A 72,089-nucleotide genomic window follows, 5' to 3' on the forward strand; every position below is an offset into this window, starting at 1 on the left:
AAAGCAAATGGTGGATATTCATCTCTTCTGATGGCTGAGTAATATTCCACTGTATACATAGACCACATCTCCTTTATCCATTCATCTGTCGAGGGACATCGTGGCTCCTTCCAGTTTGGCTATTGTGGACATTGCTGCTATAAACTTTGGGGTGCAGGTTTCTCGGCTTTTCACTACATCTGTATCTTTGGGGCAAATCCCCAGTAGTGCAATTGCTGGGTCATAGGGTAGCTCTATTTTTAACTCTTTGAGGAGCCTCCACACAGTTTTCCAGAGTGGCTGCACCAGTTCACATTCCCACCAACAGTGCAAGAGGGTTCCCCTTTCTCCACATCCTCTCCAACATTTGTTATTTCTTGCCTTGTTAATTTTCCCCATTATCACTGGTGTGAGGTGGTATCTCATTGTGGTTTTGATTTGTATTTCCCTGATGGCAAGTATGCAGAGCATTTTCTCATGTACTTTTTGGCCATGTGTATGTCTTCTTTGGTGAAATTTCCGTTCATGTCTTTTGCCCATTTCATGATCAGACTGTTTCTTTGCTATTGAGTTTAATAAGTTCTTTATAGATCTTGGATACTAGCCTTTTATCTGATATGTCATTTACAATATCTTCTCCCATTCTATAGGTTTTTTAGTTTTGTTGACTGTTTCTTTTGCTGTGCGGAAGCTTTTTATCCTGATTATGTACCTATATTTCATTTTTGCTTTTGTTTCCCTTTCCTTCATAGATGTATCTTGCAAGAAGTTGCTATGGCCAAGTTCAAAAAGAGTGTTGCCTGTGTTCTCCTATAGGATTTTGATGGATTCTTGTCTCACATTTAGATCTTTCATCCATTTTGAGTTTATCTTTGTGTCTGGTGTAAGAGAATGATCTAGTTTCACTCTTCTGCATGTGGCTATCCAATCTACCCAGCACCATTTATTGAATAGACTGTCTTTTTTTCCAGTGGATAGTTTTCCCTGCTTTGTCGAATATTAGTTGACCATAATGTTGAGGGCCCATTTCTGGGTTCTCTATTCTGTTCCATTGATCTATGTGTCTGTTTTTGTGCCAGTACCACACTGTCTTGATGATCACAGCTTTGTAGTACAGCTTGAAATCCGGCATTGTGATGCCCCTGGCCATTAGTTTTCTTTTTCAATATTCTTCTGGTATTCAGGGTCTTTTGTGATTCCATACAAATCTTAAGATGATTTGTTCCAACTCTCTGAAGAAAGTCCATGGTATTTTAATAGGTATTGCATTGAACGTGTAAATTGCCCTGGGTAGCACAGACATTTTCACAATATTTATTCTTCCAATCCATGAGCGTGGAATGTTTTGCCATCTCTTTCTGTCTTCCTCAATTTCTTCCAGAAGTGTTCTGTAATTTTTAGGGTATAGATAGATCCTTTACCTCTTTGGTTAGGTTTATTCCTAGGTATCTTATGCTTTTGGGTGCAATTGTAAATGGGATTGACTCCTTGATTTCTCTTTCCTCAGTCTCATTGTTAGTGTATAGAAATGCCACTGATTTCTGGGCATTGATTTTGTATCCTGCACATTGCTGAATTGCTGTATGAGTTCTAGAAATCTTGGGGTGGAGTCTTTTGGGTTTTCTATATACAGTATCATATCATCAGCGAAGAGGGAGAGTTTGACTTCTTCTTTGCCCATCTAAATGCCTTTTATTTCTTTTTGTTGCCTGATTGCTGAAGCTAGGACTTCTAGTACTATGTTGAATAACAGTAGTGAGACTGGACATCCCTGTCGTGTTCCTGATCTTAAGGGAAAGGCTCTCAGTTTTTCCTCATTGAGAATGATATTCGTTGTGGGCTTTTCATAAATAGCTTTTAAGATATTGAGGAATGTTCCCTCTATCCCTACACTTTGAAGAGTTTTAATCAGGAATGGATGCTGTATTTTGTCAAATGCTTTCTCTGCATCTATTGAGAGGATTATATGGTTCTTGTTTCTTCTCTTATTGATATGATCTATCACGTTGTTTTACGAGTGTTGAACCACTTTTGCATCCCAGGGATAAATCCCACTTGGTCATGGTGAATAATCTTCTTAATGTACTGTTGGATCCTCTTGGCTACTATGTTGGTGAGAATTTTTGCATCCATGTTCATCAGGGATATTGGTCTATAATTCTCCTTTTTGGTGGGGTCTTCATCTGGTTTTGTAATCAAGGTGATGCTGGCCTCATAAACAAGTTTAGAAGTATTCCCTCCCTTTCTATCTTTCAACACAGCTTTAGTAATATAGATATTATTCATTCTTTAAATGTTTGATAGAATTCCCCTGGAAAGCCACCTGGGCCTGGACTTTTGTGTCTTGGGAGTTTCTTGATGACTGCTTCAATTTCCTTGCTGGTTATTGGCCTGTTCATGTTTTCTATTTCTTCTTGTTCCAGTTTTGGTAATTTGTGATTTTCCAGAAATGCATCCATTTCTTCTAGATTGCCTAATTTGTTGACATATAGCTGTTCATAATACATTTTTAAAATCGTTTGTATTTCCTTGGTATTGGTTGTGATCTCTCCTCTTTCATTCGTGATTTTATTAATTTGAGTCTTTTCTCTTTTCTTTTTAATAAGGCTGTCCAGAGGTTTATCTCTTATTAATTCTTTCAAAGAACCAGCTCCTGGTTTTGTTGACCTGTTCTACAGTTCTTCTGGTCTCTATTTCATTGATTTCTGCTAGGGTCTTTATGATCCCTCTTCTTCTGCTTGGTCTAGGCTTTATTTGCTGTTATTTCTCCAATTCCTTTAGGTGTGAGGTTAGCTTGTGTATTTTTTTTCCAATTTTTTTGAGGGAGGCTTGTATTGTGATGTATTTCCCTCTTAGGACTGCTTTTGCTGTATCCCAAAGATTTTGAATGGTTGTATCTTCATTTTCATTAGTTTCCATGAATCTTTTTAGTTCTTCTCTAATTTCCTGGTTCACCCATTCATCTTTTAGTAGGATGGTCTTTAACCTCCATGTGTTTGAGTGTCTTCCAAATTTCTTCTTGTGACTGAATTCTAGTTTCAAAGCATTGTGGTCTGAAAATATGCAGGGGACAATCCCAATCTTTTGGTATCAGTTGAGACCTGATATGTGACCCAGTATCTGGTCTATTTTGGAGAAGGTTCCATGTGCACTTGAGAAGAATGTGTATTCAACTGCATTTTGATGGAAAGTTCTGTATATATCTGTGAAATCTATTTGGTTCAGTGTATCATTTAAGGCCCTCGTTTCTTTGGGGATGCTTCTTGGAAGATCTGTCATTTGCTGAAAGTGCTGCATTGAAGTCTCCTATTATTAGTATATTATTATCTAAGTATCTCTTTACTTTGGTTATTAACTGATTGATATACTTGGCAGCTCCCACCTTAAGGGCATAAATATTCATGATTGTTAGGTCTTCTTGTTGGGTAGACCGTTTAAGTATGATATAGTTTCTCTCTTCATCTCTTACTACAGTCTTTGATATAAACTCTAATTTATCTGATATGAGGCTTGCTACCCCAGCTTTCTTTTGAGGACCATTTGAATGGTAAATGGTTCTCCACCTCTTCATTTTCAGGCTGGAGGTGTCCTTAGGTCTAAAACAAGTCTCTTGTAGATAGCATATAGATGGATCTTGCTTTTTTATCCAGTCTGATACCCTGTGTCTTTTGATGAGATCATTTAGCCCATTCACGTTCAGAGTAACTATTGAAAGATATGAATTTAGTATCTTTGTATTACCTATTCAGTCCCTGTTTTTGTGGATTGTTTCTTTAGGCTCCCTCTTCCTTTTTTACAGCATCTCCTTTAATATTTCTTGCAGAGCCGGTTTGGTGGTCATGTATTCTTTCAGTTTTTGCCTATCCTGGAAGTTCTTTATCTCTCCTTCTATTCTGAATGACAGCCTTGCTGGATAAAGTATTCTTGGCTGCATGTTCTTCTCACTTAGGACCCTGAATATATCCTGCCAGCACTTTCTGGCCTGCCAGGTCTCTGTGGAGAAGTCTGCTGTTAATCTGATATTTCTCCCCATATAAGTTAAGAATCTCTTGTCTCCTGCTGCTTTAACAATTTTCTCTTTGTCTTTGGAATTTGTTAAGTTTCACTATTAAATGTCGAGGTATTGAATGGTTTTTATTGATTTTTTGGGGGTAGGGGAGAAGGATCCTCTCTATCTCTTGGATCTGGATGCCTGTTTCCTTCCCCAGATTTGGGAAGTTCTCAGCTATGATTTGTTCAAATATACTTTGTGGTCCTCTCTCAGCCTCTTCTGGAATCCCAATACAATTATATGTATATTCTTCCTTCTCAAGCTATCATTTATTTCCCTAAGCCTTTCCTTGTGGGCTCCTAATTGTTTTTCTCTTTCCTCAGCTTCCTTCCTTACCATCAACTTATCTTCTATGTCACTCACTCTTTCTTCCACCTCATTAACCCTACCAGTTAGAGCATTCAATTTGGATTGTATCTCATTTAATCTTTTTTTAATTTTGGTCTGATTAGATCTCAATTCTGCAGTAACGAAGTCTCTAAAGTCCTTTACACTTTTTTCCAGAGCCACCAGTAGCTTTATAATTGTACTTCTGAAGTGAATTTCTGACATTGTTTTTAAATCCAAATTCTATAACTCTGTGGCAGAGTATTGTTTCCAGTTCTTTTTTTTTTTTTTTTTTTTTTTTTGTGGTGAATTCTCCTTCTAGTCATTTTTTCCAGCACAGACTGGCTGTATGAGTGGGCTGAATCAAAAATATCAACCATAACCTAAGTAAAATACACCCTCGATGATTTCTGAAGAGATCAGAGACTAGAAAAATAAAATAAAAAGAACAAAAGGACCACTAAAGTGAAAATTTTTGAAACAAAGTAGTAAAAAGCCAAAAACAAAGAAGGAAAAAAAGTAAATAAAAGAGAAAAAAAGGGGGGGATGTTGGTGGTGAGGAAGTGGTAGTGGAGAGAGAATGTAGTCTACCTGAGAGGTCCTAGAGGGTCATCCTCTTGGTTCTGAGTGTATTTTGTTCTGTGTTTTAGAATATGATCAATCCCAAATTTATATAAACCATCAATACTTATAAAAAGCCCCAACATTCACCACAAAAACATAAGATTAAAGAGGGGGGCAGAATGGGAATGAAGAGAGAATATTATCTCATAGAATGAACCAACATGGTGTTCCACTTGGTTCTTGGTGTATTTTGGTCATGTGTTAGGAGGTATTAACTTCCACCACCTTAAAACAAAAGGCAGAAAAAACAAAAAACAAAAAAGAAATACCCATATCTCGTATACCTACCAAATTAAATTGAATATGTTGAAGGGAATCCAGAAGTGAAAAATATTTCTAAAACACATAATTGTGGAAAAATGGAAGTCAAAAAGGAAAAAACTTAAAAATGAAGAGTTGGTAAAATATTATAGTTAAGGTAGGAAAAGAGAAGAAAATATTGGAAATTTTTAGTCTGAAATAAAAACGAGTCATAATGGAAAAAGGACAAAAAAGGACCCTTTAGTTCTATATACTATTTTCCCTCAGTCCTAGAGCTTTCCAGTGCTGCTTGTTCAGTAAACTTGCTCTTCCCTTGTACTTCCAGCAGTTTTTCTGGGGTATGGGTCTGCTGTGCTAATTCTCAGTTGTCTGTGCCTGGGTGGAGATGCCCACTTGTCAGGTGCTAGGCTCAGCATGAGCTGTGTATCCTGTGAAGCCTTTGTTCCTTAGAGACCCCACCTCTCCCAGGCACAAGGTGAAACAAAGGTAAAAAAAAAAAAAAAAAAATGTAGGCCAGATTTCCAGTGCTGGAGTCAAGCTCCCCACAAGTAACTAACTACAGCCTCCCAATCCACACTGGCCTAGATGTGCTCCTGCCGGCAGGCGCAGGTGCACTGATCTGCACAGTTTGCAGGGCGCCCAGTGGCAAGAGAGTTCTCACTTTTCTGTGCCCTCCCTGCATCTAACTGTCCCGGGGGTGGGGGGTGGGGGTAGGCAGAGGATCGCTGGCTTTGTCCATTTGTCTATCCCAGGGTGCCCTGGGATCCCCGGCTCTGCACCATTGGACCTGCACTCCTGGGGACCGCCTCTCCCAAAGGGAATGGAGTACAGCCACCTCCCTCTGTTGGCAAGCTCTAGTGTAAGGGCAGCTCCAGAGCCAGCCCGCCTAACCGACCGGCTTCTCTGAAACGCCCCAGAGGGCTGCGGCACTCCAGCCCTTTACCGATATCGCACCATGGTTCATAGAGAGCTTTCCTGCAGGCACCGCTCCTCCTATAGTGATTCCAGGGATCTTGAGGCTCCACTGCTCCTCCTGCGATTTTGCCCAATTTCCCTGCTTAGTACTTTTCTGTCAGGGAAAACTCCAGCGCGGGTTTTTAAAGTTCCTGCTTCTCTGGGGCTGGGGTTTTGTGCGCTGGAGGCTTTCACTGCCTGGCCTTAGCCAGGCTCCATGATTCTATTTATAAATAGAATAGCTCCATCCCCCACTTGATTCTTTTTTTTTTCCCCTTCCTACCTTATTAGAAGCAAAAACTTTTCTCTCTGTAGCATTCCAGGTGTTCTCTCTTTAAATCTCAGGTCGGATTCATAGGTGCTCAGGATGTTTTGAAAGTTATCTAGGTAAGTTTGTGGGACCAGATGAGTTGAGGACCCCTACTCTTCCGCTGTCTTGTCCTTTCTATCTTTCCACTGATTTTTCATGATATGTTCCTAATGCTTGTCAAGGTCATCTCCTGAGACTAGATAAATGATAAAGGCTAAGCCATATTGAATATAATGGCATTGGAAGTAAAAGTGTATGCAAAAATATGTACAAAAACAAATGACACAGAAAAAGTGTTATTTTGTCATCTACCCTCAATGAGCAAACTCCACCAAAGACCGTTTGCTCTCAGTTGATCCCATTTTCTGCCTGTAACTTCCTAGCCTCTCCAAGCTCTCACCTCCAGGCTCTTGTGTCCATCCCCCTCTCCATTTCCTCTAGCTACAGGCCACTCCCAAGAAGCACTCTCTTCCCTACACAACTGGGATGAGTGGGCAGCACTTCGGTCACTCTCACTCTCAGCCCCCTGCTCCCTCTGCTCATTCTGACTCTGATGATGCCCACCTCTGGATCAATCTATTTTTATGCATCTCAGAATTCTGAGACTACACTGTTCAACTTCAGTTTGTGTTTCACTCCTGTTTGGCAAATCCTCTTCCTAAGTTTGGATCTGTTTATACTTTTCTCGATCTCCACCTCCTCAAGGCCCATAAGAATGGAGTAACCATTCTTATCCCCCTCCTTTAGCCACCTCCGAGTTAATGACCTTGCTTCCTACTCCACAGAGGTAAGTCACCATCACTCATGCACCAAAGACAGAAAGTAGGGTACAATCATGGACTCCTTTCCCTTTCTCAATGCAATATGTCCAGTCAGTTGCTTTTTCAAGTCATCTTAAAGTCTTTTTAGTAGATAATTAAAAATATTTAATCAAGTAATATAAAATTTTTTCTACAGCAAAATAATAACATACCTTACTAAAAGCCACATTCTACATTAAATACATTAAAATTTTGATACTTTTATAAATAAAATCATTTTAAATGGTAAATACATGATAAAATTTCTTTCATACATGGTTACTTATATAGTTCAACAACTGATTTTGAAAATATAAAAATGACATCCTCCTTTTAAAAAACATTTAACTTAATTTTACAAAATTATCAAAAGTTAAAAAGTGCTAGATATTTTTACATTGTTCCCCTTTTAAAGCAATTATAGCACATCAGATCTTTACAAAAAGATGAATGAGAGCATATGGCTTATACTATATTGCCTAAAAACGAAAACTTGAGACTATCTGGGCAGTGGGGAAGGCTGGGAAGGTGAGTTCAGTGCCAGGGAAGGCTGTCATCCGTGCAGAGCTGTTCCCCATCCTGGTTCTCAGAACTGTGAGATTCCTCCTTCCAGGCACCCTCCTCTTCCTAGGCTTACTGATTCCTAACTTTCAGTAGAAAAGGTTTCTGAAAGAATCTTGATATTTAAATCCTATGGCAATACTAAAACTATTCTAAAGACTGAGGCATTTCGCATTTGAATTTTATGCAAAAAGTCACAATCTAATTCCATATGAAGAGGACACTTGGTCTCATCACTTGATTTCATATCACTTGTCGAGGTAGGATAATTTTCTTCTTTCTCTGAAAACTGTCCTCACTATACAAATGGTGGTTGTACTGGAAAGGGCTCTAATGCCTTTTCTGCATTCTTCCAGTTGTGAAAATTCTCTCTGTACCAGTCAACTAATAGCAAAAAAAAAAAAAAAAGAAGACAAAAATTAAAAATAAAACACTAAACACCAGTTAACCAACATTTACTGAGATCCTACTAAGTAAGAAAAATCCTACCCATCAGCTACTCAGATAATTTTACTCCGGTTCTTAAGAATCAGTCTTGACAAAGGGATGCCTCATGAAGAAAACAATTTGATTCTAACTAATCAATGTCTTTAATCGCAAAATGTTTCAATATCTAAAAATTTAGATTTAAAAATCAATTATTGTTTTCTTTTTAACTTTCAAAGTCCGTCAATACTGAATTTGTTGGCATAAGTGTTTAAGACATTCTAAAAATTCAGGGAGAAAGATAAGCTATTTGCACTGGTTTTAAAGTTACAGGAAAAAAATGTACTTTTTTGTTCATGTAAACATAGCAATACTGCATTATAGGCATAATAAGATGGCGTGACCTTCCTTCTGCTAATATGCAAAATTAGTTTATATGGCTATACTAACAGTAAAGGTTTTTTTAGTTAAAAAATGATAAATTATCTTTGAATTTGATTTTACAAATTCAATATAAGTACTGTGTCAAGCTCTTAGTGAAGACTTCTTTTCTACATATGAGTTTATCTTTTCTCATGAATACATTTTTAAACTGAACTTTAACTATATATAGATTTTATACACACTCAATGGCTATTTCTGCACATAGTAAATTTTATTTGTTTCTTTTTTTTTAAATTTTATTTGTTTCAATATAAAAAGACTTAAGACACTCAAAGACTGCAACTGCCTACATCTCATCAAATCTATGATGACACTGACCTTAAAATGGACCATTATTTTACGTACTACCAAGAAAGAAAGGAAGATGCAATAATAGTAAGACACTAGTGACTTTAAAACACACACCTTTAAAAGATGTGAAAAAAGTGAAAAGTTTGCACCTGAGAATCAGTGAACTAGGTTTCTGTCCTAGTAAGACATAGGAAGCCTGAGCAGAAGTCAGTGTGTGAAATTTAAGATGCTCAGGAAATATATTACTGTTGCTGGAAATACAGTAAATGTAACAACTTGAAAAGTGAAAATAATTTATCATGGCATTCTACCGAATTTATAGTGTTATAAAAGTAAATTACGTTTCCTTTAAATTTTTTCTGAATTTCCCTCTCCCCAAAAGGATCAATACATAACATACTTGTTTTCTTTATTCCTTCTTTCCAAGGCACTTTGGGTCTCCATCCTAAGCCCTGTATTTTTTCTGACTTCATTGGATATCTCATGTCATTGGTAGGTCTTAGAAAATAAAACAGATTTAAAATGACATTGTGGATATATATTTACAAATTTAAATACTCAGAGAAATAATGTGTGCCCATGAATCTTTTTTCCTTAAAAAAAAAATGCATCCTGATGACATACTTTTATAGAAAAATAAAATACATGTAAAATAAAGTACATGTTTTAAAACATCATCTATAATCCCAGACACCTAACCCTCTCCATGGCTCGTCCTTTTCTGCTTTTAGCCACAATTTGGGTATGAAGGCAGTGCCTCATAAATGAATGTTTGATGAATGAATAAACACCCATAAACTTATTAGTGCTCTTATGTTTCACACCTTGGGTCAGGTACTTTATCTATGTTATAATAAAACCTTAAAATACTTCTGTAAATGAGATAGTATTATCCCTATTTCACTCTCGAGGAGACCTCAGACTTGGAGTAACTTTCTTTAAGTCACACAGCTAGTAAGCAGCAATGTCACACTTTATTTTTTTGACACATAATTAGGAAAAAATATTTTAGTGGAACTCTAAAGAGCGATAACACTAGTTTCTGGTTAAGTCTACTTATTTTAGAATTGTGTAAGGATCCAAGATTTCACAACCTTTCCCCAGTGTTTTAAGTTGTTACTTACCTATCATTAACATAATCCACCCAGGTTTCCATTTCAGACTCTGAACTGGTCTCTTTGATCTGTCAAAATGGAGAAGGCTTTTGAATCAACAATTATAAAATAAGACTAGAGAATAACAAAGGTATTCAAGAGCTGATTCAAAAGACAAGAAAAACAACCCCTTCAGGGCACCTGAGTAGCACAGTTACCGTATGACTCCTGATTTCTGCTCAGGTCACAATCTCAGGGTCCTGAGATCAAGCCCCATATTGTGCTCCACACTCAGTAGGGAGTCTGCTTGAAGATTCTCTCTCCTTCTCCCTCCCCCAACTTGTGCACACACTTTCTTTCTCTAAAATAAATAAATAAATCTTTAAAAAAGAAAAGAAAAAACAAAAACCCCTACAAAGTGGGGGAGACAGCTAAAATAAAGAGCATTTTAGTAAGACTTTCCATTCTTGGGCAGTTCGGGTGGCTCAGCCCGGGTGGCTCAGGTTTAATGCCGCCTTCAGCCCAGGGCCTAATCCTGGAGACCTGGGATTGAGTCCCACATCAGGCTCTCTGCATGGAGCCTGCTTCTCCCTCTGCCTGTGCCTCTGCCTCTCTCCCCCTCTATCTCTCTGTCTCTCTCATGAATAAATTAAATCTTAAAAAAAAAGTTTTTCCATGCTTTATAACCCACATTCCAACTGAAGCTCACAAAGAATACTCATTGCATAAACTAGGGGAGAAAATTAATTTTTTGACTCTTGGTTATTATTCAATGTGGTTTTATAATTTATAATAAGAAATATAAATTTGGTCTTATCCCTGTTCCTAAAACTGTTGGAATTTCCCAAGTGATGAGAGAGAGAGGTGTATTTTGCTACTTATAACAAGCCCCTTTTAAGCACACCAGAGTTAATGTTAAGTCCCTAAGGATGGGAGCTGGTTGCCAAGGAAACCGACCCTGTGCTTAGAGGGCTGGAGACTGAATTCATAACCAGTGGTCAATAATTTAACCAATCAAACCAATTTAATGAAATATCTATAAAAACAAAACAAAACATAACAATGGGGTTTGAAGAATATCTGAGCTGCTGAAAACTGGGAGGTGCTGGGAGGGTGATGTGCCCAGAGTGCACGGTCAATCCACACCTCTTCCCCATATCTTGTCCCATGCATCTCCAGAATCTGGCTGTCCCTGAGTTCTATCCTTTTCAATAAGCCAGTCATCTAGAAAATAAACTGTATTTCTCAATTCTGTGAGTCACTCCAGCTAAGTACCTCTGCTGTATAGTGAGTTGATCAGAAGCACAGGTGACAACCAGGTTTTGTAGTTGGCACCTGAAGCAGAGGATAGTCTTATTGGACTGAGCCTTTACTCATGGGATCTTTTTTTTTTTTTTAATTTATTTATTTATTTTTTAAGATTTATTTATTTGAGATAAAGATAGAGAGCAAGAAAGCACAAGCATCAGTGGGGTGAGGCAGAAGCAGACTCCCCACTGAGCAGGAATCCTGATGCAGGGCTCAATCCTGGGACTCTGGGATCATGACCTGAGCCAAAGGCAAATGCTTAACTGACTGAGCCATCCGGGTACCCCCAAAGCCTGGATGGGACCTGAAGCTATCTCCAGGCAGATAATGTCAAATTGAGTTAAATAATAGGCCACCCAGCTTGTCTCTGAGAATTTCTTGGTGTGGAAAACCCACATATTTGGAGTACAGAGTATCCTGAGAGTACTACTACTGTAAAGGAAAAGTATTTCCATATACCAAGTCTCCCTTTCTACTGAATCCTGAGACTGAGAATTGATGTTCATTAATACTTACATACACTCTTAACTATAATTACTTACATATCCTCAATCCTTAAGACTGGGACACACAGTTTTATATTTCTAACATTGAGGTATTTGTTGTAAGTATCTAAATTTCATGTTATAGGATTTTTATTTTTCTAAAAAGCTATTAGAAAGGACTGAATTAACTTCAAATAATGGCATATCTTCATCATGTACTTTTCATTTTTCTACTCATTCACCTTTCAATTGAGTAAATTGTAAATTGCTGATTTTGACTAAACAAGTGATTATGGCCAGTAATTTAGTGACAATTTTGAAAACACTACTCTTTTACAATATATACATACCAGTTGTATTAGTTCTTTGGCAAGCTGGAGAACTGACATTTCAAAATTGGTTCCGATGTTATAAATTTCACCTGGTTTTCCCTTCTTGAGGACAGTGAGAAATGCTTCTACTACATCAGTAGCATAAAGGAAATTTCTTGTTTGAAGTCCTGATCCATGAATGCAGCTAAAAAGATTAAATGAAACAGAATCATAAAGTATAAAAAGTAAGCTCTCTCAAACCAGGGTAACACAATGGCTGGGTACAATTCCAGAGAAGCCAATTCCCATGGAGAACCTAGAAATCTTTAACTGAAAACACAAATTCTTATGACTTTTCTAAATTTTATCCATAATTTTTAAATGACCTCCACATGTCCTACAGCATTCAGTAGGAAAGTGGCAAACATATAAATGACCCCTGAGAAATAAGTTATTCATCAATTTTCTACCTCAAGTTCATTTTGAAAAAATATACATAGCTCTGTGAATTAAATATATTAAATCCTTTGGAAAAGTAAAATTATATAGACAGATGTCAAATCTTAATGCTATAAATCAGAGTTCTAGGATATATTATTTAAGAATTGAAATTATTAAAAAAATTGAAATTATCCTAATAAGTATATTATAAAGATGAATAACAGAACATAGTTATTTTAAAAACCATCACATTGATTGTAGAAGGAATTTGTAAATTTGTGAAAACATTCAATTCTATGGCCTTCAACTCTTAAGACTTCATGATTTTCAAGACAGGCTGTCACCAATACTATCTACGTATCAGAAAAACATATGGGTACAAAGGTAAATAGTAACATACCATTTCCTGTTGTGTTGTAGCAAAGATATAAACTTTGGAATAACCTAAAAGAATATTTAAATATCATTTCAGACCTTGGAATTCACTCGTTAATACGAATCTAACTCATCATAAGATTAAAAGATTATGATTAATAAGAAATATATAAATTCTAATTCTTATCAGTTCAAGAAAAAAGCTATTATAATTTTGATAAGTTAAAGAACTCTAAGATAGCTTCTTATTTCACAAAAACAAGGTATATGCTGGACAAATATAAAGACAAAATGATACAAATAGTGTACAGATTCAGAAAAAGTCTTCATGAACAGTTTGGTCTCTTTGCAAAAGTCCACCTTGGGTTTCCTAAGGGCAGGAATCATATCCTACTTATTGCTTTGCATACAGCACCTAATCAATCATGCTCGTGAAATTAATAAAAAGTAAATTCCAGTGCTATTGAATTCAAAGAAAAGTTACGTTAAACAGGGTGAGATATAATATTAAATTGAAAGATACTGCTCAAATTAAGCAAAGTAGATATTAAGACCAGTAGATCATGATGAGGCCTTTCTTTGGGCAGAGATAAAAGCAACCAGCTGGAAAGTGAAAAACCCTATCTCTAAATTTTTAGGCACAGAAGGCAATGGTTACTTAAAATTAGGCTTAATGATATAGAACCAACTGCACAGTTGGTTCAGCCTTTTAGCTATATTTCTTTATTCACCACTTGTTACTACTTTCTAGAAGATATTCAGGCCAGCAACAATAAAGACAGGAAGACAAATGTCTATATAAGCTTCCTGCATGACTCTCTGACTAGCTCTTAATTTTCTTGACTGCAAAGGAAGAGTTTTCAGCAACACAACAGGAGTGATGGGAATGTGCTGTAGTGCTTTGGAATCCTGAAAAGCACCAGGTATGTCCACATTATCATCTCACTGGATCCTTCAAAATCCCTTCAGATTATTTTCATTATCCCCAATTTAAAAATGGTGCTCCAAGGACCTAAGGTCACACCAGCTGGTGTCAGGTTGAGACTTGAACTCAGGTCTTCAGACTCTAAACCTCATGAGATTTGCACATGGCCTATACGGCACTTATAATTATGTATAATTACAGCAGAAATTATTCCAAACAAATAACTAAAGAGAGATTATCCTAAATAATGAGAAGCTACAATTTGCTGAAATACACTATGGATGCACAAGTAGAATATACCTTTTCTGGATACTGATGTGGTCCGTAAACATTACTGCTTCGTGTGATGACAGCTGGAAACTTAGAGAGTACTCAACGTTAATGCAATAAGAGGTCCAATTGTAATGGTTTTCTAAACATAGTCCTAAAAGATGGGCACTTGCAGCTAAATAACTCCACACACCTTAAGGACAGAAGCAAAGAGGTTTTTTTTTTTTTTTTTTCCCCCGATGTAAGGTTCCTGAAAATACGGGAGAGGATAGGATTTAGAGAAAGGCAGAGGCTCCTAAAAGGAGGAAGAAGAATATTTTCTTTCCTGGGACCAGGGCAGGATCAATATAGATGGGTGTGGTTTAATTAGGTTTGATAGTAGAAAATTAAAGGAATTTCTACCCGATGACTTCAGAGACTACATCTTGGACCTTAGGTTTGGTTATATGTTAAACTTTAAGGGCAGCCCTGGTGGCTCAGTGGTTTAGTGCTGCCTTTGGCCCAGGGCGTGATCCTGGAGACCCAGGATCGAGTCCCACGTCGGGCTCCCTGCATGGAGCCTGCTCCTCTCTCTGCCTGTGTCTCTGCGCCTCTCTCTCTCTCTCTCTCTCTCTATGAATAAATAAATAAAATCTTTAAAAATAAATAAATATATAAATAAACTTCAAGATGTCTTTCTTTGAAGCACCAACTCCAGCTGTAATACTCTATGCACCGCGTAAATAAGAAAATATATATGGAATGTTGTTAATGCTAACTTGGGAGTTTTATCATCTAAGTCAAAAGAAAAATGATCCAAGAGGTTCTGAAATGAGTTCTTACTTTATATCGTTCCCAATAAGACTGTACAAAACACTCAGCAGCTGCTTTAGATGATGCATAAGGATTTGTAGGCTGTTTGGGTGAAGATTCATCAAATTCCTAATTTTAAAAAAGATGTATTAAAAATATATTTTATGCATAGTTTCTAAGCAGAAAAATCAGAAAACATATTACAAATTTGATATATTATTATATGTTGAAAAACATTTACTGAACCCCAACCATGTCCCTGGCATTTTTCTAAGCATTTTTATATAGTAGCATTCATAACAACCCTATAAGACAAGCAGAGAGAACAGCAAGTGCAAAGGTCCTGGGACAGAAGTGTGTCCAAAGGAACTGCAAGGAGGTCTGTGTGAGGGAAGAGAAATGGAAGATGAGGCCGGAAAGCTAGAGGGAGGCCAGAACACGTAGAACCCTGAAGGCCAGTGTAAAAATATGAACAGGTTTTGAGCAGAGTAATGTCATTATCTGACTTCTATTTTAAAAATCATCCTGGCTGTGGTGTCGCATCTGATGTAGGGTGACAAAAGTACAAAAAGAAAAAAGTTCGCCTCATAAAAATTGCAAAGAGAATTGAGAATAACTTTTTCTCACAGGTAGGGCTGGATATTGAGGAGAAGTAGTCAGGGTCTGCTTTTTTTCATTATAAGTTTTTTTAAGCTGCTTGATTTTTGTCACTATGTATGCGTTTAGGTAAAAACATAGAACAGAATGAGGTCACTCATTGAAAACAGTGACTATGAAAAATATAGAGGAGAATAGAGACATCTTTTGCATAAAAAGTACAATATATACAAATGATTAAAAAAGGAGAACAGATTCCAGTTTCTACAATAATTTCACATTCATTCCTTGACATTCCAATGTTTCTCAAGTGAGCAAGAGAAAGGTGAGCAAGGCATATATACATCTTCTAAACTTACCTTATCAAGACTGCCTCCATATACTTCATCTGTGCTAACATAAATAAACTTCTCCACTCTGGCTTCATGAGCAGCACTTACCAAAACATGAGTGCCATAGACATTAACATACGTAAATTCAAAGGCACGTACAAATGAAAGATCTAAAAAAAGAGAAAAAGCTAGAACACTTCCACTCAAGAGACAAAACAAATATCGAACAGTAGACTCAGCTTTAAGGAAAGCTCTATTCACTTCTCTTCATTTGCCACAACTACAATAATTAAAAAAAAAAAAATAACAAAAACACACTGCTCTTTATGCTTTAAGCCTAAATTATAAAGTACCTGCAAATTCTTAGAACCTAGAAAACTATCAGTGCTAAATTTGCAAGAAAAACTTTTTTTAATTCTAAAAAGAAAAAAACAATACATCTAAATTTAAAATGTTCTTAAATTTAAAACTCGAAACTTCTAGTTCCTACTAATAGGCGTTCTTAAATTTAAAACTTGAAACTTCTAATTCAGATCATTCTGTTATTGCCAAAAACATAATAAATGCTGGATAAATTATTTTTAAAATAAATTTACTTTGAAAAATAGATTCTCTATAATCCAAGAATGAGAGGAACTTTACTAAATATGGTTCAAAATCCAAAAGCAAAAGGGAAAAAAAATGATGAATTGAACTATGCAAATCTCTTGCTTTTAGAAAAAACAAACCAAAAAATCTAAAAAAGTAAAAAGACAAATGACAAACTGAGATGATTATTTGAACTTATCAGAAACAAAGGGCTAAATATTTAATCTACAAAGAAGTTATAAAAAACAAAAAGGAACAACCCTATAGTAAATGGATAAGAAACATAAACCAACAGTTTAGACAAGAAATACAAAGATCCTTAGGCTTAAGATACCCAGCCTCAATTATAATAAGGAAAATCCAAAATGAAAACTCATCAGATTGGCAAAAATTTAAAAATTTGACAATAACTTCTTCTGTTGGTGAGGCTACAGGGAAAGCTACCTTATACATGAGGAGTTAAGAATGCAGTGTTTTCAACCCCTAGGGAATGAGATTTCTCAATATCTACACAAATTACATATGCTTTTACCCCTTAACCCTGGTTATTGGGCTGAACTATGTTCCCCCAAAATTCATGATGGAGCCCTAACCCAAATATAGGATGTGCCTATGAAGAGGTGATTAAATAAAAATAAGGCCATTCCAGTAAGCCCTAATCCAATGTAACTAGTAGCCTTCAAAGAAGAAATGTTGACACAAAAAGAAACACTAGGGATGCACCGAGGAAAAACTGTGAGGACACAGTGAGAAAGTGGCCGTGTGCAAGCCAAGGAGAGAAGCTTGAGAAGAAACCAACCCTGCTGGCACTCGGATTTCCAGCCTCCAGAACTAAGAGCAATAAATTTCTGTTGCTTAAGTCCCCTAGTCCATGGTATTTTGTTACCGTAGCCCCAGCAAACTGATCTATCTTGAATTCCTTCTTCTAGGAATCTCTACCGAACATCAATTGACAAATATACAAAAGGACACAGGCATGAAGCCATCCACTGCAGTGCTATTTAAATAGCAAAATGCAGGAAATAAACACAAATGTAGGACATCTACACAGTGGAGTATACAACAATAAAAAGGGATGAGGAATAGCTCTATATTCTGTTATAGAATAATCTCCTAAATATGCTGTAGAGAAGACTAAGGAAAATTATAATTTTTAACTCCGGTAATAAGGCAGTAATACTAACTAATGTTAACTAGTTACATTAGTAATAGTAACTAATGTTACTAAGTTAGTAATACTAACTAACTAATGAGGACTCAGCAACATTCTATATTTTGTTTAGGTGATGGCCATATGGGTATTCACATCTATCATTTTTTTTTTAAGATTTTATTTATTTATTCATGAGAGACACAGAAAGACAGGCAGAGGCACAGGCAGAGGGAGAAGCGGGCTCCATGCAAGGAGCCCGACGTGGGATTTGATCCCAGGACCCCGGGATCTCGCCCTGAGCTGAAGGCAGATGCTCAACCGCTGGGCCACCCAGGTATCTCTCACATCATCATTATTCATCTAGCTTTACTTCTAAATTCTTCTTAATGTATGATATTTTTCACAATATTAAATGTTAGACAATTAGAAGATATCCCAGATGCACAAAACAAAAAACTAATATTATATTGTTCAACTGTGTATCCACCACCCAGTTTAAAAAAAAAAAAAATTAAGTTGAAGGCACATCTCCCCAGAAGTAATCATTATATTGAATTTGGTTAAACTCAAAGTTTTTAAGATAGAATTTAAGGTTATATTTCAATCTATATTAATAAAAGTGGAAAAGCACCCTGTTTTTCTGGTAGAGCATGGTATGTATTCATTCAAAGACCTATTAAGTCCCTGCTTGTTTTAAGTTCAACACTGTACTTTGATTTATGGAAAAAATTTTGCCCATCATAACTGTAACATAAAACAGTGCTTACCTACATGTGTTTGTGCAGCAAAATGTAGTACTATATCTATTTTCTCTGTTTCAAAAAGCAGTTTCACAAAGTGAGAATTACATATGTCACCCTATATGAAAAGCAAACAGGAAAAAGTGAAGTTTCTCTGAGCACTCCCATTTGTAATAACCATTTTACTACATGAACCAAAACAACTATAAAAAAAATTAATCCCCACCACCTGCTTTAATAGAGAATACTTGAAAATTGAACCAAAGGGTAAAATAAATATAGTAATGATGTATTTCTCCACTATTCTAGGATATAAGATACTCAACTCAAAGTACTTTTTTGCAAATATGTCTTTAAAACAGTATTTTATTGAGCACCAAACCAGCACTAAGAACTGTGCTAGCTTTTTCCCATAATATTCTTGCCAACCTAAGGTCATATTAACAGGAAATTTTTTTTTAGTTAGTTTTTTTGTTTATTTATTTATTTATTTATGATAGACATAGAAAGAGAGAGAGAGAGAGGCAGAGACATAGGAGGAGGGAGAAGCAGGCTCCATGCAGGGAGCCCGACGTGGGACTCGATCCTGGGACTCCAGGATAGCACCCTGGGCCAAAGGCAGGTGCTAAACGGCTGAGCCACCCAGGGATCCCTACAGGAAATTTTTTAAACATATTTTTTAAAGTTTGAGGTAACCATTATTACAATATACTTAAAGTTAAGTGTAACAATTACATTGACATTTAAAAAAATATGTTTCACCACAACTAAGTGAATTTATGAGAACTTTTGATGTTATATGTACGTTTCATCTTCCTAAAAATGTGTATTCTCAACAATTCTTTGGTGACTGAAATACTTTCATATAGAAGAACAGAATTATAAAATGTTTGCTCAGTATATTCTTTACAGTTTGTGGTGAAAAAGACAGTTCATAGAGTATCTTCTTTAAAAAATCATAAATCATGAGTTAATTTCATTTGACATTAAAATTTCCCTTTGTAATGATCTGGCGCCCTGGTTTATACTTTAGACTCTTCTAAGTGTGCCTAGTAAGAATCAGCCTTCCGGAGCCAATCAATCCACCTTCATTGAAGAAGATTATCCCATGGGCTGCCCGGTGAGCTTTCTGGCTATTGCCTGCCCTCAGTAAAACTCCCCTTTATACCAATCTCTTTAAATCCCAGCAAGGCCTCAGTAAGAAGGCTAGGGAGGACCTACAAATCATGAAGCATGTAAGTTCAATCAGCTACCTATGGATCTGCCAAGGCACCAAATATCACATGCAGCTTTATAGTGGTATTAGTCTTAAAGCAGCTTTCTCTAAAGCACGTGGTACTTTTGGAAATTAAAAGGTCTTTTATAAGCATGTTTTCTAACCCCACATTACACAAGCTTGCAAAGTAGAAAGACAGAATGTCTAAATGAATGGCTAAAGAGGCACAGTATAATAATTACATAATTATAAGAAAATTTTCATACCTGTATAAATTTGTAGTTTTGTTTGTTAGAAATGGTTTCAAGATTCTTCAGGCTTGCACAGTAATCCAGCTTAAAATAAGTGAGGAAGAGAGAGAGAAACAACACAGAAAGTGATAATAGCTTTTCCTATAAAATATCAAGTTATTTTAAGGACTACAAATGTTCTGATTGTAATACAAAAACATGTCTTCTTAAAGTGTTTCCTCTTTGTGTTTTTAGGAGTCGCTGATAGCTTAAAAAGTAAATAACAAAAGCCATGTAATTTTGTTATCTTTTCAAAATACAAAAAATTACGTTTAGAAACCCTTCCTTTAAAAAATTTCTCTGCCCAGGCTGCCCCTAGCCATCAGAAAGGGTACCATTTCTTACTGCAAAGAAATTGGTATGCAAAAAACAATTGCACCTGTGTTATGCATATTATAACTCATTATACTGTTTCCTGGGCTAATTGTTGGTAAATTTCTGTACAGGTGAGGAGAAAAATTACTGTCCATGAGAGTAAGGCATGCAAGAATTGATAAGACCTACAGATTATTCTGTCTATAGATTTTTACTATTATATTTTATGAAATTAAGGTAACTAATTGCATCTTGTGCTTAAAATAAAAAATCCAGTGATTACCAATCATGGCATTCAGAATCTCCAGGGAGACTTCAATTATTACAGAAAAATCCTTAAAACTAAATTAGTTTCAAATTAAGAAATATGTAATTTTCCAGGAGGTGGCAGTTATAAAATCAAATCATCTAATAATAAAATCAAATAATCAGAGTATCCCAAACTCCAGAAAAAGGTTCATAATCACAAGATTACACTAAATATTGAACTCAGGGTTGAAATTTTTCTTTTTTTGGGGGGGGGGGTTGAAATTTTTCTTTTGGTAAAAATACTGCACTTAAAGCCTTTACTTAATGGGCTATCATAATGAAAAACTTTAAAAAGACTAAGTACAGCATGATCACATGACTATGTAGGCCTCTAAGTTGCTAAAATGACTAAATGAAACACTGAAATAACAGCATGATAAGATTCTAATACTTTAAAAAAAATATCAGTGCTTGAAGCTCATTTTTATAAAACTCACCTTGTCTAGATTTATGATCATATAGTTTGGATAATCTTCTACTAAAGAGACAATCACATGTGATGCGCTTTAAGGAAAAAAGTGCTCTTGTTAGTAGAAAATTTAACCTTTTCCCTAAATTCTTAACATTTCCTAAATATTACCATATGCTATTAGGAAACTATTCAAAGATACCTTTAAGTTTCAGCAAAATAACAGAAATAACATAACTACATTGAATATGCTCCCTCCCCTGCCCTTTTACTAACTTTCTCAACATAATAAATAGTCAGTATTGATGCACCGATATTCTTTTGCACTGTGGGGAAAAGAGAATTTACTGGTTCTGGGTACAAGAAAAAAAATAGTCTAACCAAATAATTTTGTCCACATGTGCTTTGAGTGTGGGAGTGAAGCAGGATGATAAATACCATGGGTGGTGGTCAGTACAAACATACTGAAATTATAACATATCCTTTAAGAGACTGTAGGTATAACTGCAAAAATTAATTAGTCTGAGCACAGGAGTTGCCTATGTTCACAGTAACCCTACTGCAATTGCTATCTCTTGGTACAAGAATTTGGTGATGTAAACTACAACCCTCAGGGAAGTTCTAGATTAAATCTAGGTTTCCAAAGCTAATAATAGCTGAGGCCATCCGGAGCTGGAGAGCCATGGTGGCTCCTGGGTTTCTGAGGACCTTGAAGTGGAACCACAGGCATGACTCAGTGAGATGATCCGTCATTCAGGTTTTCTCATATACACAACATTGGGTTCTCAGGAACAAGGGCTGCCTCTGACCAAATTATGAACTCAGAGTTTGTACTTGACAGCCCTTTCACAGCATTTTCTGGGACTTGCCCTTTCAGGACCATCCCTCTCACACCCTTTTATGCCCACACCCCTCTTCACATTCGGTAAACCAACCTTGCCTGCCTGGTACCCTCCTTATTGTCGGATTTGAAAGGGTGATTTAATGTGCTCAGAGGGGAGGTGATTCCCATGTTCGTCTTTCACTAGACATTGCGAGTTTCCTGTTGCTACCTGTGTATTCATCCATTCGGTAACTACTGAACACCTCTGTTAAACAAGCCAGGCATTCTTGTAGATGCTTAATGAACAAGAGTCTCTGCTCCCATCCAATTTACATTCTAGAGTAGAGATGCAGGCAGTAAGTAAGTAAACACTAATACACAATATAATTGTGGGTGGTGATTAGTACGTTAGTCGGGAAAGGGGCTATTTTATCTAGGATAGCCAGGTAACGCCTGTCCCAGGAGGCTGTATCTCAGTAACCATCAAACTAAGTGATATAAGCGGCCTAACCAAAGGGGAAGCAAGTGCAAAGGCCTCAAGTCAGGGGGAATGGGCTTCATCTGTTCCAGAAACTCCAAAAAGAGGTGGAATGTCAGACCAGGTTGGAAAACCAGGGCCTGGACACTTGAGTCTTCTTAGATATGCTAAAGAGTTTTGGTTTTATTCTAAGTTTGACAGGAACCACTGGGGTAAAACTCCATGCACTTATTTACTTAATAAACACTGACTTCTGTGTGCAGAACAGATTTTAAGGGAACAAGAGGGGAAGCAGTATGACCAACAGGAAGCTACAATGGTAATCTAGGCAGAAGAAGACAGTAACGTGGACTAGGATAGGAGCGGGTGTAGAAGTATTCACTTCGGATGCAGTGAAATAGGACTTACTGATTGCATGTGGGTGTGAGAGGGAAGGAGGCATCACACATCTAGTCCAGGTCAAAGCACCATAACAGGGTTTTGTTTTTGTTTTTTTTTAAACCCGCTAAATAAAAGAATGTCCTACCATAATCCAAAAATCGTTTCTTGGAGCTTATACGTACAAGGCCTGTGCATGGAAGGGGCGGGCTGGAGGGTGGGGCAGTCGGTGAAAGCTTACTGCAACCTGGGTGCACTCAGAAGAGTGTCAGGTGCATCCCCGGCCAGGTAAGAGGGCGGGTGTCACTACAGCACCGTGGCTTCGGGTGGGAGGCATCTTAAAGAAGCCGCAGTTTCAAAGCAACCAAGTCCTCGCAGGCGCGGGTGGGAGAAGAAGGTAGGCTGATCCCCGGCGTGCGTTAAGACCCTCCCCGTATCAGAACCGCCCCCCCCCCAAGCTGGTTTCAAGTTTCCAAGAGCAAGCAGGGGCGCAGGAAAAGGCTGGGGTCTCTGGGGAGCCACTAGTCGGCCAGCGGCGCCGTTACCTACATGAAACCAGCACCCCCGGTCACCAGGAGCCGCTTCGCAAAGCTGCTGGGAGGACCCAAGGGCTCCGCCCGGCCTGCAGACGACATCTCCCAGCTCAGCTGTGCCCGGCGGCGTAAAGCGCCAGCTCCGTACCCCGCAGGGAAGGTCCACCGCGACTTTTCGCGACACGTCTCGCCGCCGGGACACGTCAGTGGGACTCGCGGCAGCCGCTTCCGGAGCCTGGCCGGCTTGTCCCCGCCCACTGGCGGGCGGGGCCCTGGAGTGCGCGGGCGGTGCTGGGCTACTGCGCCTGCGCAGCTCTGCTCCGCCCACACCTGGCCCGCGGGGCGCAATCGGGGTGGCCGGGAAGCGGGGTCCTGGAACGTTTTGTAAGTGACACCAGTATAGATGAGGCTTTACCTAGATACGCGGATGGTCGGAGTTAGGAATGATTGCCTTCTTTTCCTTCTTGCACTGAAAACCGTCTCCACGGTGGACTCGCGAATTGAGCTGGGAACTCCAGGGGTTGTCTGGTTGCAAAATGTGGAAGCGGGAGGTTGCAATTGCAAAATGCCTTTTGCTTTGTGGTGGACATTGTTAGCGACAACGCAGGCTGCTGGCAGTCGTGGTACAGATGCTCCCTAGTTCCTGCCCTAACTATTCCGGTTCGTGCCCACTCTGCCCCAGCCTGCCTGCCCGCCTTGTCTCTCCTTGAATTTGCCAGGCATGCTACCCGCCTTGGGCCTGGATGCCCATTCCCAGATATCTGCCTACTTTTTACCCTTACTTCAGTTCTCAGCTCGAGGGTCACCCTTACAGAGAGTCCTTCCTTGACCATCCCAATTAAAATAGCAAGCTCTACCCCAGCCCTGCAGAACCACTTTATTCTTCTTTTTCTCCATTGAAGTCATCAACACTTATGCTGAACTGCTCGTTGGTACTGGTCAGGGAGGCAGGGGCTTGTTTTTGTTTCCTGTTGTAATGCCAAGGCCATGGAAACAGGCCTGGCACAGAATATATGATCAGTTAATGTTGAATGGATGAATAAATATATCTTGGTTAGGGTTTGTTTTTTTTTTTTTTTTTCCTTTTTCACATAATGTGTTGGCAAAGTATAAAAAGAATAATACCCAGTATATGTGGAAATGTCATTTGTTACCACCTTTTTCAGGGGAAAAGTGGTAACAGACAGGAAAAGTTCAAATGCTCCTACCCTAAAATTCCCCAAATTCCATGATATATAGCTTTCGAGTCTCTCAAGTTTTCGTCCTTACCGAGCCCCTGTCAGTTGGCTGACCATTCCAAATACCCTCTGGGCCTGTAGCACTTGCAGCTCCCTTGTATTTAAAACGTGAGACAATATTATCAGATCGCGTCCAATTTTTCGTGATCACATGTAAGCACTGTATCAGTGAACATATAAGTGTTTTCCTGCGAGCATCTATATTATAGTCTAAATAGTTTGGCTTCTGTGCTACCCGCGATCAAAAAGCCTTTGAAGGAAGTGATGCAGTCAAATTGCGTTTCCCAAAGCTTTCTGTGTCTCTAGGGTAGAGATGGGCTGTGCGTGTCCCACTGGAGAAAATGAAGACTCGGAGCAGGTCAGTTTGCCACAGGCCAAGGAAGATGATGCCACGATGGCCTGGATACCAAGAGCGGCCCAGAAGAGGCGCCAACAGACGTGTGTTTCATTGAGATGTTTGGATGTAGGGTTCTAAGCTATACTTCCCAGCTGTCTGATGGTATCATTCAAGAAGACCGGGAACGTAGGAGTTTAAAATCGGCCCTGTGCCGTTAGGTGTCTTTGAGACATTAACGTGGAGACGTCCCGTAGGTTGCACAAGCACAATGCAATCATCTTTGCATTCTTCACCAGAAACGATGTCGCCGGGCGCTTCTTCTCAGTACTTCCCGAATGTCTCACACACACACACACGCACCCCGGGAAGCCCTCGGGCGCGGGGCTGGCCACCCCACGCATGCGCAGTGGCACCACGCGCCGACACGACCGAGGGCAATGCTGTTTCCGTAGCCCGAAGCGACATCCTTCTGAGTCTCCATCAAAAAGGCGGGAACTAGCCACCAGGCGGGGGAGCGATGGGACGCGCGCCTCCGCACGTCCCGCCCCTCCCGGCCTCTGATTGGTGGGTGGGCCGGGCCGGCGGCCGAGGGGCCTGCCGCACGGGCTGTCAGTCTCCCGGGGGCGGGCCCGCCACGCAGGCCCGGAGCCCTCCTGCCTCAGCCCCGGTGCCGACGTGTGGAGGGAGGCGGCCGCAGGCGGTTGGGACCCGGGCGTGGGTGCCAGTGGGAGGGGGGATGGGAGGCCTGCGGCTGCTGGCGGTGGCCCTCACCTGCTGGTGGTGGCCGCCGGGCAGCCAGGGCAAGACCCTGCGGGGCAGCTTCAGCAGCGCCGCGGCCCGAGACGCTCAGGGCCAGAGCATCGGCCACTTCGAGTTCCACGGTAGGTGCGGGGGCGGGGAGCGGGGTGCAGGGTGCAGGCGCGGGGGCCCAGCCCGCGGGCCGCCCCACCCCCGCCTCGCAGGAGGGGGGGCTGGCGAGGGCGGAGGCGACGCGGGGCACTACCGCCACCGCGCCCGGACGCCCCGCGCCGCCGGCATCGTGGGGTGCATCAGTGCCGCCCCCCATTCCGGGTCAGCGCCCCGCGACTGTCTTCTGCGCTCACAGCACCGTTCCCCCGACCCTCCCTGCAGACGCGAACCGAAGTACGGAGGACCTCTCCGCTGCATCTTTCGAGATCCTTCCCCCAAGGAAGCATCGTCGGCTCACTCCTGTCTCAGCCTGGTTATATACACTAAGGCTCTGGACGTAGGCGTGCACTGAAGCTCCAGAACCTAGATTTACTGGGTTTAGTCTTTGTTTTTAAGATAAATTTGCTAAAACCTACGTGAAGCACAGAGGTTTTGGAAACCAAATAAAACACCTGCTAATCTAGTGGTCACAGTTGCTAAGACAGTTTGATGACTCCGCTAACTGAAGGAGTAGGTTTTCTGTGGACCAGAAGGCCTAGAATTAACTTGACGGAAATGCATATAAATGTGCCCTGGGAGCTTCAGCATTTGCATATGACCTGGCCCTTCTCCAACGTGAACTGCATTTGAGGTTTACTTTCTGGTCTCCCTCAAAAATCAATAAATGTAAAATGAATGAATTTGCAACTCATTCTAATTTTTGCTGTATTTGCACTATCAAAATTTAAGTGATTTTCTTGGTACATACTTTTGGTACTCTCTTTCACTGCTGCTGTATTGCACGTAATTATTTGCCGTGATGAGGTTGGTATCCTTGATTATACAGTTTTTTAGCATTAAAAGATGCAGCGTCAGACTGTTGTCCCACAGAGATTAATAGAAGAGAAAATAATGGGAAAGAATAAGATATTAGAAACACGAAGCTATTTTGGTATCCCCAGAGAGGATAATAGAAGACAAGGTAATAGAAAATAAGATAATAGACGATAATAGAAACAAGAAGCTGTTATGGAAATTTCATATATTGCAGAATTACAGAATTGGTGGTATAAAGGCAGAGGAACCTGAATTTTTTTTTTTTAATTCAGAATGTTTAAAGTAGTTGAGAGAAGGGAATGTAACCTAGTTTTCCAAAATTCAGTGTGGACACAGAACTTGGGTGAAGAAAAAACTTTAGAAACACTTTGTTATTATTTTTTAGGTCACATTTTTAGTTTTTTTGATCAGCTGGCTGTAACTGTACTCTGTATATTGTCAATGATAGGAAAGACACTACAATAAATGGCACAGGCACAGTGCTGGAAAACCTGGGGTATGTAGAAGCTATGATGTGGTTATCACTCATGACTAGCAGAGGGACTTAGACAACCCGGATATTTCATGATTACTTGGTAAACATGGGGGAGAAACAGGAAAATCATATATCTCAAGGAAGATTGAGGAGTTGAGTATTCCAAGTATATTAACACACATACGTGCTCTTTCTATGTGTGTGTATATATGTATTTTTATTATTACCAGTTTTTAGTGAATTTGAATTTAGTAAAAATAATAATACCAAACTATACTGAAATAATAAACTAACTCAGAATGCAATTTAAGATGTTAAGCCTTCGAGTCACTTCTAAAATTTTGGATAGTTTATAATATAATCAATGTATGTAGGAGACTTGGACATTTCCTTGATACATACTATACATTTACATTTATTTAAAATGTTTAATCAAAGTGATAATTATAATAACAAATGTGACAACAGCACAGGAGAAGAGATCTTAAAATGAAAAAAAGTCTCCTGCTTTACTTCTCATCGACAGTCCTAGAGACAACTACTTTTTGCCATTTCATTCAGGGCCTGAAATGTACTCAGTGTGTGCAACCAGGGTTATTCTGTAATGTCTCACAACATCTATTCTGCAGGTTTTCTTGTAAAAGTCACAAATGTCAAATTTTTTATCAGGTGTAAAATGTCTACCCCCAAACTAATTTCTTTAAACTTTCTTGCTATTAACTATGCCTATTTTTTTACATTAAAAGTATAATTAAATATTAACATGCATGTTATATTGGAAAACAAGAGAAACTTTGCTGGGAAATTTCTATAGAGAGTTTATGTACCAATATTAAAGATGTGGAGTGGTTGTGAAATGAGGCAAAAGTTCTGTTATAGTGAATGTCCACGTACAGCAGATGTGCTGTGTATTCTGTGAAATGGCATTACTCTTCATTGGAAGTGTAAGGAGACACCACACATTAATTTGGATAATTAATACGAGTAGTCTCTTGATTTGCACCTGGATAGGATATTCATTCCAATGTAGTCTACCTAGTTGAGTGAGATTTAAGAAAAACTGAAAAAAAAAAAAAAAAAACTGAAAAAAAAAAAACTGTACTCTTGGGTATTATATAAGACTGATGAATCACTGAATTCTACCTCTGAAACTAATAATACACCATATATTAGTTTATTGAATTTAAGTTAAAAAATTAAAAAAATAACAGCAAGAAAAACTGCTCTTTAAATTCCTATTCTGATAAATGGAGGTGTCAAATTGTCTTATCATGTCAGTTCTGTAACAAACAAAACTAGTTAATAATTTTTGTTTTAATGTCAAGGTGACCATGCTCTTCTTTGCGTCAGAATCAACAACATAGCAGTAGCTGTTGGAAAAGAAGCTAAACTTTACCTGTTCCAAGCCCAGGAATGGCTAAAGCTACAGGAAAGCGGTCATGGTTATAGTTGTGGTGAAAAATTATCCAAAGCTCAGTTGACAAGTGAGTATTTCATTTTTTCTGTGATCAGTAGATATGTTCTTTTTTCCTCCTAAATGTTGAAGTTTTTGTTTTCATACCAAGGTATTTCATGACACATCACACCGTGATGACATTTTCTTTAGTACATTTTAAGCTGAAGTATTCCTTGATCAAAGGATAGAATGCCATTTCCCTCCCTTTATCATTAAAAATTTTTGAAAAATATCCAGATAATGTTTAAAGACATACTTTACTTCATTCGGACTTCTTACAAGTTAAGTAATTCATATCAATATGGCAAATGTATTTTGGTCCAGTGGCAGCATGGGATAAATAACAGCATTTGTTGAATGCTTATTATCTCCTAGCATTGAGCTAAGCACTAAACATGTATTATCTCAGTTAATTGCATGATTTAGCTGAAGTGATGCTGTTTGGCAACATGTCATTGTCGTGTGGTGACACAGTATGTCATTTTAGGATGTACCAACATGGCATCATTTGTACACTTCTAGATTTGCCTCTGGAGAAGCTCTACTTTTGTTATCCTAGTTGCCTGTATCCTTGAACCCTTCCATTCTCATCAACATTATCCCAAGTATTAGGGTGCACTATCCAGAATTAGTGAAACTCTTTTTTAATTCCTGTAGAAATGAAGAGCATATACTGTGCTACCCATTTTACCGTTGGAAGTTAATTGGTTGTAGGAGACATTAGTAAATGTGAAGCAGCCATGAGAAAAAATAGGAATTATCCTTCTCCCCCTTCCCCCCTTATATTTCTGCTACCGTTCTGCATATCAGCGAGTCTGAATCTTCTTGTAATCTGGTCAAGTGAAACATTGCCATTTTCTGAACTTCTGGTCTTCCTAGTCTCAGCAGCTCTCTGGGTCCCTCATAAGGCAGCTAGCTAGAATACGGATAAGAGGAGAAGCCCCCAGGGGTGCATGGGTGCTCAGTTGGTTGAGCACCCAACTCTTGATTTCAGCTCAGGTCATGATCTCAGGGTTGCAAGATCGAGCCCCATATTAGGCTCTGTGTTCAGTGTGGAGTCCACTTTAGATTCTTTCTCTGCCTCCCTCCCCCCCCACCTAATGTTCTCTCTCTCTTTCAAATAAACAAATACATCTTTTAAAAAAAAGAGTAGAAGCTCCCCCAATCTTTGCCATCCTGTGGGGCAGGATGTGGGGATCTTTTATCTAGATTTATAAGATGATGTTGACAGTATGCTGAAGAAATGTTGAATGACTAGATTCAGACATCAAAGAGACAGTTACATAATTTTCCCTTTCCCCTGATTTTCAGAACTTAACTGGGAAATTTGTGCAAGTACTCATTACCAGTTATCTTTTCTTTTCCATACAATTTGGTCATTTAAATGTTCCACATATGTGTAAAAAGTTCTAGCCTTCCATTTCCACTTGTTATAATGTCCAAAACCAACTCATCATCTTGCCCATCCAAACTTCGTTGTCTTCCTCTTGCAGTGTTCCCTGTTTCAGGAACTGGCACCACCATCTGTCCAGTAAACAAGCTGGAACCCATGGAGTCTTCCAACACTCCCTTTTTGCCCTCTCCATCCCCTCCCAATCTGTCAGTAAGTGACCTCGAAGTATCTATGGAATTCATCTATTTTTCTACATCTCTGCCCCCACCATGTTATTCCAGGCTGCCATAATCTTGTGCCTGATGCAGTAGTCTCTACTTAGCCACTACAGCCATACTGGTGCCCCCTATAACCAGAGTGATCCTTCTGAACAGCAGATTTGATCATGACACAATCACTTCCTCATCACACCCAGAAATACCCCAGTCATTTTCTGCGACTCTTAGGACACAGACAGGTCTCCTTAACCAGATCAGCAAAGCCATCGTGGTCTAGCCATCGTGTACCCCCCAGGTTATCTCACAGCATTGTCCCCTTCTGCCTCATTTTACTTGTAGGCTTGCTTGTTTTATTTCATTGCCATCCTGTACCTTTGCATAGGTTTTTCCTCTATTTGTTCTTCTTTCCCTCTTTGGCTCTTCCCTCCATTTAGTTATTAACACTTAAGTTTTTTTTTTTTTTAAGATTGTATTTATTTATTCATGAGAGACACAGAGAGAAAAAGAGAGACAGAGGACAGAGACACAGGCAGACGGAGAAGCAGGCTCCACTCAGGGAGCCCTATGTGGGACCCGATCCTGGGTCTCCAGGATCACGCCCTGGAGCCGAAGGCTGCGCTGAACTGCTGAGCCACCCGGGCTGCCCAACACTTGAGTTTCTATAGCTTGTTTTTCTTCCACAGCACATATTATAGTTACCACTTCACATCTTATTTACTTGTTATAAAATCAATCAGAGCAGCAGGGCTCCTTTGGTCTACTCATTTCACTGAGCACTCCCATTGTTTCATGTACTAGGCAAGGCACTTGTGATAAATCAGAGACCAAAATACACTTGCTTGGTCCTTGAGGCTAGTGAGGGTGACAGGGATGAATCTGATCAATGTAAATAAATGTGAAATTGGAATAGTGGTAAGTACTATGAATGTTAGTTACATGGTACTATGAGAATGAAATTTTACAATACCCTAGTAATTAAGTTTTTACTAAGTATTTGTAGGTTGAATTGTCATAGAACTTAGGACTTGAAGGGTGTTTTGTTTCTGTTTTTTAATTTTAATTCCAGTATAGTTAATAGGGTGCTATATTAGTTTCAGGTGTGTGATATAGTTATCAAACAATTTTGTACCTTACTCAGTGTTCATCATGATAAATGTTCTCTTAATCCCCTTCATCATTTTCACCTATCCTTCCACCCATCTACCCTCTGGTAACCATCAGTTTGTTCTTTATAGTTAAGAGTCTTTTTTTTGGGGGGGGGGGGGGTCTTTTTTCTTTGTTAGTTGGTGTTGTTTCTTAAATTCCACATATGAGTGAAATCATATGGTAATTGTCTTTCTCTGATTATTGACTCATTTTTGCAAATGGAAGATTTCATTTTTATGACTATTATACCATTGCGTGTACATATGTGTGTATATATATATATATACATATATATATATATTTCTTTTTTATCCATTCATCTGTTAATGGACAGTTGGGTCACTTCCATATTTTGACTGTTGTAAATAATGCAACAGTAAATATAGGGGTGTGTGTATCTTTTCAAATTAATGTTTTCATATTCTTTGGATAAATACCCAGTGGTGGAATTACTGGATCATATGGTATTTCTATTTTTAATTTTAAGAAACCTCCATACTGTTCTCCAGAATGGCTGCACCAGTTTGCATTCCCAACAAAAATGCAAAAGTTTTCCTTTTTCTCCACCATCCTTGCCAACAGTTGTTATTTCTTGTGTTTTTTATTTTGACCATTCTGACAGGTGTGAGGTGATAACTCATTGTGGTTTTGATTTGCATTTTCCTGATGATGAGTAATGTTGAGCATTTTTTTGATGTCTGTTGGCCATCTGTATGTCTTCTTTGGAGAAATGTCTGTTCATGTCTTCTGCCCATTTTTAATGGTTTATTTGTGGGGTTTTGGGTGGTGGGTTGTATAAGTTCTTTATATATTTTGGATACTAACCCTTTATCAGATGTGTCATTTGCAAGTATCTTCTCCCGTGTTGTCTTTTTGTTTTGTTGGTTGTTTCCTTTGCTGTGCAGAAGATTTTTATTTTGATGTAGTTCCAATAATTTATTTTTGCTTTTATTTCCCTTGCCTCAGAAGACATATCTAGAAAAATGTTGATGCAACTGATGTTAGAAAAACTACTGCCTGTGTTCTCTTTAAGGATTTCTATGATTTCAGGTCTCATATTTAGGTTTTTAATCCATTTTAGTTTATTTTTGTGTATATATATTTCCTTCTTTTGGATGTGGTTGTCCAGTTTTCCCAGCACCATTTGTGGAAGAGATTGAGGGTTTTTTTGGTTGCTAGGTTGATTGCTTTGTATTTGGCACCTTTTGTATTTGGTTGGTAGTTTGATTGCTTTGTATTTGGTCTTTTTCTTCCAGTAAAAACTTAGCAGGCTGTTTAAAGCTTTGAGCTGTAGTAATTGATTTAGTTTTTTATATTCCCTGGTTAATATCATACTGTGTATTATATGCACTTGCAAAAACATTTTTGTATCAGTCATACACCTTCGGTCACAGACCTTCTGTACAGGGAGACAGCATGGTACAATGGAAAGACTGCTAAACTGAGAATCACTGCCTGTTTTCTTCGAGGCTCAGTTTACCTACCCATACCACAAGAAGGTTGAAAATCAAACTGCTGCAATTTTAATTATAACTCTTTAGGATGGAGTTGCTTATATATAAGGCTATAACTTATAAACCTCTTACAGCTGTTTCTCAGACTATTTTTCCTTCTTCTCTATTCTTCTGTTGAATGCAAGGGTATTCTTTGGAATTATTGGAATGGAAGATCTCAGAAAATAGGAATTTGTGAGGAATGAAGATTGTTTTGTTAAATTTTGGGACCTGAAATAAATTAGGTTTCTGCAAATTTCATCAACTCTTTTCCCAGCAACAAAAGCCAAGTCTTAAGAAAATCTATATTCTCTAACTTTTACATATTAGTTATCGTATATATAGTATGTAATTGTTCAGGACCTTTGATGCATTGAAACAAAAAGCATATTCTTAAATTCATCACTATGTAGTAGTACCACATATTTTTAGATAATTTCTCATTTCCTGGCCATTAATGAGACTTTTAGGAAGCAATAGCTTTTTGCCTATTTGGTAATGAGTTCATTAACTATGCCAAACTTCTATGTAAAACCTTAACTGATGCTGCTGTGAACTATGAAAAGATTAGCAGATTTGAAAAATTCCTTAGTGTCAAATGTTGCTTGTGAGTATACATTGCCCCAAATTAATGTTTGAGAAATTATTTTTCAATCATCCTTTTAGTAAAGTCATAAAATGTCAGATTTTTAAAAAAATGATAAAAACTATTTTGTAGGTTTTTAAAGCTAGCAAACGAGACATTTAAAAGCACTGAAAATTATGACTTTATGTAAAAAAAATTAGCAAGGAGATTCAGGGTAATTTGCTGTCAGGTTACAAGAGCTAATATTTTACTTATAAAACATTTCAGTATTTTTTTTAATATCATGCACAGTAATTCCTTTTGTGCATTTGGAATATTTTATAAATCATTTAAAAGTGTTAGCATTTTATTATTCTGTGTATTTTTGTTAACAGTATTCGTTTTGTTTTATAACATGATTGGGCAGCTAGCCATGTAACATTATTCTTTGCAATTCAAGTTTTGTTAATATGTGAGATACTAATTACATCAGCATGGAATATGCATGCTGTGTGGTAGTCTTTTGTCTCAAAAACAATGAACATACAGTTTTGTCAAGAGGCTTGTTTCCCAGGCTTGGTAAAACTGAAACAGGCCACAAGACAAAAAACTGAAGGCCATTATCACTTTTGAAGCACACTTTTGTTTTTATTTGATGTAAATCTGTATAATTGAAAAAACATTAAAAAGTATATTGGTGAAAAATATAATGGTTAATTTTTGTGTTGTTTTATCTAAGAAAAGAGTGCAAGTGATAAAACAGCAACATAGCAGAACCTTTATATTATAAGGTCCAGATTATGTAATTGTGAGCTGCACATTTTAAAAGCCTAATTTCTGAGCCACTAAAAGGTTAATCGTATATTAAATTCTTATTAAAGGTCTTCAAATATTTAATGGAAACTAGAGTCTTTGCTACAATTTCAAGAAGCTATACAGTAAAAAGATAAATAAATGAACCAAAAAACAACAGTATAAACGTCAGCTAAATTAGGATAGTCCAAATAAGCAATGCTATGGCATTGTTAATAAAATCATCTTATCCACTTTAAATATAGTTCATGAAATTCCCAGGTGTAAAGTCTAAGTCCTCAAAATTTGTATCCTGACCTGTATCTCATTTCTAAAGACAACTTATAAATAGCATTTTTTAAAAAAGATTGTATTTATTTATTCATGAGAGGCAGAGACATAGGCAGAGGGAGAAACAGGCTCCCTATTAAGAGTCTGATGCAGGACTTGATGCCAGAACCCCAGGATCACCACCTGAGCCAACAACTAACCCATCCAGGTGCCTCCCAAAATAGCATTTTTTAAACATTTTATTTGGAAAGTTTTCAATAAGTGAAAGTGTAGTACAGCTAACATTGGTATATCCTTTGCTTAGATTCAATAACTGTTAATATTTTGTTACATTGCTTTGTATTTGTATGTTTGTGATTTTTGTATTTAATCAAAGCATATGAAAATAAGCTGTTGACGTCATGAGCACTTTGCCCCACTTCTATATCAGCTTGCTTCTTAAAAGAGTAGGGACGTTTTTCTCCATAACAACAATAGCATCATGACACCTAAGAAAATTAATAAGTTCATAAGCCAGTGTAGCTCAGTTGCTTAAGCATCTGCCTACAGCTCAGGTCATAATCCCAGGGTCCTGGGATCAAGTCCCACATCAGGATCCCCATTCATTGGAGAACCTGCTTCTCCCTCTCCCTCTGGCCCTAATTCAGTGCTCCCTCTCTCAAATAAATAAATAAAATCTTAAAAAAAAAAAAAGGCATTTTTTTCTTCAATTGAGAAAGTGAGGAGCCTGCTTCTCCCTCTGCATTCCCCCTGCTTGTGCGATCTCTTTCTCTGTCAAATAAATAAATAACATCTTTTTTAAAAAGATTTTTTCTTCAATTGAGAAAGACTAGCTGGCATGCTGTGGGGGCAATCTAGAGTTGGGAATTGAGACCATCATAATCTTATATTTTAAGAATATTTTGTATAGAATTATACTCTTTACATGGGATTTTCATATACTGTCTCATTTGCTTCTCACAAGAACTCTGAGTTAGACAGGTTAGGTATCTTAATTTTACTACTGAAAAAGCACATTTTGAGAGGTTAAGTAATTTATTTGGTGAGTTGCAAGGTTGTTAAGTAATAGCACCAACACTTCCTCCTTTAACTCTTCTACTCTTTTTATTATATGTAGCGTTTGAGACACTACTCTCCTACAACTTTGTGGTGGTGTTAGTGAGTGCCTCTTAAGTCAGAGTCATAGTTTCAAATTTGGAAGGCATCTTAGACATCATTAAGTGTTTCTCAGAAGGCTGCTATTGGCATTTGGGGCAGAACAGGTCTTTATTATATGAAACTTTACCTTGGATTGCATGAGGCTTAGTACAGCCTCCCTCCAAGGACCTTCTCAACTGTGTGACAACAGAACTGTCCCTACACATTTTCAAATCACTAGAGGGGAGCAGGATTACCCTGGAGGACACTTATTAGGATAACTATCTTGTCTTAAATAAAGGAAAAGGAGAATGAACCCATAATTCAGTAACTACTGTGTGACAGGTGTCATGCTAAGTGACTCCTATAACTTTAGTTTTCCTATCAGCTCTTTGCTCTAAGTATTACCTTCATTTTACAGATGAAGAAAGTGTCATTACTTATATAACTTGCTCAAGTTTACACAGAAGGTAAGTAAGTATTGGAGTCAGGATTCAAACACAGATCCGTGTGATGCCAGCATTCATAAGACTCCCCATGCCCCCGCCATATAGACCTGACCCAGTATAACAGCTCTTATATTCTGGTCATTTATGTTCTCCTTTCAGTTCCTTTTTAAAGAATGATCAATGAGAAAAAGATTCTGGAAAATCTTTTGAAGGTATTTGTTGGTCATAGTTTTTAGGTATAATAATGATTCCCTGAGTTGAATGCTCCATTTTAACTCAAATCCAATTTTCAAAAGTATCACTGCAGTTGTTACACAGCATTGTGAAATGTAGTTAATGCCATAGAACTGTACACTTCAAAAAGGTTAAAATGGTAACTTTTATGTTTATATATATTTTACCACAATAAAAAGATCTACTTGAAGACTTTGAAATATTTAAAATTCAGATTCAAAATGTCATTTGTGGTGTTTCACAATACTTTTATAGTGACTCCTTTGGTTAAGATACGTTATTTATATCTGCCTTATGATTTACAGACCTTATTCCAGTACTATACCAGGGCTTCGATTTTCAAGATAGTAAGAACAAAACAAAAGAATTCTGTGAGTTGATTATATGACTAAAATGAAAACATTTGTTTTCTTTCTCTTTAAAGTGACCATGAATCAGACTGAACATAATCTGACAGTATCCCAGATTCCATATCCACAAACGTGGCATGTGTTTTATGCAGACAAGTATACGTGCAGAGATGACAATGAGAATTCTCAGGTGGAAGATATCCCATTTGAAATGATGTTACTAAACCCAGATGCTGAAGGGAATCCATTTGATCATTTTGGTGCTGGAGAATCTGGTAAGAATATATATATACATAAGTGTATATCCTAAATATAGAAAAAAATTATGCACAAATATCTTTATGTTATGTTTTTTGAATATTAAAAATTAAAAACAACTTAAGTGTCCAACAGTAGGCAGATGGTAAGTGAATCCTCTTACAGCATTTTAATAGCTATAATATTAAGTTAGAAAAGCAGAACATTTAACTTTATATTTTATAATTTGAAGTATGTTAAAAAAGGCAGATAATTAAGCAGAAAGAAGGACAAAAATATTAACAGATTGTTTCTGTGTTTTGGGTAGTAGAATTATGGATGGTTTTTAGTTTTCTCTATACATTCTAAACCTTTTTGCTTTTTTGATAACCTAGCATTAATCTTTATAAACAGAAAAATGCTAATAAATAGAGCAACCTAAATTGGAAAATCAGTTTTTAAGTGAGATAGAAACTGCACTACTTTATATGGCTGTCCTTTCACCAAGTTGTGTAAACTGGTTAGGGATTGTCTTTGTGGGAGCTTGCAACCATTTTAGGAATGATCAAAGTTTGTAAAGTTTCCAAAATCCAATTTACTTCCATAAATATTTCGTCAAAATTTTAGATTGACTACGTATTGCCCTACAGAAGCAAGATTCCTAGCCCAAACAGAAATGAACAACTTCTTGTGATTAATGATAAACATCTATACAGTATTTTAGTAGATTTGTAAATTAACATGTCAGAATGAAGACTGAGATTGTAGAATGTCTATCAAAACAAAGGATTAGGAGTTTACTTCTTAATGAGTTCATTACCCATTTGGAAGAATCAATCTGCTTAGAAATTCAACCCATTAAATCTCATTGACCATCAAGATAAGTGGGTGCAGGTAGAACAGAAATTGAGACTACGTTAGATGAAACCAATTGCCTAGTTCAAAATGTATATTGCCACAGATAGAAATTTAACTCAAGGAACATGTGTTATGGGGATCCCTGGGTGGCGCAGCGGTTTGGCGCCTGCCTTTGGCCCAGGGCGTGATCCTGGAGACCCGGGATCGAATCCCACATCAGGCTCCCGGTGCATGGAGCCTGCTTCTCCCTCTGCCTGTGTCTCTGCCTCTCTCTCTCTCTGTGACTATCATAAACAAATAAAAATTAAAAAAAAAAAAAAGGAACATGTGTTATGGACACCAGGTCACCAGTAACTTAATGTATGAAGAGAGAAATTTTTTTAATATCTTTTAGTCTGAAAAAATATTTACATGGTGACACAATGGGAACCCAAACATTTTTAAATAAAGTTCTTTTTGTGAAGGAAATGACAAAAGGGATAAGCTACTCGAATTATTATTATTATTTTTTTAAATTTTTATTTATTTATGATAGTCACACAGAGAGAGAGAGAGGCAGAGACACAGGCAGAGGGAGAAGCAGGCTCCATGCACCGGGAGCCCGATGTGGGATTCGATCCCGGGTCTCCAGGATCGCGCCCTGGGCCAAAGGCAGGCGCTAAACCGCTGCGCCACCCAGGGATCCCTCGAATTATTTTTGAATGCAAACAAACTTAAAGGTTAAATTTTTCTTAATAGTAGTGTGGATCAGTATGGGTCATTACTAAAAGTTACTTCAGTCCTACCATTTCTTTTATATTGATTGATTGATTGATTGATTGATTGATTGATTGGAGGAGGGTAGGAAGGAGATAGGGAGAAGCCCAAGCAGGTTCCAAGCCCCCCAGCACAGAGCCCGACTCGGGGCTTGATCTCATGACCCTGAGATCATGACCTGAGCTGAAATCAAGAGTCCATTGCTTGACCCACTGAGCCACCCAGGTGCCCCATTTTTTTATCTTTATAAACTTTGACATTTATCTTCTGTAGTTTGGAAAGGCATTGATGAAACCTAGTCTACTGATAGCATTGGATAGACAGATGAAACCCAGGTCTACTGATAGCATTGGATAGACATTGGATAGCATTGGATAGAGACTAATTTGCTTGTGAAGTCCCTTTTAACCATAAGTCTTTATTATTTCATGTGACAGTTATTTTTAGGACTGGTAAAGACTCAGCAGTCCCTGAATGCTCTGCTACAGTCACTTTATGTGCAAACTATACAGCCTATGGTGTAGTTTAATCCAAAAGCTCTTTCACCTGTTGCCTTCCTGGCAATTTGCCTGTAGCTCAAGAGGTTATTTTATGGGGATCCCTGGGTGGCTCAGTGGTTTGGCACCTGCCTTTTGCCCAGGGCACGATCCTGGAGTCCCGGGATCGAGTCCCGCGTCAGGCTCCTGGCATGGAGCCTGCTTCTCCCTCTGCCTATATCTCTGCCTCTCTCTCTCTCTCTCTATGTCTATCGTGAATAAATAAAATAAAATCTTTAAAAAAAAAAAGAGGTTATTTTATTTATTTTGTGGATGCTTGAGATTCTACTAGATCCTATAGTGATTGTTTTGCTTCCTTATCCAGGCTTTCATTTATGGTCTCTTTCCTCATTCCTGATTACACATCTGAACATTGACTGTAGGCCACAGAGTGGTCACATTTGTGGCCTCTGCCACCTTTGGGCCACTGAATGTCAGCCATACTTGCCCTGGCTCACCCTGAACCTTGTCCATATCTTCCGGTGTTTTTTCCAACATCCTGAATGCTTAGCTTTTTCTTAGGGTTCACATGAACCATTCTCATTCAACTAGTCCAGACTCTGAGCTACCTTCTCCAAGACTGAGTTTGATTTGATGTTTATGTTTATGTCTGAAATCTGTCTTATACTAGAATGGAGAAAGTTACATTGGTCATATCACCAACAAACATTTAAATGAGGGGCAAAACCTCACTATAGTATGGATTTTCATTAAGCATGATTCAGTGCAAGGTTAATCTGTGGGGATTGATTATTAACAAGTACCAGCAGTACTTAAAAGTATTCAAAGTTGTTATGTGGCTGGCTTAATTTCTAGGGACTCACATCATCTTATTGATTAAAATGTATAAAACCCTTAAAATATGATTAATTCTACATCAAAGTGTAATACATCAGTGGTCCTCAACCCATCACTGTACATCTGGAGAACTTTAAAAAAAAATACAAATGTCTACCCCCTGAGACTTAGAAAGATTTGGTTTTGGAGTGAAAGCCAGGCAACTGAGCTTTGTCAAAGCTCCAAGTTGATTCTAATGTGCAGAACCAATGATCTTAAAGTCCATGTCCCGGGATGCCTGGGTGCCTCAGTGGTTGAGTGTCTGCCTTTGGCCCAGGGTGTGATCCTGGAGTGCTGGGATCAAGTTCCACATTGGGCTCCCCGCAGGGAGCCTGCTTCTCCCTCTGCCTATGTCTCTGCCTCTTTCTGTGCTCTCATGAATAAATAAATAAAATCTTTTAAAAGTAAAAAAATAAAAGTCCATGTCCCACATTGGTTGGTATCATATTGGTTTTACAGTAGAGCCTTGAGAAGGATTCTTCCTACTTACGTAGCCTCAGGTGTGGAATTTCTTTCCAAGAAATAATCCCAGTTCATTTTAGAAACTTCTGCTCATTTGTCTAATTTTCTGCCCTGAGTAGGGAAAATTGATTTACTATGGTTTTTACTGAGAATTGACTATTAAGCCGTATGTCTAAGGAGTTTGAATTAGAATAACTTGGTGTGGGTAGCTGCAATTAATGTTACATGTTATTCTGGTTAGATTTTATAATTTGCTTTCTTTCAAACAAATTATGTATTTTGTATCTATTAGACTGCAGTTAATCTCATATTTTATAGATTGGTCTAGGTTTAAAAAAAAAAACTAAGGCAAGGATGATGCTACTTGACAAAATACTACATAGGAATATTATATTTTAAGGTAGAATAAAGTAAAACTGCTTCTTAAAAAAATTAGAATCTGGGCAGCCCGGGTGGCTCAGCAGTTTAGCACCTGCCTTCAGCCCAGGGTGTGATCCTGGAGACCCGGGATGGAATCCCACATGAGGCTCCCTGCAGGGAGCCTGCTTCTCCCTCTGCCTGTGTCTCTGCCGCTCTCTCTCTCTCTTTCTCTCTCTCTCTCATGAATAAATAAATAAAATCTTTTTTAAAAAATTAGAACCTTCATTGACTATAGTTGTGCTCTTGTTAGAAACCAAAATAAGTAGTCAGAATCCTGAGAATTAAAGTATTATCATCCAAAGTAGTCTGGTTTTCATCAGAATATTATTCTCTGTCACATCTGCTATCTCATTGTTTTTAAGATTCCAGATATTGGCTCTGGTAACATGTTGGAATGCTTTTGCTTTAAAGTAATAGAAAACTTTAATGCATGTAGTATAGACAATAAGGAAATTATCTTATATAACAAGAATTTCTGAGGCTTCTTCACGGTGGTTTATTTAGCATCTCTGTACCCTCCTATCTTCTGTCAGCTTTGTCCTTAGGCTAGCTCCCTCATGTCCAAAGTTAACTGCAGTTCACTTTGTGGGCATTGAATCTAGATAATGACAAAATTCAGTATCTCTTTTTTGAGAGCAAGGAAACCTTTCTTAGAAGCTTCCTCATCAGATTTCCCTGTCAAAACTGGGTCACATGCCCTTGCTCTACAACATCATAAGAGAAATGTAAGTGAAAGTGTCAGAAGGAAGATAAGGGTAGACGAATTTGTGAGTAAAGGGTTAGGCATACCCCTTATTGGCAGGGGTGTTGGAATTTCTGTGATGAGTTTAGACTAATTAGGATATATCTTGAAACTCTTGAGGGTGGCATGGACATTGGGGTAGGTGGGAGTGTTCCAGTGCTGCACCCATGACCCAGTGACTGTCTCCTTTACCCTCTTTTCTCCCATCTCCCATCATTTAGCTGGAGCGGAGTTTTTTGAAGCTTTCCTGTAAGTTTTCTTCCAGCTGAATTTTGCCAGTGCTTTTTCCCATTAAGCTTGCCTTAAAATCTACACATTTCCTTATAACATATGTGTTTGCCACCTGGTGCGTGCTCATTTAACAGTATTCTTCTTTTGTGTATAGGTGAAATTTAATACTTAGTACCCACTTATCTAAAAATTAGAATTTAATTTCACAGTGAACAAATATAGATTGTTTTCTTATGATGGATGGTAACAGGACAAAAGTAAAATTGATCACTGAAAAGAAAAAAAACGGACTTTTTTTTTTTTCTAGAGGGAATTTATTTAAAAGAACAGTGAGTGCAGAATCCACATTTTATCTTTAGACTATCTTTTGGGCAGGATCAAGGTAAAAATAGTAAATGAACAAAGTACAAGACACAAATGTCTTGAGCTAGTGCAGGTTATTTAATACATTATCTGAAGGAAATAATTTGTTGGTTATAATGTTAGCTTTTCTGGAAGGTACATTTATTTTTTTTTTAATATTTTATTTATTCATTAGAGAGAGAGAGAGAGAGAGACAGGCAGAGGGAGAAGCAGGCTCCATGCAGGAGCCCGATATGGGACTCGATCCCAGAACTCCAGGATCACGCCCTGGACCAAAGGCAGGTGCTAAACCATTGAGCCACCCAGGGATCCCCTGGAAGGTACATTTAATCTTGATTATTCCTAAAACATTTTTTTGCTACTAACAGATGTCTTCTTTTCAAAAGTACCTTCCTCCTATGTTATTCTGATTACTCAGTAAATAGTCTGAGGATTTTCTTTTCATGGCGGATTTGTAACGGATGGAGTGTGAAACTTTATCTTGTAATAGATACTCTGTAAAGTACTATGAGTAAATAAAACAAAAAGAATGCCATATTTAATTCTTTATACTAAGAAGGAAAAATAAAAGCTAAGATTCAAAAGACAGAATTGCATGAAGAATTTTACTGACCCACAGTGTTAATACATTTAGCGTATTTTCTGTCTTGTTCCATTACTATAACAATCCCAGGCTTATTGTCCCATTATTTCTAGAGCTGGAATGCTGCCTATGTAAGGAGTTTAAAAAGAAATTATGCCTCTTGAGTTATTTGATCTTCTCTTCCTGAAATCTAAACATGCTTTTTCACCTGAATGAGGGAAGTGAACATTTATATAATGTAGAGCAGGAGAGACACCCAGTGGCTGAAATACTACTTATCTCCTTTTTTCCCCCTAACCATTGCAAAAATATGATTGAGATTGAACTGTTTATTGACTGCTTTTCTACTATTTGTATCTTCTAGATTGCTTTTTCAAAATTAATACTCCCTTCTCTGCCCACTGATTAGAGTTTACCTCAAATGGTAAACTGGAGCAGATTCAGCTTCATGATTGGATGGAAATGATTGCAGTTTAGGCTGTTCATCCACAGATTCAGTAGAGACAGCTCTGTTCACAGCCACCATCATTATACTCCAGTGGTATTTAGATACAATATGAAATCTTAATATTTGGAACTAGTTTTAGATGTAACTAAGTCAGTATAAGTAAGATGTTAAACTCAAAGCTACTCCTCTAGGTTATGATAAAAATTTTCTGATATTTCTGAGAAATGAAGACACAGTCAAAAGATTCAGGTGATGCAGAAAAAGGGATGCAAATCTTGGGATGCATGAAGACTGTACCGGAAAGCTGTTGGTAGGAACTAGAGGCTGCTTAACAACTGGCACCGTTTTTAATATAAAGTCTGCTCGTTTACTCTGTTTTTGTCTTTACCAACCAGCTCCCTTTGCTTGTTTGATATTTCTGCTTACTCAGAATATTTATTTCACTGTGGCCTGATTTGACTTCAATGTCAGCTCCTTTCAACCTCAATTTCTGCTGCCTAATTCTTTCCATGTTTTGTGGTTTGATTTCCTGAGAGACTGATTAGCCTGACTTATCTTTGAGAACCAAATTATTCTGGTGGCCAGCAGCTAGTCTTTGGGTTGGTGGCCATTTGGTCAAGTATTACAGTTTTAGCCAACTGTGGGATGGAGTCTCATGGTCACCATAGAATTTCCTCTTTGACAAGAGCTGCAGACAGTTTACTTCAGAAGGGGACTGCAGTCATAACGTATTTTGAAACTTTGTTCCACTGGAAATGTAAGATAGTGGTATATTCCAGAGCTGTGTTTTTGTATCAGAATCACCTGATGGGCTTATTAAAACACAGCTTGCTGGTCCCCTCTCCCAGAATTTCTGATATAGTAGATCTGGGATGAAGCCCAAGAATGTGCATTTCTATTTCTAACAAGTTCCCTATTGATGCTGCTAGTCTGGAGATTGCACTTTGAGAACCATTGTCAGGGTATATTAAGCTATTGTTGACAAAATCTGTTCCTAAATTTCATACTAAAGTAATCCACTTTGGGGGTAAAAAGTCTGTCTGACTGAATGCTAACATCCTTGTTTTAATTTACGATTTTCTTATGGTTAGTCTTCAGGCTTATTGCCTAAGGATCCTTTTATAGAGATTGACTTTACCTACTTTAGTTTAATCTGCCTTCTTATATTTAAACCTTTATCCCAAAGTAAAAAATTGTTTACATTTTAATAATTTCCTTCTTTTTCCATACATAAGTGAAAGCTATGACTCCAGTTAAAAAAAAAACAGTTTTAGAAATATATTGTCAGGAAGATTTAAAAGCCACCCCACACTATTACTGGCTTTGTTGTACTGAAGCAAACTCCTTTCTTCTCTTCACAGGGTTACATGAATTCTTTTTCCTCCTAGTCCTGGTGTACTTTGTGCTTGCTTGCATTTATGCTCAGTCATTGTGGCAGGCTATCAAGAAAGGAGGGCCCATGCACGTGATCCTAAAGGTTCTGACAACTGCACTGCTGCTGCAAGCCAGCTCAGCTTTAGCTAATTACATTCATTTCTCCAGGTAACTTGAAACCTCTAAAACTGTGTTCACCATTACATCTAATTAATCCTAATTAGTTCCCCCAAATTATGCTGCCTTTGATTATGAACCATCTCTTCGCATTTGTAATTTACACTAATAGTCTTCTCTTCAATTCCTCAGTTACTCCAAAGATGGAATAGGAATACCTTTTATGGGAAGTTTGGCAGAATGTGAGTATCTTTCTAAGGTATATTTTTTGAAACATAAATTTGCTATTTGCCTCTGTTTTGTTTTTCTTTTTTGTCAATTATTTTTTGTCCTGATAGAATTTTTCTATCCAGGGTTGGTTAGAATTCAGCCCCACTGAAAAGAGGGTTACAGATTTAGTTCCCATCTGTCCTGTATAGTTTCTTCTTGATAATAGGTCATGTGTGTAATTCATCATTGTTTTTGGAGCATGTTTATATGCATTCTCTGTTTATCTCAATAAAAACTTGATGAAGTAGAGACATTTACACCTATCTTGCACATAAAGAATCTGGGCTCATTGGCAGGAAGCACATTTCCAAATGTCAGTAGTTCTGAGGGGTAGAGACAAAACTCAGACTCAAGTTTTCTGATCCTAAAGCTGAAGGTTGTTTTCCTCCTTTCATCCCTTTTTTTGACTTTTCCTATTTTCTGATCCAGAGTCAGAGAGTATACCTGTAATTGAATTGACCTCACAGCTTTGTTCTTTTATTTATACAAGGAATTTTCTGAAGTAATTTTTCAACTAAGCATGATAGGAAAAATATTTAAAAGTTCCCACAATCTAGAATGCCATTCTCAGTCCCAGAAAAATAGTCAAGATTTGCTGTAAAAAAGCAAATTCTTGGGATCCCTGGGTGGCGCAGTGGTTTGGCGCCTGCCTTTGGCCCAGGGCGCGATCCTGGAGACCCGGGATTGAATCCCATGTTGGGCTCCCGGTGCATGGAGCCTGCTTCTCCCTCTGCCTGTGTCTCTGCCTCTCTCTCTCTGTGTGTGTGACTATCATAAATAAAATAAAATAAAATAAAATAAAATAAAATAAAATAAAAGTCAAAAGATTCTGTTTAAAAAAAAAAAAGCAAATTCTGAATATGCAACCATTCTAGGATTTACTTTTTAAAATATTTCCGTAATTCTCTCATAGTCTCATCTTTCTTTAATAGGGTAGCTCATGGTAATCTTGTAGTAATCACAGAACCGATTTTCCTCATCTTGCTGCCTAAGATTCTAAACCTTCTAGAAACTTTGTTTTCCTGCTGAAGAGGACACATACTGGTCATCTCTTGGACACGAAGAAGAGTTGCTTCTCTTTTTTGAACATTTTTGGGAGCTCTGGTTTCTCCTGCTCTTGTCTCTTAGGTGACTCAGGATGTTTAATAGAACCATAGAATTTTAAAGCTGAATGGAACCTGAGAAATAATTTAGCTTATGCATTTTAGAAGTTGCAAAGCGCACAAAAACGCATGAGTGGAAGCTATCACTGAAATCAAGGACTTTTGAAGTTTTGTGTCTGCTGTATACAAAATAGTGTTTTAGGCTGGCATCTTCACTGTAGGTTTAAAAAGCAAAGTTTTTTCTTTTTATTAAACTACTATAAATGTTACTAAATGTTGGTATTCCGACAACAGATTTGATTAAATGATTAAAATGTCAAGATTCTTGGGATCCCTGGGTGGCGCAGCGGTTTAGCGCCTGCCTTTGGCCCAGGGCGTGATCCTGGAGACCCGGGATTGAATCCCACGTCAGGCTCCCAGTGCATGGAGCCTGCTTCTCCCTCTGCTTGTGTCTCTGCCTCTCTCTCTCTCTCTCTCTCTCTCTCTCTCTGTGACTATCATAAATAAATAAGTAAAAAATAAAAAAAATAACTGAATTTCAAAAAAAATAAAAATAAAAATAAAATGTCAAGATTCTTAATAAAATCAAACAGAATAGGATTTTTATGTGGCCTGTTATTTTATCTACAGTTATATTTCAGTGTCAGATAAGCAGTGTTCTACCTAATGCTTACATATTGGCATTCTGTTAATATGTGCTTCACGCCTACTATACAAAAAAATGAGCCAGAACATCAGGGCTCAGGTATTTGTTTTTGCTAATTAGCAACTTATGCAGGAATATTCCTTTGCCTGACTTCTTCCAGTAACGGAATATGTATTCGTGAGATGTTAAATAAAAGTAATTGACATCACAGACATTTAAAATCTGTGATGAGAGAAAATTGTGCTTGATCTGAAAGGCCATGACATTTTGTACTATTCAAATATAGTGACAGTTCATTATTGGAATTCGCTATAACAAATATATGAGCATAAATGTAGAATATCCAGAGTAGGGAGAAAATGATCAAAATATATCTGAAAGGGTGTATCGTTAATAGGTTTTCAGCTTGTAACTTTTTAATATAGTACAGCTAGTTTTACCTGTTTCTGCAAGAATATCTTTATATAAATATGGAAGTAAAAGTTGTAGACGTCTAAGTATGGCTGGCGATTTGAAGAAAGTTTCGTTTGGTGCATTCTGATCATGTTTATTCCAAAATCCACATCAAAATACCCTAGGATGAGAAAGTGATCATCTTTTTGAGTCAATAAATACTAATTTCCAAAATAAAGATGCATTGTTTTCTCCAAGCGCGAGACTGAATGCAGGTGGTCTCCTTGCTTCCTTTTTGAAAGGAGCAGTCTTTCCCTGCAGTGTCAGTGATGGCCACCTGGTGGCACATCACACTAATACATGAAGCATTTCGTTTGTCTTCGGGACTAACACTAAAGCCAACATCATTGAATGTTACAACAGCCATTGTGTTTTATTGTCATGCTATTTCTTATTAATAGTTTTAGAAAATAAGCTCACATGATATAGTTCAGCTATCTAAAAAATTAACAACTCAGAAATAAAGGTACTAGTATTCTCCATATTGCAGAAGTTACATTTAAAATGTGTTTATTTTAATAAGCAGTCAGTTAATAAGCAGTCAGAGAACAGTATTATGTAGTTAGAAAAGCTAAGAAAAATGGGAAACAGAGATTTAAAGTTGGTCTTAATAAAGATACATATAGAGTATTGCCGTTGTTCTATTTTCAGAAATGTTTACAAACCTAATGGCAAAATTTTAATTTTAGAGTTCTACAAGAATATCTTTTGTTATTGAATTTTATCAACTTCTCTTTGAAAATGCCTATATTTTTGTGCTTAAAAAATAATTACATTCTCAATGCAAAAAGGACCAAATCCTTTGAATTGTAAAAACTTGGTTGACTTTTGTTCTCATTTCCCATTAGTTTTTGACATTGCTTCCCAAATTCAAATGTTATACCTGCTTCTGAGTCTATGCATGGGCTGGACAATAGTCAGAATGAAGAAGTCTCAAAGCAGACCTCTCCAGTGGGATTCTACTCCTGCATCCACTGGCATTGCTGTATTCATTGTCATAACACAGGTGAGTATTGATACTCAGTGTTTATACTTGGCAATATGCAAAAATCCAAACTTGAACAGACCTCATTTCAAAAGTGAAACTTGACACCCATGAGGAATTTGTCATTTAAAGTGTGAATTTAAAGAGTGATAGATCAAATAACTTGTAATCTTCTGAATGCTAATATGTGTAGATTGCAGAATTTAGTTATTACTTACATGAATTTGAGCTTTCAATCAGCTTATTTAAAAACGTGAAGAATGCTTAATATTAGGATAGATTCTCATTTCCTACTTAATAGCTTTCTATCATATTTTCTAACACATAGTAAGTACTCAACATTTTACATGGCTGAGTCAATGAATTTGAGATTCATCCATGGGCAAGGATTTTTAGGGCCAGTTCTATTACTTTATATACATGAAGGAATTCAAGTGAATATCTGAGATTAACAATAAAGCAAAATATAGAATGAGAAAGAAAGGGATCTAGTTTTTAAAAACAAATACAAGACAAATTTAGTCTTTTAGAAAATTTAGTCTTCTTAGCCCTTTTTTGTTTATTTTCTTTTATTCTAGGATCTCCATATGCCTATGTGCAATGGATTCTATAAAAATTATAAAGGAAGGTATAAACAAAAATTCATCATTGGCTGTAGATGAAAATGAAATATACACTTGGGCTCTGCAAAGAACATTATAATCTGAGTTTTAATGCATTAAATAAAGTGAAAAATTCATTAGTGAAGTGATAAGTCCTGTGCTTTATTCATCTTTATACGCATGATATTTATTGAGTATAGTAGATGCTAAGTGAAATGGGTATGTTGAATTTCATGACTGAGTTAGATCATATCACAGGTGGTGATGTTTAGATAGCAAATAATGGCTTCCTAAGGCTTTAGAATGAAGGGCTAATGACAACTGAATTACAAGTGATTAAAATAAGGGCAAGATTCTACCAACTTAATGTTTTTGATCCAGGGCTTCTGGAAAGTAGTGTTAATATTGGGTTAAATTCTCATTTCTCAATAAATAGCTTTTTTAAATCTAATTTTCATTATTCCATTATAATTTTAACCCATTATCATAGACAAATATAAATTGAGAACTGAGATGATGACACTACGCTAGAGTTTATTTAAGCACTTGTGAAGAAGACGTGAAATGTGGCCCTGGACCTCAGCAACCACCCAGACGAGGTGAATGAGGCGACATAAATACATACATGTATCCCACGGGCCACATGTTAATATACATAACTGAAAAATGTGGAATTTGAATATGTAAAAATGTGAGTCATGGGAAGTGATAGGGATTGTTTTGGCTTTATTGGAGGTATAATTAAGAAATAGAAGTTATATGTATTTAAGATGTACAACTTCATGTTTTGATATATGTCCACATTATGAAATGGTCACCAAAATCAGGCTAGTTAACATATCCTTCACCCCACATAGATACCAGGAGACAGTATAGTTCTTTAATAGCACTTACTTATTACAAAACTTAAATTTAGAATTACAGGTTAAGAAATCATATGGATATAATAATTTGGGGGAGTGAAGAAGTAACATTTTAGTGTTGGAAAGCAAATATTCAGCCTAAGAAGGAAATGCAAGTGTACAGGATGACAGAGGAGTTCACCTGTCAATCATGGTAGTAGGAGTAAGACCAGGATAGAAGATTTGAGAGTAAGAAGAGGAAGGGATTGCTGACAAACCCCATAATGCCTGAGAATTGGATTTTTTTAAAAAAGATTTTATTTATTTATTCATGAAGGACACAGAGGAGAGAGACAGAGGCAGAGACACAGGCAGAGGGAGAAGCAGGCTCCATGCAGGGAGCCTGATGTGGGACCCAATCCCTGGTCTCCAGGACCACACCCTGGGCCGAAGGCAGGCACTAAAGCACTGAGCCACCCAGGGATTCCCTGAGAATTGGATTTAATAACTGAGTTTTGATCATTAATTCTTTGGAAGCCACTGAAGACAGTTCTGAGGGCTGACTTGGCTAATGAAGGAAACAGGGCTACTGACACGTGTGATGGCAAAAAACATTGTAGTAATTTGTGATTGACTTTTGGAAAAGGTGGAAGGAAAGTATTTCTACTCAATAGCCATAAACAGAACAGCTAATAAGGAATTGTTGAGCTTTTTATTGTAATAGTAACAATATGGGGGAAAAAGTCAAGAAAAGGATGAGTACCTATGCTGGTTATTCATGAATAACCTGGATGCTCATAGTGAATATCAAAAATATACTCTCTTTTAGGGCACCCAGATGGTTCAGTCAGTTAGGGGTCCAACTCATGATTTCAGCTCAGGTCATGATCTTGGAGTCCTGGGTTTGAGCCACCCACTGGGCTCATGCCTGGTGCCAAACCTGCCTGGGGCTTCTTTTCCTCTTGCTCTGCCCATCCCCACTGCTTGTGTGTGCATACTGCTCATTCTCTCAACAAAATATATATATATATATATATATATATTACACACACACACACTCTCTCTCTCTCTCTCTCTCTCTCTCTCACACACACACACACACACACACACATACACTCCTTTACCCTGGGAGGTTACCATGGAAAAATAGTGACATCTGAAATCAACAATTCTGACTTGGTCACTTCTGGATTACAGAAGATAGTGAGATATTTCAAAGTTATCCTGAGATAATGGGCCCGAATACAGGGCAGTTTGATTCCCGATAGGGTGCTAAGGGAAGAAAGATTTAGAAAAAGTTCGGGTTTGTTCTCTTAACATTTTCAACTTAGTTTCATCCTTAAAGATGTCTTACTTGAATCATGATGGCAATTGCATTTTTTATCTTTTGTATTATTTTATAAGAATCCCTTTTCTCTAGTTTAGTATATTAGGGAAGATAAGTCTATTATGCTTGATGCCTGTGCTTTATTAGTTAACAATCTTTATAGTCTGGTAAATCTTAGAACCTCTTAGGAATATTCATATACTCTTTAAGGGGATGTTTGAAAATAGTTGACAAAGTACTTATCATGAGTAGACAGATTTTTTTTCTTTCAATGTGATGTTGTATTTTGCAGAGCATTTTGCTACTTTGGGAGCAGTTTGAAGATACCAATCCTCACAGCTACCATTCACATCACAACTTAGCAGGGATCTTGCTAATCATTTTAAGGATTTGCCTAGCATTGTCGTTAGGCTGCGGACTGTACCAGATCATCACAGTGGAGAGAAGCACTCTAAAAAGAGAGTTTTACATCACGTTCGCCAAAGTATGGGTTTGGGTAGAAAATAGCTTCTTCTGATTATCAACTTTGTTCTGCTTTTTTTGGGTGGTTAAGCAACCTTGTACTAATGTTGGTTAAGCTGTTATTATGTGCCAAAGCACTAAGCTGTGCCCTTTTTGTATTTCAGCTCCTCTAATCTGTACAACCTATGAGATAAGATTTTGTATTCCATTTTACAGAACCTGTGCAATAGTAGTTTCCATGTAATCTTAGGTCAATTTTGCCTGGGTCGTAATTTCTTTATCAGTAGGAATTTCACATTTTTTTCTGTAGTATCAGAGTTTTTTAAAAATTAAGTTAGAATACAGTTTACATTTCTCAAGAAAACACGTAGTAGTTATGAACTGTTACTGTCAGTTATGCAGTGTTTTCTAACCATGAGGAGCTTTCTTTCAGCATAAGCAGATGAAGCAGGAGGCTGTTTCAGCCATTTCACTGCCTCCGCATGAGATCACATTTACTTTATTCCTCTTTTCTATGTCCTTACACGAGTCAGATCTGAAAGCAAATTTGATTTTGTTCTCTACCCATTTAATGAAGGAAAAAATAAGGAGAGAATTTGGAGCAGTAACATTGCAGGAACCTGCCTTCCTAGAAGGTTGTATTTTTCTGTCAGATTGAAAGAATTCATACACCTTCATCCTGGCAATGCAGAAGAGCATTCAGATAAGCTGTTAGTCAGTACCCCCCCATCCTGCCAGCCGGCAAAGCGCACAGTGCTCAGCATCCCAGGGTGGCTGTGGAGGGAGGGCCAGGTTCCTCATCCCCAGAGTTCAGCTCCTTAAAGCTGCTCCTGCAGCCCCAGGAACCCACTTCAGCTTTCTGAGTACCAAAGAGGCAAGAAAATGCTTTTTTGTTTTTGAATTTTTTACAGGGATGGGGGGGTTTATTGTTTGGAAAGTTAATATATATTTAAGATGTTTTAAAACTAAATTTCCTCTTTTTTCTGTGTTTAAAACTGGACCAAACTTTTTTCTTGAACTTAAAAAAATTTTTATATGCCTTAATTTAATTTTTAAATGGGTTCAAACATCTGAAAGTATTTAAAGAGAAGCAAAAGTATTTTTTATCTCTCTCCCATCTACTCAGTTATTATTTCCTCATATAATCACTGCTATTTACTACCAACTTATCCTCCCAGAGAATTTTTAATATTCCTATGTATTTCCTTCCATATTTACACAAACAGCACATTTTTTTACATCTTGTTTTTATTTTCTTATGTTTATTATACTGAGCATCTCAATAACTACTATTTATTAACTTAATACTTTACTTCATTTTTAGTTTTGGAATAGAAAATACATTTCTGTTCTTGGAAAAATAGAAAAGAAATGCTTGAAAAGCATAATGTTAAAGTTTCTCATTCTTATTTACTCAGTTCCACTCTTCTGTACTAACCCACAAACACGCCACCACTAGTAGTCAGTGTTTTGGGTATTCTTACAGAATTTCTTTGTGAATCTCTAATGCAAATGTGAATGAACATCTTTATTAGTTTTTCTTTTTATAGGAATATTATACATTTGTACTTTTTCTCAATTATTGTTACTTATATTAATGTATTTTCATGTTTAATATATAATGTCATTTAACAATGAGTATATTAATGTGTCTTTATAAGAGATTCCGAATACAAAATTTAAAATATGCATTTGATTAGAAACGAAATATTATCATAGCAATAGCAAGTTTATTTTTATATTTTATTAGATAGAACTTCTAAAGACCAATTGAGGTCAATCAGGACCTCCTAAATATGCTAGTGATGTTTTTTATCTGGCACATTCTGGAAATAAAGATATAGCCAACTCATTTGGCTTATTTGTCATTTGTTTCAGGGCTGTATCTTGTGGTTTTTATGCCATCCAGGTCTTGCATGTATCTCTGTCATTTTTAGTGACTACCAAAGAGATAAGGTAAGTAATACACATGATCACTGTAGTTTTTTATAGTGTTTATTGGAAAATTATTAAAGTAGAAAAGGCCTATTTATCTCTTTAGAGGTTTTCTAAGTTCTTTAAAACCATACTTTGAAACAAAATAATTGAACTGGTGAGCATATGAACAGGAACTTTAAAATATGGAAGAAAAATGTTTAATTCTAGTTAATTAAAAAATGATGAAAATCACTTTTATTATTTCAGCCTATTTCATAATACTGTTTTAAAAATTAGACAATTCATAATCCACCTATGTTAAGAGCAATTGATTAAAATTTTTTACTATGCAGTGGTTAAGAATCAAAGTAGATTCATGAAAACTCAGTCTAGTTGCTTTACCAGACTGCAGACTAGAGTGTTGATACTTGCCTTCTTAGGTAAATGGCTCCATCAACTCATTGTGTTCTGCTAGGTCCCTTTTCCAAGCCGTGCAGTGTGGCCTTGAACACACAAATGTCTCGAGCCTGAGGTATTTGCAAAGGGTAATTAGATAGGAAGATAGTCTACAAAAATAAGGAAGCAACTTGAGGATCTTTGAAATGCCCTTAGAACACTCTTCAGGATTCAGGTGGGGCATGCTTTATTCCTCTTACCAGATTAGCCAGGAACCTGATTTTTCTTACCACTTTCTGCCTACGGTGTGCACCCTGAGGAGAGAATGCGGTAACAAATTGAATGTGTCTTATTTTGGAGTCTGTGAATTAACTGTTAGATAAATTTTGCCTTTGAACAGTTACAGTTCTGAACATTAGTCACATTTTCCTATTGAAAACTTCTTTGATAAAATGTACCTATGTCAAAGATGGAGGGTAGAGTAGGTGATGTATGCGTACATAAACGGGAAGTATGGGGGTTCGTGATGAACTGAATATAATTTCTCTGTGTTTACATGCCGTAAAAGCATTCCCTTTCTTTTCTTTTCAGGTTATCACAATAGGTGTTATCCTTTGCCAGTCTGTTTCCATGGTTATTCTCTACAGACTCTTTCTTTCCCACAGTCTATACTGGGAAGTTTCTTCACTTTCTTCGGTAACACTACCACTGACCATATCATCTGGACACAAAAGTCGGCCTCACTTCTGATACTTGATTTTCTTTAAAGAAAACAATTGATTTAAGAGTGCAATAAGGATCCAAATACAGTGACTTTTTTTTTCATACTTTTGGTATGAAAAATTGAACAAAGAAGGCAGAGCATGTTATTTATACAACTGCATTTAAGCAGTATCAAACTGAAAAAAGGTAACAAATGAAATGTTTTGAAATATGCTTAATAAACTTTCAAGAAAGTGTGTTGTTATAGGGTGATTTATGCAATTTATCTGTGGAAATTAATATAAAAAGAATTATATGATATTTTGGTAAGAGATTCACCACTTTGTTGTAATGCCTCATCTTATATCAATAGTTAACTCAGGTTTGATAGTCTTATGAAAAGTAATCAGTTAAATGATTACTTGCTTATACATATCTAAACAAACTCCAATTACAAAATCAGTGTAATACACTGATTAAAAACTGCTTTTTATGCTTTAAGGAAAATGCATTTCACATTGGAGTTTAAAGGAATTGAAAATGAAATTACTTAAGAATGTGAATATAAAATATATTTATAGCTGAATGAATGAATAAGTTTTTGTTTATTTGGTGTGGGGTTCTTCTCCATTTTCTTCTATCCCTTTGGCTCTAGTTCAGGTTCTGGCTTGGTTAGCAAAGGGTTTTTGACAAATAGTTTATGAAAAATAAAGCTTAGATACATTATATGGGTTGTTCCTTACAAAGACTTTTAAAATCTGAGCACTTAGGTGAAGGGACAAGCAGGGTTACATGTTTAAAAAGAAAGAAGGGAAACGTACTATGTGATATGGTACTAAAATTTTAATCCTGATATAATTCATTTCTTACATTGAATCCCCAATCATAATTAAGCCGTATACACAGATTAAATTAACAGAAGCATTTCACATAAATGTTGGTTTCAGTCATCAACTACCCATGAATTCCTGCCCAAGGATACTTAATCAGGATTAAATTTTCTATGAATAATTGAAAAACAAAATACTCACTGGATTTGTTATAATCCTTGTTGGCACTGGATTCTAAGTAGTTGCCATCTTGAATCCTTTGTAATAAAGCCATATTTTTTTGTGTATGTGATGCCCCAGTATTGAGTATGCTAGCTATGAAATACTCTATCAAGTGCCTGTTTAAAGAATTGCTAAATGGTTGTCAATACCTGGTGTATAAAATGAGTGTTCCCATTAGTAGTCACTGATTGGAAATTATTCTGTTTCTGTTGGGTGTCATGCTGTTCAGGCCTTTTTAGTTTTACATCTGGCTTATTTCCTTTTCAAATACTTTTTATCTACTTCCAAAGGTATTACATTTTTAAGCAAGAAATGGTGCACTGACCTGGTAATTAAAGTTTTTAATTAAATAGTTAAAACGACACAGCCTAACTTTAAAGTACCTGTGACTTTGTCCTCATTCTTACCTTACACCTGGTCTCATTGGAATTGAACAGTGTTCTGTTTCATGTTAGAGGCAAATATCTATGTTTGCAAGTAGCAAACTGACAAGTGACAGAGGTCACCTGGCTCATTAGATCATCTTTCTAACAGTTCTCTGTAAATTATTTAATAAATGAGGGCTACAGGTTACCACTAGGAAGTTGGAAATGTATTTTAGCTCTTCGTGATCTGCTGTGTGGTCATGACCTTTTCTTTTACCACGTCTCATTCATAACCCTGGTGCTGTCTGTCCTGTTCAACTGAGGTGCAGTTAATTAAGCAGAATCAAAAAAGGGGAAGCCTTTCATAAGCTTTGTGAACTTGTACCAGTAGAGAGGAAATAATTTTTCTGTTACCTATACAAAGAACATAGAAACTGCAATCCAGATATATGAAATGTGTTACTGTGCTTGTATATATGAAACTCTGACAGGTCTTTTTTTTTACTTTAATTATTTTTTATTTTATGATTGAATTTGTTGATAATTTATTTTGTTATTCAAGAGCCATTGTTAAATGAAGGAAAATGGTTAATACTTAACATATAGCATATAAAACATTGTTCATGAATTTAGTAATCAGAGCTGAAAATTTAGTCTGTAAGTCGCGGCACAGCACCCACTCTTCTCTCGGTGAATGTTTACACAGAGCTCTGTAGCACAGAGCATGGAAGGATAAGTATATACTGTAAACTCTCATTAAAGATCAAAACTTTTCTACTTTTCTTTCAGATCATGCTTTTTTACAATTAATTTTTACAATTTTTTTTCTTAAAGAAGACAAATGGTTGTTTGTGTCCAGGCTTCTTTCTTTTTCTTTTTTTTCAGAAGCATTTTGTTTCTTCTCTAAGAAGCTATAGAAGATACTTACTTTTATGACACATGTAATAATATTAGCTCCTCCTTAACTGAATGTCTGCTGTGTGCCAGGCACTCACTGTTGTCACTGAGCCCTGCTGCGCTAGCAGAGCTCCCCTTCAACTGAGCATAAGAGAGAATAAATGATTTCTCTAAAGGCATCAGCTTCTCTTTAGTTTTTCTGCTTTTTACCCTCATAATTTAATGAGCACCTATTAGGTGTGTATGTTTTTAGTGAAAATGCCTGGCTATCGGTAGCTAATTTTAGCTGTTGATTGTAATGTTAAACCTGGATTTGTACTGAAGTCAGAAATGAACTTGCATAGATAAGCAAGTGTGCACCTCAGCACATTTCAATATTTGAACCTTGGCTTTCAGCTAGAGGAAGAGAATCCAGGCAGAAGAGCTTGTTTTAGGAAGGTTTTCTGTGGTCTCAACTTGTAAGCCAAGTCTATTGAAACTACAGGATAAATAAGTCTAAGGCCAACAGTAATGTAGAGACTTCACACACCATTATGAACGGTGGCCCTTCAATATGTTTCCCTTAGGAGACTGTGCCTATTCTCTGGAAGTTCTTAGGAAATCTGAAATTATCTGTGTAACATTCTCTTTAAATAGCTTCAGTGGTGTCAAATCTGTGAGGTTTTCTGTTTTTGCGAAGTAATGCGGTGACCAATCAAGTTGAGACTAAATCTGAAGAGGTAATACTGTTTTTTGTACCAACATAAAGTCAAGAATTGAGACAAATAACAAGACTGGTTTTCCTGTGAAATCTGAAAACTACCATGAAAGCACACTGTCCTGAACTCCTTGAAGTAGTTCTCCAAGAAATATTTCAGCTTCCACTACTTGGGCAGCACAATTCCCAGGGCATCATGGACATTGTCCTCGAGGAGTGTCGTTTATATAGGATACCAGGAGACCTAGAAGAGTCCTAGAAAGGAATGGCCCTGCCCACCAAAGCCCTTTCTCTGCAAAGTGAAGGGAAATCAGTTGGATGATGGAATTCTTTGTGCTAATCGTATGCCTCTTTTTAAGTTTGAAATTATTTTAAAATAAAGTTTAAAAATAGAAATCAGATCAAACTACTACTGGCTTGTTAAAAACTCCATTTGCTTCCCACTGCACTTAGAAAAAAGTGATCCATGCTCATTACCATGTTCTAGAAGGCCCCACGTGATCCGGTCCCTGCCTCTATCTATGATCTCATTTCATACCACTCTTCCTCTCACCATATTCCAGCCTCATCATTAAAAAATATCTCATTTATATCACTGCCTCAGGGCTTTGCAGTAGCTATTTCTTCTGCCTGGAATACTCTCTTCCAAATCTTGGCATGGCTGTGTGGCTGAATCTTCCTTACCCTCCAGGTTCTCAGATCAAATATCTTTCAGAGACCTCTGGCCATCTGTAGTGGCTTTATATGGTGCCAATGTGGCTAAGCTGAGGATACGTTCCTCTTAATTCTCCCTACATAATTTTAGGATAGTGTGGGTACAAGAGGTTTGTGGTGCAAGATTCAGAAGGTATAAGTTAAGTAGCCAGATCCAGATTTCTTTTTATAATTGAAAGGTCCGAGCAGAGCACACATTGTTGCAGCTCACTCACATTATTGCTTATCTGCTGGCTTATATTTTTGGTCTGTGGGCCAACAACCAGGCACATAGGAACAGCAGCTCCTGCTGGATCACCTCCTTTATTTTCTCCTGACTCTAGCCAGGTGTGTGTTTCACTCTGTGACAGAGGGTGCCAGGTTCTGCAGCACAGCCCCATCATTGAAGTTGGAGGATTGGAAACAGTGAGAGACTGACACGAATACCCATGGGTTTTACTCATCCTAGCAGGTTCTAGTATACTGTTTTCGCTTCCCCCACTTCATACCCATCTTCCTTTCCCACCTGCCTGACGCAAAAGAACAGCCTCCTATGATCCCTATTACAAATATTTTATTTTATTTTATTTTTTTTTAAAGTTTTATTTATTTATGATAGTCACACAGAGAGAGAGAGAGGCAGAGACACAGGCAGAGAGAGAAGCAGGCTCCATGCACCGGGAGCCCGACGTGGGATTCGATCCCGGGTCTCCAGGATCGCGCCCTGGGCCAAAGGCAGGCGCCAAACCGCTGCGCCACCCAGGGATCCCTACAAATATTTTATATATTAAAAATGGCATGTGTGTGTGTTAGTGATATCCTAATAGTTCTTCTCTGACCAGATGCTGATAGATATCCTAATGCTGCTACCCTGTCCTAAATGCTCCATCATGTTTCCCCTTTTCTTGTTAGAATACTTAACCTACTTTATCTCTGCCTGTTGTCTCCCCAGTTAGAATGTAAATTCTAAGGGAGTTTGGACATTGTCTATATCGTTCATTGCTGTATCCCTAGCACCTTGAGCATTCCCTGGTGCACACTAGATACTCAAAAATATTTTTTGAATTAATGAATGAAAGCTATTTTGAAAAAGTTTCAGACACATACTTAGCAATATAGCATTAATTAAATCATAGGACCTCCCTTAATGACTTAAAATAATGCCTTGCCTGTTCTTTATTCAATTACATGGAACCAAGAATGTGTAAAAATCTTGAGTAGTCAAGTAGTTGCTATGAAGTCTAATCTCTAAAACTCACCAATTAGGGGAGACTTCCTCAAGTTGTTAAAGAGGCAGTTCCCTCTATAAATAGTATTGGGACCATGTGCCTTATTTCTTAGCTGCTATAGCTAAGAAGTAAAAGAAGTTTATTTTTTTTTTTTTTTTTTTTTTTTTTTTTTTTTTTTTTTTTTTAGAAGTTTAAGTCAACTAGAGGAAGAAGGTCATCAGTAGTGATAAGTGGCTGGGAGAAATCAGAAAAAGTAAAAATGATACTCATATCACAGGAGCCTGAAGTCATTTAATGTGGATGAAAACAGCCCTGTGTGCCTGAATAGACTCTTAGAGCTTTATTGTTCAATATAACTTTTGACAATGGCTCTTCATAATCAAAGATTAAGATACATTATGTTCAGTATCCTTAGAGAAATGTGCAAGTACTTGGTGATGTTTTCTCATTAAACAGGTTATATATGCATGTAGTGCAAAAATCAGAAGGTTGAAAAGGGTAAAAAGTTCTTTAAGCCATTCATTTCCCTTCCCTGGATCCAACCTCTGCTATCAGTTTCTTGTTTATTCTCTGGATGGCTTCATGTATGTATAAACACACATATGTATGAAACACCAATTATAGTATACCATACACAATGTTTTGTACATTCAGCAATTTATTCCATATCCCTATCTACAGAATTGTCCCATTTTTTTCATTGGTTGCATAGAACCCCATTATATGGGTGGTATTTTAATTTTTTTTATTAGTTCTCTGTCACTGGAAAGTGTTGGTTTCCACTCTTTAGCTAGTATAGGTAGCTTCTTAAACACTTGGAATAAAAAATTTGCCTGGCTCTCTTCTCTCTTCCCAGTGCCACAGTGGGGTACACCCTCCCCCCACCCCAGCTTCCCAGGATGTAGATCCTTGGAGTTTCTTGAGTTCACCAAGTGTCTTTGTTATTCATGGTGGAACCTGATAGTTTATGCTAATGAGATGACTCAGGATGAAGACTAGCCACACCAGAAAGACCAACCATGTGATTAGAGAGTTGGGTCTTTGAGCCAAAGTGATACTGGCCTGACCTCTGGGGAGGGAAGAGGGATTGGAGATTAAGTTCAGCCTTGTGGCCAGTGATTCCAGTTGGTCATGCCTATGTAATGAAACCAAAAAAAAAAAAAAACTCCACAGACACTGAAGCTCAGGTGAGCTTGTAGGACTTTTGTTTAATACAGGTGGAATTATCAACCTTTTTATGGCTTCTGTGTTCTACCTGCATCACACATAGAACTGGACTTAAGGCTGCTCCAGTGAACTGTTTGATTCATCATCTAGAACCACACTATTTTAGTTATTGTAGCTTTAAAATATGCCATATTGTCTTAAAGGGAGCTTTACCCGTCAGTGCTCTTGGTCTTTTTTATTTTATAATTATACCTACCAGTTTTATCATATGAACTTTAGAATCAACTTTTCAATTTTTGAAAGAAAAATCTTGTTTACTATTTTTAGTGCAATGAATTAAATTTCTATATCAATTTAGAGAGATTTGATTTCCTTAACATGTTGGATATTAATCCCACAAATGGTTGCTCATCTTTTTGGCTCCTTAGCAAAGCATTTCATTAACTGTGAACCTGTGGTTGCTTTCATAGTGATCCAAGAGACTGATATGAAATACCTTTCTATTTCTTTAATGTGAACATGCATCAATCAGTTTTTAAGGACTTCTTTATATAGACCTTGTGCACTTGATGATACCCTCTTGATATGTTAGTGTTTTCTTTCATTGTATCTTGCAAATGGATGTTATTTTACACATGAAGATGGTCCATTTCTGTATTTTGATTTTGCTCCCAATCTAACTGAATTCTCCTAACAGTTGTAATAATTTTCTAGTTGGTTCTCTTGTATTTTCTAGGCAAACAATTGTGTCACCTGCATATAGTGATCATATTTATTCTCCTCTTTACCTTTTTTACCTCTCATTTTTACCCTCTTACTGCTAGTATCTTCAAAACTGTGTTAGTTTTGGTAACATGGCAGTAAGATGTCTACATTCTCCATAATGTGATTCCAAGTAGACTTTGAAAAGTTAAATACACATATTGTGATCCCTAGAGCAACAATTATATGTATATGTGTGTTTTGTAAAATTACAATATGAAAATTGAAATGGAATGCTAAAAAAATGTTCAAGTAAAGTAACCCAGAAGAAGAGAGGACATGGGAAACAGAGGAATTAAAAACAGAAAAATAAGCAGAAAACAATAAAATGATAGACCCAAATCCAAACATATCAATAGTTATACTAAATGTAAATGTTCTAAATATACCAATTAAGAAACAGAGATTGTCAGATTTTCTATTTTTGTTATTTTTTTAAACATCTTATATATTTGACACAGAAAGAGAGCACAAGTAGGCCAAGTGACAGGCAGAGGAAGAAGAGAAATAGGCTCCCTGCTCAGCAGGGACCCCAGGACCTTGGGATCATGACCTGAGCTAAAGGCAAACACTTAACCCACTGAGCCACTCAGGTGCCCCAGAATAGATTTTTTAATATCCCAATTGTATGCCATCTACAAGAAATTCATTTAAATGTAAATATAGGGATCCCTGGTGGCACAGTGGTTTAGCGCCTGCCTTTGGCCCAGGGCGTGATCCTGGAGACCCAGGATCGAATCCCACGTCAGGCTCCCGGTGCATGGAGCCTGCTTCTCCCTCTGCCTGTGTCTCTGCCTCTCTCTCTCTCTGTGTGTGACTATCATAAATAAATAAAAATTTAAAAAAATAAAAATAAAAAATAAATGTAAATATAATGTTAAAATAAAATGACAGGAAAGAAATACCTGTGCAAACAATAATCAAATGAAGCTAGAATGACTATAGTAATATCAAAGTACACTTTAGAGTAATGAAAGTTACCAGGAATAAACAAAGGATGGAAAGAGAAAAGAGTTGATTCACCAAGAAGACCTCACAATCTTTTTTTTTTTAAGATTTATGTATTTATTTATTTATTTATTTATTTATTTATTTATTTATTCATGAGAGACACAGAGAGAGAGAGAGAGGCAGAGACAGGCAGAGGGAGAAGCAGGCTCCATGCAGGGAGCCCGATGTGGGACTCCAACCCATTACTCCAGGATCACACCTTGAGCTGAAGGCAGACACTCAACCACTGAGCCACCCAGGCCTCCCAAGACCTCACTATCTTAAATGTAGACACCAAACAGCAGATCTTCAAAATACATACAACAAAACACTGACAAAATTGAAAGGAGAAATAGACAAACCCATATTTGTAATTGGGGACTTAAACACTCATTTTTCTCAGTCATCAATAGAACTAGTAAAAAATTAGCTAAAATATAGAACTGTAAAACACCATCAATGGGATCTATTTGAAATTTATAGAGTATTCACCCCAGCAGCAGCAAAATATAGTCTTTTCAGGTTATACACGGACCATTCATCAAGATAGACCACAACCTGGAACATACCATAACAAATCTAAAAAAACCTGAAATTATGCAAATATGCTCTCTGATCATAACCAGTAACAAAAAGATAACTGGAAAATCTACAAACACTTGAAAAATCGACACTTTTAAATTAACTTGGCTTACTAAATATATTTTGAACAGACAAAATGAAAGTATACTGTATCAAAATATATGGAAGGAAAAATATTTCTTAGGAATAAATTTGTGGCATTAAATGCTTATAAAGAGGGGCACTTGGCTGGCTCAGTCAATAGAGTATACAACTCTTGATCTCAAGGTTGTAAATACAAGCCCCACGTTGGATGTAGAGATTACTTCAAAATAAAATATTTGGGGTGCCTGGATGACTCAATTGGTTAAGTGTCTGATTTTGGCTCAGGTCATGATCTCAGAGTCCTAGCATGGAGCCCTGCATCAGGCTCTCCACTGAGCAGGAAGTCTGCTTGTCCCTCTCCCTCTGCCATTCCCACTGCTTGTGCTCTCTGTCTATCTCAAATAAATAAAATCTTTAAAAAAATTTTTTTAATCTTTAAAAAAATGTTTATAAGAAGAAGAAAAGTCTTGAATAAATAATCTAAGCTTTTAACTTAGGAGAACTAAAAGGAAATAAAAGTAAACCCAAAGCACCAGGAAGAAGAAAATAATAAAAAGTGGCTATCAATTGAACTTGATCACAGAAATCCATGGAGAAAATCAACTACACCAAAACTGGTTCTTGGAAAAGATCAATAAAATCAATAAGCCTCTAGCAAAATTGACAAAGGGAAAAAAGGGGTGACATGAATTACTAATATCAGTCATGAAAGAGGAGGTATCAGACTCTGCAGACATTAACAGGACAATAAAGTACTACTGCAGGGACACCTGGGTGGCTCAGCAGTTGAGCATTTGGCTTTGGCTCAGGGCATAACCCTGGAATCCCAGGATCGAGTCCTACATCGGGATCCCTGCATAAAGCCTGCTTCTCCCTCTGCCTATGTCTCTGCCTCTCTCTCTCTCTCTCTCTCTGTGTGTGTGTGTGTGTCTCTCATGAATAAATAAATAAAATCTTAAAAAAAATAAAGTACTATTGCAAAAAAATCCTTTATGTAAATACAACAATTTAAATTAAATAACCAATTCTCTGGAAAGTGTATGTCAAGGACTATGAAGAGTCTGATATTTTACTTTACTTACAAACTAACTAGTTAACCTGTTACTGCTTCATAAAGGCTGCAGAGCCCATGAAACTTCTAGGTCAGAAATGAAGCACTTTGTTCTATATAGTACAGCAAATATCATGAGCTTCCTGTTGGTTGGCATTGATTACACAAAACTCCTAAGTCCATGGGGGCAGTAGGTATAGTCCATGGTGGAACTAGATAGATGTTACATGTGCAGTGAGATTCAGGGAGCCTCCAAGGAATATCAGAGTTGGGAAATTTATCTCTTTTATAACTGACACCTGTGGGGATGCCTGGGTGGCTCAATTGGTTGAGCATCAGACTCTTGATTTCGGCTCAGGTCATCATCTCAGGGTCATGAGATTGAGCCTCACCTTTGGCTCCTTGCTGGGCATGGACCCTGCTTAAGATCCTCTACACCCCCACCCCCCACCATAAGAAACAAACAAAAACAAAAAACCCTGGCATTGTATTGATTGGAAAATGTTGCCTCATCCTGGTCCCTGCAAACATAGTCCTGAAAAAAGGCCCAGACAGAGTGATTAGAGCTTTGTATTCTTGGCATACCCAGCAAGGACATGTAGGGGTGCCTAGGACCTGAAGCATATTATCACAAATGCCAAACTACCAAAACCCACTCAAGATGAACTAAAAGTCCAAAATAGTCCTATAGCAACTAAGGAATTCTTGTTTAAAAGCCTTCGGAAACAGAAGTCTCCAGGCCCTAGATGGTTTCACTGGTCAATTCTATGAAACAAAGAAGAGATAGCACCAATTCTACACAATCTCTTCCCAAAAAATATAAGAGGAGGGGGAGAAAAAAGTAAAGGCAATTCAGTGGAAAAGTGAATGCCTTTTCAACAAATGGTGTTTGCATCTATTTGCAAAATAAATGAACTTCAACTGCAATCTCACATCTTATGAAAAATCAACTCCATTAACCATACATTTAAAGCATAACATTATAAAACTTTTAGAATAAATAGGATGAAATCTTTGTTTTTTTAATTTTTTTTTTTATTTTTTAATGATTTTATTTATTCATGAGAGACCCAGAGAGAGGGAGGCAGAGAGACGGGCAGAGAGAGAAGCAGACTCCATGCAGGGACTCGAGCCCGGGACTCCAGGATCACGCCCCTGGCGAAAGGCAGATGCTCTATCGCTGAGCCACCCAGGCTTCCCAATAGGATGAAATCTTTGTGACTTAAGGTTAGGCAAAGAGTTCTTAGACACCAAACAGTCCAAACTCTGAGAGAAAACATTGATAAATTCAACCTGATTAGAATTAAAAACTTTTGCTCATAAAAGGCACTGTTAAGAGGATGAACAGATACGCTACAATCTGGAAGAAAGTATTTGGAAATCACGTATCCAATAAAGGACTCTACATAAAGAATGTATGGAAAACTCTTAAAACCCTACAGTGGAAAAAAAAAAAAACCCTATAGTGAGAAGATAATCCATTAAAAAAATGGACCAAAGTCTTCACCAGGCACTTCACCAAAGAGAATATACGGATGACAAATTAGTACATGAAGAGGTGTTCAACATAATAGCTATTAGAGAACTGTAAACTAGAATCATGGTGAGATAGCCACTATGTACCTATTAGAATGGCCAAAATAAAACTAATGAATATACCAAGTGCCACTAAAGATATGGAGTAACCAGAACTCTCCTACATTGCTGGTGGGAATGCAGAATGGTACAGCCACTTTGGTACAGCCACTAAGCCACAGTTTTGCAGTTGCTTATAAAGTTAAATTACCATATAACCCAGCAACACCACTTCTGGGTATTAACCTTAGAGAAGTGAAAAATTATATTCCCACAAAAATCTGCACACAAATGTTTATGGCAGCTCTACTCACAATCACAAAAAAAAGAACAAAACAAAACAAGAAACCCAAATGTCCTGAATTGATGAAGTATAATATATCCATAAAAAAGAATACTATCAGTAGTAAAAAAAAAAAAAATACAATCTATTGGTTCACATAAGTTGAATGAGTCTCAAAGACATCATGCTGAGTTTTTAAAAAGCCAGTTTGGGGTGCTTGGGTGGCTTAGTTGGTTAAGTGTCTGACTCTTGGTTTCAGGTCAGGTCATGATCTCATGGGTCATGAGATCAAGCATCACATCAGGTTCAGCAGGGAGTCTGCTTGAGAATCTCTCCCTCTCCATCTGCCCCTCCCCTCCCCTCCAATAAATAAATAAATAAATAAATAAATAAATAAATAAATAAACAAATAAATAAATAAATCTTTTCTTTAAGCCAGTCTTAAAAGGTCATATATTGTATGATTCCATTTAGAATGCATTTTCAAATAAAGAAAACAGTAGTGATGGAAAAAAAGCTCAGTAATTGCCAGAAGTTACAGAAGGTGGGAGGAAGGTATGACAGCAGAGGAGTTTTTGAGGGGTAATGGAACTCTTCTCCGTACTGATTGTGGTTGGGGTTGCGGTTTCATTGAATCCATGCATGTATTGACATTCAAAGAACTGCACACCAAAAAAGTGAATTTTACTGTGCCATAATTTAAAGAATAAATCTTTAAAAACAGATGCTGGATGTGTTGTCTAATCCTTTCTGCATCCACAAATATGATAGAATTTTTCTTTTGTTTTATTAATATGGTGAGTAGTATTAACAAATTTCCTGATATAGAATCATGATTCAATATAATTTTGGAAGTTTTACTACCCCAGTCTGATAAGATTTTTAAAAATCTGAGATCTCTAATAGGATAGAAACCTTAGGCAAGTTGGAGAATGAAAATATTCAGATCTCTCATTTCCTGAAGTTGTCTTGAGAAGACAAGACTCGTGTTTGTTCTGAAAAGTGCATTTAAAATCAGTTGTTTTATTTTGAATGTTTGCTTAATGTGTCACTTATATTTCAGGCTTATTGCCAGTAGGTACTTTAGAGTATAGCTGGTTAGGTATAAAAGGTGCTGAATTGTTTTACATTTAGGAGGTATTATGATCTACTGGAAAGAGCAGGGACTTTTTGGCACGACAGACTGATTTTAAATCCTAACTGCCATGTTTCAATGATTTTCTCATATGTCATCTGGTTTTGGAACAGATAATGATTCTTTGAGCACAGAGAAGGGGTCCTCCTGCATAGAGTGAGGAGTGGTCAGATATGGGAGACGGGTTTTAATATTACTAACTCATGGGATTGTTGTATAGATGATATACGGTGCTTGTGCCAGTACAATGTTCTTTATTTACAGACCTGAAGGTTGTGTGCAAAACTTACAGTGAACCTGAGGTTCATCCTAATCTATTCATTCATGGAGATAATATTTAAATGTCCATGAGATGAAAGTGTTTGCTTTAAATAATCATACATATGTGGTTAGAACAGAAAGTAGGCGTGATTGGAATACATTCAAGATTCTATCTAATTTACACACGACTACATTCCAACTTACACCCACACAAAATAAACTTTTAAATCTCTTGCCTAGCCTGTGAGCCTTAGAGATCCTTCAGAAGATAAGTTTCTAAGACTTACCCAGAAGTTAGAGTGTTTGTAAAAGGTTTATTTGGGGTGGGAGGGGGGTGAATTTTTTAAGTGATTTTTCCTCAGATACACCAATGTATCTTCACTATGACTGAAGTTCCTTATCACATTAGTAAGTGGTAATATTCTTTATTTCCTTTTGTAAAGACATCAGGTTTTGTAGAAATGAATGATATTCAACAGTTGTTAAAGTTTAATGTTTCCAAACTAACCAATACTTTTAAACCCTTGTAGAGTCTACCTTGGATCATTCCTCAAAGCATGTAAGGTGGTTTGTAAACTTAACCTGAGAACTCCAAGAGAAAGTGCTTCTGACATAGGTCAGGTTTTAAACACAATAGTAAAAATCACAAATTATGGCTTCTATCCTGATTTCAAGGTCTTAGATCTCTTACCTCCTCACATATTGAAATTCCCTTACAGAGAACAACATTTCGCTGCCTGCTCGTCAGCTTCTCGGTCTCTCCATCTGTCACATGAGGCCACCCCTCACTCTCTCCAGTAAGACCCCCTCACTCGCTGAAAGAATCACTGTTTGCTCGGAACCAGATGTTTCCCCCCAGGGCTCTGCTTTATGTCGGTAAGGCAATATTTCCTGCCCTTTGTCTTCTTCTTATTTTTCATACTTCTGCTCTTTATCATAATGTTGTTTTGGTGTTTCTGGTTTTTGATGATACACCACTGTCAGCTTAAGCTTATGCTATGAGTTTCAACAGCTGTGACATGTCTAAACTGCATTATCTTGAAAGCGTTGGCACTAGTGAAAAACACAAGGAGCCAAATTAATAAAAGAAAACATCTCAAAGGGTTCCTATGGATACATCGTGAAACCAGGAAGTACACATTGGGTTGAGTTGGCTCATTCAGCCTGTAATAATCTCTGCTGTTCTCCTGCATCATTTGTGTACACACTGTGTAATATGTGCTGGGGGAGAATTGGAGCATCTGATGACTGCAATCACATTACTAAAGGTGTGCCTTTTTGCCTATAAAATCCATTCTTAAACGGGTTATTGTGTTTGAAGTGATTTATTACAATCTTTAGAGATAAAATATGAATACCGAACAAGGGGTGTGGAAACCGAGGTACAAAATGGAATGTTTTATGTTGAGGAGTAATCAGAAAATAATGAGTATGCATTCTAATAAGGGGAAAGTCACTCTAGAAGATTGAAAAGACTTCCTTTTATTGCAAGTTGAACCTGCGCAGAGTTGGACTCAGGCAGTAATAAAGTGGTGCTACGTTCCTTTGCATCTGATTTTATGAGACCTTTATGTGTCAGTGTGACTTTCCTCTTTATGTATTCATATTTTAGTTTTAATATATTTGCTTAGAGTTTGATTTTTTTTTAATGAGGTAAAGCTTCAGGGTATGAATGTAAGTGCTACTGTATAACCCCTGAGTTATGAGTGACAGAAGCAGAGTCAGAAAAAAGGAATATATTCTGAAGTGAAAACCAGCTTGTGATTTAAGAAGGAAGTGCTTTTTATCTCCATATACGTAGTGACTTTTTTTCTGGGTGATTTACCCACACCTAACTTTTTCTGTTCTTCATCTTTTCCTTTATACTTTCTTTATACTAAGAACTTTGTCTATAATATATTGGAAATATTTTTCCTTCTTTGTGATTTGCTCTTTGGTTTGTTTGTGATATTTTTTGCCATTTAGAAATTTAAAAGTTTCTAGGTAGCTAAATATATGAATATTTTCCTTTGACATTTCTGGCTTTAGTTTTCTTTAGCACCCTAAGATTACATACACAGTTATAATTTTATTCACTAATTCCACAGGTTTTTTTATAATCAATTTTTTAATCAATTTAAAATTTATATTGATGTAAAGCAATAGTTCTTATTCAGGACTATGCCTTAGAATTACATGAGAAAAAGAAGAAAAAAACTCATGCCTAGATCCCATTCCAGAAAAACTCATTTAGAATCTCTGAGGATAGGATCTGGCCATCCCATTGTTTTAGAATTTCTGCAAAAGATTTGTGATGTTCAACCAGAGTCAAGAATCAATGTGTTGGGCAGCCCGGGTGGCTCAGTGGTTTAGTGCCACCTTCAGCCCAGAGTGTGATCCTGGATCCAGTTCCACATCAGGCTCCTTGCATGAAGCCTGCTTCTCCCTCTGCCTGTGTCCCTAGCTCCCTCTCTCTCAGTGTGTCTCCCATGAATAAGTAAATAAAAATCTTTAAAAAAATTTAAAAAAAAAAGAATCCATGTGTTGAGTTAGGTACAGATCTAGTGTTTTGTTTTTTCAAATCATTCCAATCCACCTCTCAAAGATGCTATTTTTTTTTCAAAGATGCTATTGAAGAGTACTTACTGCTTTGAAAACAGTCATGATAAAGTTAGCATAAATGAAAAAATATTGATATAAATTCTATATGTATGTGCATATGACTATACTCTCTGATTCCAACTTTACACTAATGTATACAGTACTATGTAAAAGACTAAAAATACATTCAAATTTTAATGGCAATTATCTCAAAGTAGTGAGATTTAAATTTTCTTATTTACCTTTTTCTGCATTTCCCAAATTCTCTATATGCAGCATGTTTTACCCTTTATAATGAAAAAAGAAATGGTTGCAAAACAACTTTATTTTTTTTTAATTTTATTTATTTATTCATGAGAGACACAGAGAGAGAGAGAGAGATGCAGAGAGAGGCAGAGGGAGAAGCAGGCTCCATGCAGGGAGCCTGATGTGGGACTTGATCCTGGGACTCCAGGATCATGCCCTGGGCCAAAGGCAGGCGCTAAATCGCTGAGCCACCCAGGGATCCCCACAACTTTAATTTTTTTAAAAAGAGGGATCCGTGGGTGGCGCAGCGGTTTGGCGCCTGCCTTCGGCCCAGGGCGCAATCCTGGAGATCCGGGATCGAATCCCACACCAGGCTCCCGGTGCATGGAGCCTGCTTCTCCTTCTGCCTCTATCTCTGCCTCTCTCTCTCTGTGTGTGACTATCATAAATAAATAAAAATTTAAAAAAAAAATGTTTTTAAAGATTAGTTTCTAGTCATTATTTTCTAAACAGCACATAGAAGAGTACAAGAAATTTTATTTATTTTATTTATTTATTAATGAGAGAGAGAGGTAGACACACAGGCAGAGGGAGTAGCAGGCTCCATGCAGGGAGCCCGACGCGGGACTCGATCCTGGGTCTCCAGGATCAGGCCATGGGCTGAAGACGGTGCCAAACCGCTGAGCCACCCGGGCTGCCCACATTTATTGATTTGAATTATAACTGGTTTTAAGTTTATTAAATTTTTTATTTCACTTATCTCTGAGAATGAAATACAATTTGGGGAAGATTGATAAAAAGAATCAATATATTTCAGTTTTTGATTGCTTTGGTCAATGAGAGAATCATAACAGTCAGTATGGTTTTATCTTAGCTTGTGTTAGCACATTTCCTCACTTTGCATAGGGAAATCAACTTAATTTTAATAATAAGATCTTACATTCATATAGGATTTCTAAAGACATTAGGGACTAAGAACTGTAGACAGTGGTTGGTCCATTCTCCTGTTTACAATTGAAAAGACTCTTTTTTAAAAATTTTTTAATTTTTATTTATTTATGATAATCACAGAGAGAATGAGAGAGAGAGAGAGTGAGAGAGAGGCAGAGACACAGGCAGAGGGAGAAGCAGGCTCCATGCAGGGAGCCCAATGTGAGACTCCATCCCAGGTCTCCAGGATCACACCTTGGGCCAAAGGCAGGCGCCAAACCGCTGCGCCACCCAGGGATCCCTTGAAAAGACTTCTTGAAGATCATTTATTTCATTAGAGCCTTACAAAAATCCCTGTATTCGGTGGGCAGAGTTTTACTGTATTTAGCTGAATCTAAGATTCCATGGCATAAGACTCACTATTAATCTTACTAAGAAAGAAACAGTGCTGCTAATCAAATCATGATACAATGTTTTCCAAACACATTGACTATAGATGCATCCAATTTCAGGATCTTAAAATTTAAAAAATACATGCATTTTAGAATCAATGAAATATGGACATTATTCTTTGAAGTGAGAATCCAGAAAGATGAGGAAACTTTCTTGTCCAATACATCCAGGATTTGAACTTTAATATCCAGATTGTTCTACACACTACAGTTAGGTTGTAGATGTTGTAACTGAGATTAGTGAAGAAAGGTTTCATATGATAATTTGATAGGAGACTTCTTTTTTTTTAAATTTTATTCATTATTCATGAGAGAGAGGCAGAGGCAGAGGGGGAAGCAGGCTCCCTGCAGGGACACTGATGTGGGACTTCCCAGGATCACGCCCTGAGCTGAAGGCAGACCAGCTCAACCGCTCAACTGCTGAGCCACCCAGGCGTCCCATTAGGAGACTTTTTCAGTTCAAGTGATGATAAAGGTATTATGGCGGGGGGAGAAGAATGTGAGACTTATCAGAGGCCATGTCTTCCTACCAATCTGAATAATATTCAAATAACCTGTTTGGAGACATTTGTTTTTGCCATATTAATGTCTTATAGCTAGCAAGAGTTCTTCTGCCAAAGCACTGAGATTGATTAAATGACTATGGCACCTACTTTGTCATAGCTTTGGCACCTTCCTCAAGTGCTAGAGTGGAGTGAGGATATGCAAGATATTTTATCCTAAATATACTTGCACAGTAGCAATTATATTGCTTAGTCAAATCTTAAAATCATAGATTTGAAAAGGTGTCTTAGAGACTCTCTTAAAACAATCCCTTCATTTTATGGAAAAGGAGCTTAGGAAGCCTCCAGGGGTAAATAATTTGCTGAAGATCACATGGTCACATAGAGGCAGAGCCTA

At 37.3% G+C, this 72,089-nt stretch overlaps 2 protein-coding genes across 2 annotated transcripts; one reads left to right on the forward strand and one right to left on the reverse strand.

Moving 5' to 3' along the window:
• Positions 1 to 7,408: 7,408 nt before the first annotated feature.
• TGDS (TDP-glucose 4,6-dehydratase) lies at positions 7,409 to 23,429 on the reverse strand. The gene is made up of 12 exons (XM_038569873.1): positions 23,207 to 23,429; positions 21,007 to 21,073; positions 19,922 to 19,990; positions 18,467 to 18,557; positions 15,986 to 16,128; positions 15,060 to 15,158; positions 14,268 to 14,327; positions 13,068 to 13,111; positions 12,266 to 12,431; positions 10,153 to 10,211; positions 9,429 to 9,526; positions 7,409 to 8,251 (listed from the first exon to the last, which is right to left on the reverse strand). Exons 1-12 carry the CDS (start codon positions 23,290 to 23,292, stop codon positions 8,166 to 8,168), a joined length of 1,068 nt encoding a protein of 355 aa, XP_038425801.1. The 5' UTR covers positions 23,293 to 23,429; the 3' UTR covers positions 7,409 to 8,165.
• A 1,980-nt stretch (positions 23,430 to 25,409) lies between these two features.
• GPR180 (G protein-coupled receptor 180) lies at positions 25,410 to 57,570 on the forward strand. The gene is made up of 9 exons (XM_038569874.1): positions 25,410 to 25,646; positions 28,291 to 28,449; positions 36,564 to 36,764; positions 44,324 to 44,504; positions 44,646 to 44,695; positions 47,774 to 47,931; positions 50,974 to 51,165; positions 53,022 to 53,099; positions 54,048 to 57,570. Exons 1-9 carry the CDS (start codon positions 25,502 to 25,504, stop codon positions 54,204 to 54,206), a joined length of 1,323 nt encoding a protein of 440 aa, XP_038425802.1. The 5' UTR covers positions 25,410 to 25,501; the 3' UTR covers positions 54,207 to 57,570.
• Positions 57,571 to 72,089: the final 14,519 nt, after the last annotated feature.

This window comes from Canis lupus, chromosome 22 (assembly GCF_011100685.1).
Source record: "Canis lupus familiaris isolate Mischka breed German Shepherd chromosome 22, alternate assembly UU_Cfam_GSD_1.0, whole genome shotgun sequence".
Taxonomy (NCBI): Eukaryota; Metazoa; Chordata; class Mammalia; order Carnivora; family Canidae; genus Canis; species Canis lupus.

Excerpts from the sequence above, each read along its gene's own strand:
- GPR180 (XM_038569874.1), top strand. The coding sequence starts at position 25,502 with ATGGGAGGCCTGCGGCTGCTGGCGGTGGCCCTCACCTGCTGGTGGTGG. Across the intron at positions 25,647-28,290 it reads CGGCCACTTCGAGTTCCACG|GTGACCATGCTCTTCTTTGC; the intron begins GTAGGTGCGGGG and ends TTTAATGTCAAG. Across the intron at positions 36,765-44,323 it reads TTTTGGTGCTGGAGAATCTG|GGTTACATGAATTCTTTTTC; the intron begins GTAAGAATATAT and ends TTCTCTTCACAG.
- TGDS (XM_038569873.1), bottom strand. The coding sequence starts at position 23,292 with ATGTCGTCTGCAGGCCGGGCGGAGCCCTTGGGTCCTCCCAGCAGCTTT. Across the intron at positions 13,112-14,267 it reads CACATCAGTATCCAGAAAAG|GTTATTCCAAAGTTTATATC; the intron begins GTATATTCTACT and ends ATATTCTTTTAG. Across the intron at positions 10,212-12,265 it reads CCAAAGAACTAATACAACTG|ATCAAAGAGACCAGTTCAGA; the intron begins GTATGTATATAT and ends CCATTTTGACAG.